This window comes from Panthera leo, chromosome D2 (genome assembly GCF_018350215.1).
Source record: "Panthera leo isolate Ple1 chromosome D2, P.leo_Ple1_pat1.1, whole genome shotgun sequence".
Taxonomy (NCBI): Eukaryota; Metazoa; Chordata; class Mammalia; order Carnivora; family Felidae; genus Panthera; species Panthera leo.
Window position 1 is genome coordinate 35,036,721 of NC_056689.1, and position 70,600 is coordinate 35,107,320.

Below are 70,600 nucleotides of genomic sequence, written 5' to 3' on the forward strand. Positions count from 1 at the left end.
AACCAGCATACAGCAAAGGCAGTGAGACTGAATGAAAACACCGTGATCTGGGAATAGTCCATGACCTGAATTAGCACAGGTGGTAGGTAGGAAACATGTCTGTGAAGGAAGGCAGAGTGCAATCATGATCCATCTTCCTTATACCAGGGACCTTATGCTCTGGGCAAACGGGAGCCACTGAAGTTTCTTGGTCAGGAGCCTCTCTTCATTTTCCCTGTTGCTTTGGGCTAAGCTTTCCCATAAGGAAGGTGTGAGTTTTTCAAGGAAAAAAAACAATGTTTCACCAGTGTTCTAATTGGAACTCTGAGCAAGACCCCAGGTTGCTGACTGCATGATAAGTAGCAAAGTCCTTTTATATCAGTCTCTGCATCAACCCAGAATCATTCCACCAGAATATCAACGGGGAGGAACTGCATGAAACTTACACTTATTTTGTGTTCTACCTATTAAGCTGTAACTCCACTATCTTCTTTAATCATCACATCTTATATTAAATAGTAAATTGAAATACAGTCCCCCCTGCCTGTGATCTGGAGAGCTGCAGAATGCTTCTCCTTTCCCCTGGTCACTGCTGGGCTTTGACAGGCAATCTAGATCAGTGATGAAAATGATATCTGAGTATCTGAGAATGATAGCCCAAAGTTATGTGCACAAAACCAGGCATACTGTTCTTTATGCACAATTTCAGGGATTTTTCATAGGTACTGGCTTGGCTTTTGAGCCCTGTTAATCCTAGGAATGACATCACCTCAAGCCATGGGTCCTAATTTCCCCAAATATTTTAAGTCCCCCTATTTCCTTGCACTCTCCTTAGTTTGCATCACAGTTCTGTCTGTGCTTCCTTCTTTCTGGTTTGTCCTCTTACTGCTGCCCCCTCCCTTGATCCCCTCCAGAGCCTTGTTCTATTATAAATAAACTACCATAAGTCTTCAGTTGCACCAGTGAATGCTCTTTCACTCTCCTCACCTTGGCAAAAAAAAGACCTTTTCCCACAGATGTTCCTTCTTCCCAGAAAGAAGCCTGATCATTCCCCCACACACTTCCACACTCAAGGGCTGGACCTGGGGATGGGAAGGGTAGCCATTTTTTATTTTTTTTTATTTTTTTTTTTTTACTCCTCCACCCTCCTATAAAATCACCTCTACCATCAGTTCTATCATCCTCTACTCGTTATCCTTTATGACTAACTTCCTGGCTACTCCCCTGTGTTCCCTGAGGACTTTGGCACTTGATTCCCTAGTTTTCCTCTCTACCTTTTATCCTAGCAACATCCTGGTGGCTTCAGTATCCCTGCCACAACCTGTGCCTATCTCACCATTGCATGTTGAGTGTATGTGGGGTGGTTAGTTTCAACAACCTAGCCTCACCTGTCATCTTTGACCTCAACTCCAGTGAACTTCACTTCCACTCCACCTTCTTCCCTGGTTCCTCACCACCCAGAATGCTCCACTGCTAAACCTTACATCTCAACGTCCCACATTCTAACCATAACCACAGCTTACCATCCTGGCTTTCCTTCTCTCTCATCACAATAAATGTCTGTTTCAGTCATATGAAGATTCCCAGTCCTTAGCCCCAGTGCTGTCCTTAGACCTGGGCAAAAGGGCCCTCCCACCCTGGGCCTCATACTTTAGAAAGCCCCCCTCAAACCCTCCTCAGATTGTACCTATTTCTATGGGGTGAGGAGTCTGCAGGGCCAAGGAAACATGCCTACCATGCTCACCTTCTCCATAGCTGGACCAAACTCTGGATACAGAAGATCTGTCTTTCCCATTGAAACAGTTCTCAGCCTGCTTCTGGGGACTGTAAGGATTTCTTCCCCAGAGTCCTTTCTTTTGAGCATGGATTGAACTGCCAGTGACATACCCCTGAGCCCACAGAAGTGGTCAAGGAGTGTGTGTATGTGAAGGGGGATGGAGTAGAAGTGTGAGCTGGGGTGTACCCTTCACATAATGGGACAGAGCTTGGGACAGGAAAAGAAGACATATGAATCTAGGGTGTCTCTCCCTATGTGACCTCATCTGGCACAGGCAACAATAGGACTGAGTCCTAATAGAGAAACAGTCAAAATTGGCCTGGCTGGATTTCAGAATTGCTATGGACTCCTGTATATGTCCTATTTCTCCCTTTTTGACCAGGGGTGTCTTTAGCAGTTAGATATCCTGTGCCTATCCTACCCCATGTGTACTGAAAGTGTGTATGTGTTGGGGGGTAGACAGCTTGTCTCTTTGGTTCATAAGTCTTCAGATCAAGAGGAGCTGTACTGGAGTTGCTGTACTTAAGGAAATATACTTCGGAAGATTTCTGCTAATGCTATAAAGGCTGGAGGTTTGGGGGAGATCTTCAGAGGGAGTTAATATATTTTCCATGTAGGAGAAATGTAAATAATGTGACAAGAGCATTGATTGTAGTAATTTAAAATATATCCACAAATTCTTTGACACTCATTTCAAAACATGGAATCTAATTTCTTTCCCCTTGAGCATGGACTGGTCTTAATAACTCACTTGTAATAAACAGAATAAGGCAGAAATGACAGCGTGATTTCGGAATCCATTTTTTTTTTTTTTTTTTTAAGTAGGCTCTGTGCCCAATGTGGGGCTTGAACTTACAACCCTGAGATCAAGAGTCACATACTGTATCTACTGAGCCCGCCAGGTGCCCCAATAGTGTGATTTTTGAGGCTGGATCATCTAAGACATTGTGGCTTTGGCCTCTCTCTCTTAGATCACCTGCTCTGGGAGAAGCCAGCTGCCATGTCATGAGGACACTCAAGCAACCCTATGGAGAGATGCACATAGTGAAGAACTGAGGCCTCTTGCCAAGAGCCATATGAGGCAGCCATCTTGGAAGCAGATCCTATAGCAGTCAACCCTACAGATGACTGTAGCCCTAGCAAGTATCTTGACTGCAGCCTCAGTGGGAGGCCTTGGGCCAGAACTACCCGGCTAAGCCAATTTTTGACCCACAGAAACTTTCAGGTAATAAAATGTTTGTTGTTTTAAAATATTAAGTTTTGAGGTAATTTGTAGCTAAGAGAAGCTAATACTCTTTGCCTCACTTGACCACTCCTCAGGATGTGACACTGTCTAGCACTCTCCCCGTCAGTCACTGCTCTTGCAGAGCACCGTCCAGTCACTGCTCTTGCCCTTTGGCTTCCAGGAAGTATTCCCTCCTAGGTTTTCTTTTAGCCTCCTGGCCAGTCTGTTCACCCCTGGAACACCAATACTGCTAAGGCTTCTACTATCTTTATTGCTATCCCATCACTTACTGACTTTAATCACACCCAAGGATAGTCCTAATTAAAACCAAAATTTTCATTCCAGTATCTCCTACCTATACCTTTCTCCTAGGCTTCATAATTGCCTATTGGATAACTCTATTCAGATGTGGCCCCTGGTTCCTCATACTTATCTGAAACAGAATCATCTTTCCTCTCTCTTCCTCATCCTCCATCCTCACACCTGACCCTCCTCCTGTAGCCCTCACAACACTGAGTGGAACCTTTGTTCTCCCAGTTGCTCAGGTCAGAAATGTTGCTCCCAGCCATCCTAGATTCCTCCTCACTTGCTGCTTTCAGGACCTTCAGCATTTGACTCCACCCAACATCTTCAACTTTTCCTGTAGGTTTTTCCAGGTTTACTTAATTACTTGTGGTTTCCAAGCGATTCTTGCCACTTGAAGTACCCGTATGGCTTTGCACATATCTCTTTCTAGAATTTAGCTTTCCACCTTGACCTACTGGCTTTTTAATTTTGATAAGTTCTCCTTTCAGACTTTAGGGCAAGTGTCTTTTCAGTGTGACTATGCCCACAAATCTCTGTACTTGCATTTAGCACTGTACTTGCAATTCCTGAATTCCCTATCCTTTTTGTGGGACAGTTCTCCATGGAGTTTCTCTGGGTTTTATGACTTCTTTTATCCCAAACTATCTTTTCAAGGATGTCTGCATAGCGAACAGCCTTGGAAGATAGAGATAGTGTCTCCTTCTGGGGCAGAGTGAAGAGGTTGGGCAGGTTTACAGCAGCGGCTTGTGAAACAGGAGGTTTTTTCTTTCTTTCTTTCTTTCTTTCTTTCTTTCTTTCTTTCTTTCTTTCTTTCTTTCTTTTTCTTTTTTTGTAAAATAGGTTTCTTAAATTCAGGTCCTCAGCTGTGACACAAACACTTACTGTGCACAGCTTCCACATGGGCTGTTCTGCATCACCCCTGGGGACAGAGAGGGCAAGGGGAACTAATTCAAACATGAACCTATGTTGCTTGCCATGCCACAAGTAATAAAGTCTTTTGTCTCTGAGTCTCATGTCTTCTGCCAGCATTTATGAACCTATAAAACTATGGTAGACTAACTTGCTAGCTTGCAAGTGGAGTAAAATCTTGGACTTTTCACAGTTCTGGATACCTCTACACACACTTGACCATAAGTGCCCTGAGAGCAGGAAGTGCAGCTGAGTGTACTTTGCTTCCCCTGTGGCGACACAAGGTAGTTGCTTATAGTGGTGGCTGCTACTATTGCTGCTTCTAAAGGGCTTTGAATGAAAGCACTGGAATATATTTACTGACTACAACTTTGAAATAAATTGCCATGACTCTTCTCCTGGTCATTAGGTATTCTGTACATTCCTTGGGTTCCTGGAGGTTAAACTAAAGCCTAAGGTCTGTGTTCTGTGGCACAGTGAAATTCTCTGGGGGTTAAAAATACTACAGATAGTTCACATTGTGAATAAGCCCTACTGCAGGTAATGGAGGTGGCTGGGCACAGACTAGGTTTTTCAGGAAGGCGGTGTGTCAGGCTGCATTTGGGATGAGGTATCAGTCTTTGCTGTTAGTTTCACCAAAGCATCAAGCACAGCCAAAGCAAACAAGTTCCCAGTAGAACCAGGCTGATTTCAGCGCAACCTGTCTGAGCTTGAATGAAGGCATTAATTAGTGTTTCTGGTGCCTGAGCAAAGACTCTTCCTTTCTTCTAACCTGTTACAGGAGTAGTTCCAACCATAACCAGGCAAGTTTTATGGCTGAGCTTACACATGGGAGGGAGTCCATCAGGATGCACCTCCAATCTGGGTTTGCCTTGTGGAAATCTCTCTGGTTACCGTCTGGTTTAGGAGGAGGGTGGAACTTCCAGCAGCATTTGAGTTGAGCAGAGGTGGCTTTCAGAGCCAGAGGGGATGGGGGTTGGGAGGCTTTCCTCATTGTGTGCGGCTGAATGGCTACTAAAGACCACTTCGTCTCCTTTAAACTTGCCATTTTAGTGATGAGGAAACTCAGATACAGTAAGGATAAAATGCTGAGATTGCTGATGGATTCCGGGGCTTCAATTGACCCTATTTCTATCTCATTAGACGGCTCATTTTTTCTTGTTCTTTTAGCTCCCTCACTCTTCCAGCACACTCAAGGAACTTTAGCGCAACATTCTACTGCCTCGTCAGCAAGATTCCTAAATTTTCTAGCAGGCTTGACTCATCAAGACAGCTCCGGTTCGGTGCGTGTGCAAAGCAGCCCTATCCCTAAGCCAGGAGGCGGCGACAAAAGAGGAACCCTAAGGGCTAGAAGCGAGGAAAAGGGGCGGGGCACCCTGAGGCCGGCTCCACTTAGTTCTGGGCTGGTCCTCCCACCGCGGCCTCTGCGATGGGAGACGGTCTCTGCAGAGTATGGGAAACACACCCCTGGAAGGAAGTTGGAGAATCGTACGTGACCCCCGTGCTGCGCAGCCGCGCCCAGTGGCGCCGGGTCCCGCGCGGGCGCGCGCCTGACGCCCCACCCCATCCATGAGGAGCGCGCGCGGGGCCTCGGCCCCATTCCCCGCACGCGCAGTCCCTACAGCGCTGCCTCCGCCGTTCCCCGCCCCCTCTCCGCTAGGGTTGCCCTCGTCGCTGCCTGACCCGAGGTCCAGCAGCCTCTGCCTTTCCGGCCCCCGCCGATGGACAGAAGCAGCCCACCCCGGGCCGGGTGTGTCTTCCGCCCTCGTGGCTGTTCTGAAGCAGGTTGGAGTGGACAGCGGGCGGCGTTGCGGGGGCCGGCGCGGCGGACAGCCTCGGGGGCATCGGCGGGGTCCTGGCGGGGGGAGGACAGGGTTGCGGCGGGCGGAACGGTGTCTCCTTCACTTCGCCCTCCAGCCGCGGTAGCTGCAGCCCAAGCCTGAGCGAGCGGAGCGGCCTCAGCTGCGAGCAGAGCGGCGGCAGCAGCCCCTCCCAGGAGACCACCAGGTACGCCGCTGTCGCGTCACTTGGCCGCCTAGGCCCCGACGACCAAGCAGGACGCCTTAGCCACACTCGGGGTCGGCCCTGGCTCCCTAAGATGGCCGCGCAGCCCCGCGGCTCTTCGCCTCCCTGTCTGAGATCCCTTCTGGCCTCTTGACTTGTCCCTAACCCCCGCTGACCGCACCTCTTGTCCCTCCAGCAGATCACCTCTTTCTGTGGCTTCGCCATGGCGACCTATGGACAGAGCTGCGCGCGGCGTAAGTAGAGCAGAGATGTCTGCGGGATGGGGCGGGGTTGGCTGGGAGTCGCAGCCTGTCCACCGGAAAACCGCACCTTCATTCCCCTAATCTTTCCAGGGGCTTGGAAACTCGCCCCTTTCGGTAGCCGTTCCACCGTCTGACTGCCTCAGCTCTGCGGAGGAGGGGCTGGGCTGTGGGATTTCAGATAGAGGGACTAGGTCAGGGGAGTTGGTCTGTGGACGCATCACCTCCACCCCTTGAACGTGCCTTTGACCAACTCGAAAGCAAAAAGTTACTAACTGTTGGATTCAGCCTTTGGAAGATTGGGTCAGTCACTTTTTTAGAGGAAGTAGTAACCCCCTTGGTGAGAGCACAAGGTCATTACACGTGCTCCTAAGGGCGTGGACGTGCTTTGTAGAATGAATGAGCTGGTATAACCATCACAGATTGCTTGTCCTTAAGCCGCATAGCATTGGCCAAGGACTTGAGTGCCATATTAATATGCCTAAAGTGCTTTTTGATAGTTAGTTGATGTAGATGCTTGAGTGAATCCTAGATTATTGTGTTTTTGTCTAAATTCTAGTATTTAAATTAACGTGTTAATTACCTATCTCTTCCCACTCCAGAATATTGGTTTCGAACTCAGGGAGGATACTAAGAGGTCTGTTATGGGACAGGGCCTTGTTTCAGGTTTTGGTTTTAGGTCACTTGGTTAAATCAGCCTATCCCAGTGAATTTTGGCAGAGATTTCTGTGTGTATAGATATGTTTATGTGTATGTGTTTGGCTCTTTGTACTAGTTGGGTCCTAAGAGGTGAGGCTGTAGATACTGTGTAAATTTAGGAATAGAAAGTCTGTTTTTTCTGTTTTGGAAGGAATTGCCCAAGTTTATATAGCCACTTACTGTGGTTATTCATTTTAGAAATAAAGCTTTATTGGTGATATCTCTTTCACGGATCATTAGAATACATATAGTTAGTGTAGCTCCTGGTGGTATCAAAAGAAAACATCTTCAACAAGTTGGACTGCTTCAATTTAAAGATAGCAGTGGGTGATAATCTAGTTCCTGGACAGAAAGTGGGAGAACAGGAACCTTAACCCTGGAATGTTTCTTCCCACCAGCAATGTGTATTCCTCCATCATATGCTGACCTTGGCAAAGCTGCCAGAGATATTTTCAACAAGGGATTTGGTAAGATTCTTTTTTTCTTTCCTTTTTTTTTTTTTTTTTTTTCCTTACCCGTCCCCGATCAGAAGTGAAAATGTGTTTGGATTGCTTGAGGAAGTTAATAATTTTTTCAACTTGTAAATATCTTGCTGTGTTGGTTTGTTTACTAGATACATTTTAGATAAAATTTCTGTTAAAATAGTAACAATCCACATCTTTCTCCACCCCAGTTTCCTCTATTTTTTTTTTTTCAAACTGTAGTTCATGGATTTTATCTATAAGAAAAAAACAGCTGTGCTTTCTTCATTTCCTTTAGATACAGCTTAGGTCTTGAGTGACTAGAATTATGATGTTTAAAGTGTTTTTGCTTTGGCAGTGGTTATTCCTAGTGGTTTATGGATTTTTTCAAATGAATTTGGGTTTTCTTCTTGAAGATTTTGTTCCACATACACCCCCTCTACTTTGGATTATTCTTCCAGTTACTTAGTTGATTAATCCTAAAGGAAGATCTCTTTGGGATAATTGTTCTAAATGTCTGTATTAAATAAACTATTGGTTATTCCAAGACTTAAAGTTAATTTTCTGATCTGATATTTAGGTTTTAAAATGGTTTGAAAACCATTTTTTGTGCCATATATACACCAGAACACTAGGCAAAGCTGCATGAGATGTTCTGTGCTGTACATGTTAGTTTACATAGAGTAATTAAAAATCTTTTCATTTAAATGTTGTATCAACCCACATTTTTATGCTCCTTTGAATATATGAAGTTTTTCTGTTTTTTATGTGATTTCAGCTATTGGTATGCATTTTTTATACAGAATAATCATTTTGTTATCTTTTACTCTCTACTTGAAGGTTTTGGGTTGGTGAAACTGGATGTGAAAACAAAGTCATGCAGTGGTGTGGTGAGTGTTAGATATCTAATAAATCCTGATGAACTGTTAAATAATTTTCCTTTTTCTTTTTAAAAAACATTTTTAATGTTAATCCATTTGAGAGCAAGAGCGTGCGTATGAGTGGGGGAGGGTCAGAGAGAGAGGGAGACACAGAATCTGAAGCAGGCTCCAGGCTCTGAGCTGGCAGCACAGCCCTACGCCGGGCTCCAACTCACAAACTGCGAGATCATGACTTTGGGATCATGACCTGAGCCAAAGTCGGCCACCCAACCCACTGAGCCACCCAGGTGCCCCCTGCCTTTTTTGTTTTTCAGTGTTCATTCATTTGTTTGTTAGAAGAGAGAGCGGGAGCATGCGCACGCCCTTGCATGAGCAACGGAGGGGTAGAGAGAGAGAATCCCAAGCAAGTTCCACACTGCTCTGATGCAGGGCTTGAGCTCTGTGAGACCCTAACCTGAACTGAAACCGAGAGTCAGATGCTTAATTGACTAAATCACCCAGGCGCTGCCCTGTTTTGAGATTGCTTTGGGGATGGTTATGTGTGTGAATACTGACTATTAACTGGTTATTTTGATAAATCCTTGCTGTAATTGTTAGCTCCCTTAGTGCATATAACTGATATTTATTAAAATTGATCATATTGTAGTTTCTTAATGCACGGACTTGGATTTCAGGGGTATTATATTGGTCACATCTGTCATTTGGCTTCTTTGGTCTGTAAGGAAGCCCAAGTGTTCACTGGTTGCGCAGCTTACCTGCTCAGAGTAATAGTACAGAGCAGTGACTTAGTGTTTGTTTTTGTGTTCCCACTCTTTAACCTCTTGAAGTCCTATATAAGCACTTGCTGTGCACTTGTGGCGTCACAAAAGCCTTCTGAGAAAAATGAAGACTCAATCCTTGTTTAAAGAGCTTGTTTATTGCTGGTTGGAGAGACAAAATAAACTTTAATCTGGAGAACAATCAGAGAAGTGTATCTAGTACTAGATTGATTAATCAAAATCTTTGTTGGAGAGAAAAGGCTTTTTGTGGACAGCGGTTAAGGAACGCTTTACAGAATTAGGTTTAAGATCAAGAAGGATGTATATGGGTTGGACTCCATACAGTATGTTTTGTTTCCATTTAATGTGTAACTCAGTGTGGTACTGCTCTTGTAGTATGTACCTGGCCCCAGATAAGTCCCTTTAACAGCTCGTTCTGTTTTCTCACCTAAACTTGCAGAGGTGTCCAGTTTGCTCCAGAATGTAGAAGCCTTAAGTGTTTGGTGATGGAGTGAAAGGTGTAAGCTGTTCCAGTGATGTCATCTGGTCCAATTCTGGTCCCACATGATGATCTTGATTTTGTGTCTTGAGGATTCCTTGGAGATATAGATGTATATATATATATACATACACACACACACACACATATATATATATAGGCTGGCTCATAACCTATAGGCTGATGGATGGCAGTGGGTGGAGCCTCAAGAGTCATTGGTCTTTGTCACTCAGGATTAAAAATAGCTACTTCCACATATTCAGCATTCCAAGTATTTGCTAGAAGAACATGCTCCATATGTATTGTTTTAGTAATGCTTTCCTTTTGTGTAGAGCACAGGAAGATGTGCAGAGCTTTCACAGTGCCAGTCCAATTTAATCCTCCAAAGGTAGATCTTGTTAATACAATTCAGGAAATTGAGACCCAGAAAAGTGTCTTCTTCAGTGTTACTCATTTACTAAATGACAGCCAGAACTGGATGCCAGGGCTCTTAAATTTTACATCCAGTGTTTTTTCCTAACAATCCAGTGCTTTTTAGTATGGGCACTGAGTGCCAAGCCTTGACTTGAAATTCCTGTTAAAGCATTTTACATCAGGAGATTGAGTCCATCTCACTGCAGAGCAATAGTTATACAAATGTTCTGTTTTCTAAGTGAGGGATGATTGGCCTTTTCTTCCACTGATATATTTTTGATATTTCCTCACTCTTGCAGGCATCACAATTTCAGGTTGAGTTCTATTAGTTAGATTAGCTGTCTTCTTTAGACTTGGCTTTCCATTGGCCAAAGTGTGTAGCCATCATTAGCAGACAAATTGTGAATCAGAACACTCAGTAGGTATTTTAATATTTTAACTTGGAAGTTTGCCTGTCTGTATAATAAACTTTGAAAGATTATTAGGTTTTTGGATTTTCTATAGCAGATTGTAAATTTCAGTAAGGCCTCCATATTATGCCTTCCTTTCCAGTTGGTGTGCAATTAGGGATTGGCAAGTTACTTATATTTGCTGCAAACATAAGATTATGTGGTGTACTTCAAATTAATACCTGTATTAGATTGTTTTCTCTACTGATATTATCTATCATACATAATATAGTTTACATCATGCATGATAAAACCAGTTGTAGAGCAAATCTTTTCCTACTTTGTTTCGTTTTTAATGAGAATGTGAAAGATGTTTGGGAAGGTATGAAATCTTAGGAAAACTTCATCTCAGAAAAATAGAATATTGGGGTTACCAAAGATTTTAAATTTTTTGTTATGGCATGAATTCTTCCTACACTGGAGTGCTTTCTGTTGTAGGAATTTTCAGGAAACATTTCCTAATAGTGTGTCAGTTATTATAAATGCTCATTTTAGTGATGGGAGGGCATCTATGATTAACCATACTAACCTTCGTGTTTTATTTAATATCAGGCAGAAAGGAAACAGTGCCAAAACATTCATTCCTCCCTGCCACCTTCCCTGATTTTTAAATTCCAAATAAAATTACCTTAGTGGAAGTTTCCTTAAAAGGTCTACAGTTTGTTGTTCATTTGAGAATTAGATACAGGTTAACTTGTGATTGACTGGTTGGAAATGTCCAGTGTATGTAAGGTGGCAGTTAGTAACTGACAGGCTAATTTGTTCTTGTGTGTACTCACAGTAGCAGAGGATAGGAATATTTGGAAAACTAGAAAAAAGGATTAGTGAAATTACTGTATTTTAGTGGGGTTTTATGTAAGTTAGGCAGTGATTCTTCTAGGCTTACAAGAAAGTTCATGAAGTCATTTATTGTCTTACTAGGAATTCTCAACATCTGGTTCATCTAACACAGACACTGGTAAAGTTACTGGAACCTTGGAGACCAAATATAAATGGTGTGAGTATGGTCTGACTTTCACAGAAAAATGGAACACTGATAACACTCTGGGAACAGAAATAGCAATTGAAGACCAGGTAACATTTTGAACATGTGTTTTAGTATTAATTTATTTTTGTAATTCAAAAAGGAAATAATGATGAAAACAAATTCTTTTTCTCTCAAAATAGATTTGTCAAGGTTTGAAACTGACATTTGATACTACCTTTTCACCAAACACGGGGTAAGCATGTACAGACATTTTTAGCTGCTTTAAATTTCGTTTTTATTTTTAAGTAATCTCTATATCCAGTGTGGAGCTTTAGCTCAACCCTGAGATCAAGAGTCGTATGCTCTAGCAACTGAGCCAGCCAGGCACCCCTTTATCTGCTTTAAGTTTAAAAGCATTTCTGTATATTTAGGAAAGGTGCACGTTTACTGTTTGATAGCTTCCTTAACTTCCTTGTGGTGGTGAATTTCTGTTTTTGCCTTTGGAAGATGATGAGTACTACAGTCGCTATTGTTGGCTTCCCTTCAAATATATGCCTCTTCCCATTGTGGCACTAACTTGGGTAATTAACATGTTTCTAATAGGCTTTTGTGACTGATTGCCAGTCGTGCAAAAAGCAATCTTCTGATGGTGGTAGAAGTCCAGTAACTCCATGTTCCCTTGTTTTTTAGCTCACTGAGCTGTATCTTCTTTACCTCTTAGGGTTATCCTGCTACTGCTTTTACTCCCCATTTATGCTGCAGTTCATAAATCCCTCTTGTGCTCTCTGTGCAGAGGTTGAGTGTGTAAGGCTTTCCCACTGGCACCAGTTTTAAGTCAGTTTGTTCTTTTTCCAGAAAGAAAAGTGGTAAAATCAAGTCTTCTTACAAGAGGGAGTGTATAAACCTCGGTTGTGATGTTGACTTTGATTTTGCTGGACCTGCAATCCATGGTTCAGCTGTCTTTGGTTATGAGGGCTGGCTTGCTGGGTACCAGATGACCTTTGACAGTGCCAAATCAAAGCTGACAAGAAACAACTTTGCAGTGGGCTACAGGACTGGGGACTTCCAGCTACACACTAATGTGTGAGTATTTCCTTTGTGGGTTATGGGGACATAGGACCTGGGAGTGGTATTGATGTCACCTGTCATTTCTTATGAACCCAGGTACAATCTAAAGGATTTCTCTTAAAAAAAAAAAAAAGAATTTCTGCCTTTTTAAAAGAAAGTTTCTTTATTTATTTTGAGAGTGTGTGTGCACGCATGTGTGGGAGGGGCAGAGAGAGAGAGAGAGAGACAGAGAGAGAGAGACAGAGAGACACAGAGAGAGAGAGAATTCCAGGCAGGCTCCACGCTGTCAGCGCAGAGCTCGACTAGGGGCTCAAACTCACAAACTGCCAGATCATGACCTGAGCTAAAATCAAGAGTCGGATGCTTAACCACCTTAGCCACCCAGTACCCCTAAAGGATCTCTCTTAACACAAAAAGATCATCATCCTTAGGCATTTCTGGGTGCCCTTAGAAGTGTATAGTAAAAAATGTTAGTCTGACTTTTGGTGCTGAGAGAGTAAATGTTTAATTTATATGAGGCTTGATGTGCTCTGGAGTTTTAGAAAAGGCTAAGATGTTGCCAAATTACCAGTATGTTTGACTTGTCTGTGATATCTGAGGTGCTGAGTTGGTAGGATTGCCTAAAATGAATGGTGTTTTTACCTAACCCAAATTAGGTATGTATGTTGAAAGGATTTAAGAATTTTTCTCCCTTATAAAAACAACGGATTATTAAATAGCAGAAGTACAAAGAAGAAGACCAAAATTTCTCATAATCCTAATCCTACCATCTAGATGTATAATCTTTGTTACCTGATAATGTTTGGGAGTTTTCTTATATGTAAATATAGAAAATATGTATTACAAAGCCTGGTTTATAATCCCTCCCGTACTACCTCAATACATTTTGATAATTTTATTGTAGCATTCTACAGCATGATTATTAGTGGCTGGGTGGTAATTAATTCTACTGAATGATTTATCATGATTTGTATGACCTTACTTTGGGGCATACATTGGAATAAAGACCTTTTAAAACACGTTTTCAGTGGAATACTAGAGACCCATGTGAGCAATATAACTATAGCATTGTTTAACTATAATTCTACAGTAACAGCTTAGTGCTGTAGACATTACAGTGTCTGTTTTAGATTTACTAATTTAAAGTATCTTACAGCAATGATGGGACAGAATTTGGAGGATCAATTTATCAGAAAGTATGTGAAGATCTTGACACTTCAGTAAACCTTGCTTGGACATCAGGTACCAACTGCACTCGCTTTGGCATTGCAGCCAAATATCAGTTGGACCCCACTGCTTCCATTTCTGTGAGTACTGCTGTGGGCTTAGAGTGGGCTCTTTGCTTGTGGGAATTCATCTTTGGGTAGATTGAATTGTATTGAAAGTTTGAACCGTGGTTCACAGGATCCCTAGTTTACTCCTAGATTGGAATTAGAATTTGTAATGCTGCATTTTCTGTGGAGACAGTGTTAGAAGTTTGTTACCAGGTCATAGTTTGTTTAACCTCAAAAGCTGCTCAGTTAGTGTGGATAATAACCCTGAGCTCCAAGCCTGTCTAAGCTCAGGGAAGCCAGTGTTTTGGCCCCAGGCCAGGAGTAATAGCATTTTAATTGTTACTTTGTCTTTCTGTAGGAAATAGTAGTACTATGTTAGTTGGACTCTGTCTTTATGGTTAACAAAATATCTTTAGATTTGGTCTTCAGGGTCTGTGGTACAAATGCTGTTTTGCAGGTGGAGATCCCAAAGCTTAGAGAGAGAAAGGACTTTCCTTACTGCTAGGCCCAGAGCAGAAGGGGTAGAACCAGGATTGGACTTGTACATCTTTTGATTTCCCTCCTGGCCAGGGTGACCACTAGCTCATCCTGCTTTGCCTGGGACTATTCCAGCTTTTAGCATTAAGAGTCCTGCATCCCAGGGGCACATGGGTGGCTCAGTCGGCAAAGTGTTCCACTTTGGCTCAGGTCATAATTTCACGGTTTGTGAGTTTGAGCCAAGTGTCAGGCTCTGTGCTGACAACTCAGAACCTAGAGCCTGCTTCGGATTCTGTGTCTCCCTCTCTCTCTGCCTCTCCCCGCCAGCGCTCTATCTTTCTCTCAAAATAATAAACATTAAAAAAAAAAAAAAGTCTTGCATCCCAAGGACTCCCTTCCACCTGTTCTTGGTTAGTTGGGGTGGATAGTCATCCTAGTCCTTTTCTTAGGCTTTTTTTTTTTTTTTTAATGTTTGTTTTTGAGAGAGAGAGACAGACAGCTTGAGCAGGAGGAGGGGCAGAGAGAGAGGGAGACACAGAATCGAAAGCGGACTCTAGGCTCTGCACTGTCCGCACGGAGCCCGACCGGGGGCTCGAACCCATGAACCATGAGATCATGACCTGAGCCAAAGTTGCACACTCAACTGACTGAGCTACCCAGTCGCTTTGCTTCTTTGCTATTTCATCTTTCAGTCATAGTGGGTTTAGGGTAGAAGGGCGTGCGGTGTCTGAGAGTGTAGAGGCAAGGCACTGGCTCTAGTTTGAGGCACATTAGCAGCTGTTCCTGTGTGTCAGTTGCTTACAGGTCAGGCATTGCCTATACTGTATGTACTGGGAATGAAAGGAAGTTAAACCTTCCTCGAGAGTTATTTCTGTTACGTAAAGTGATCTTCATTCCTGAGAACAATGTTTTGATAATTTAGGCAGTTAAGCTTTAGCCTCACTCTTAATTTATGATAGCAGTTGTAAGCAGAAAGAATGAGAAGCACCCAGAATGCTTTTCCCATTGGCAAGGCGCTGATTCATTTATTTTTCCCTTCTGTTTCCATTTACACTGTAGCAGTAAAAACCTTAGGATTCACACAACACTATCCTCTGGTAGCTACATTGCTGTTCTTTTCAAATGTATGTCCATGGCACCATCACAGATTTAATGCCAGCTGATGTAGCTCTCTCATAGTCTAAAATGGGAAGGCAACTTTGGCCTGTGTGCCATTGAGTGACTCCTGGGGATTAGTTTGGAAATACATCTAACATTTCTAGTGCCCCTGTGCCCCCAATCAAGCATCACCCTGAAGAAGTATTGCCCATCACAGTTTGATGGTTTACTTCTATTCTGAAATAGTAGAAACTTGTATCCAGTTTTGTCTGAGGCTCTTAGCTTGTTGGGCACAAGATGGTCACTAGTGGGGCATTTCTTTCTTAAGACCAATAGCTCACTTGGCCATTGGTGGCTAGTGAAGACTTGGCTGTGTGCCGAGTGAATGTAAGTGCCTTTTATGTGACTTCTGCTTGTAGGTACATCGTTTCTGTCTCTGGACTGGACTGTTTTGATGTTACACATTACAAGAGTGTAGACATCAAATAATTTCCAAATCTGTTTCGATCCTAGAGGTTGTTTGTCACCTTTTTACAACGAAGAAAATTGGGTCCTACTGATAATCTGACTTTGAGTTTAATGGATAAGAATTAAGTGGCACCAGGCTGTTGTTTGGCTTAATAACAATATTGAATTTTATTTCACATGTGAATAAAAAAGCAGAACACTTCATAATTGCATGATAGGGAAACCTGGAGGCCCTTTGTCTCTCCGGAGATTCAAAAACTTTACAGCTGTTTTTGTATTTTATTTTAGGCAAAAGTCAACAACTCTAGTTTAATTGGAGTGGGCTATACTCAGACTCTGAGGCCTGGTAAGTGTTCTTGATACGTAGGATTTTTTTGATGGTGTTTCAAAAATTATTTTTTATTTCTCAGCTTCTTTGTAAACCTTTCAAAAAAAGTACAATGAACATGTTTATCTTTTGCCACAATTTTTTTTATTCCTTTTTTTTTTCTTTTTCTTTTGCTGGACTGTTTGGAAGTTGGAGCTGTCATGACACTTCCGTAAATGCTTCAGCATGCATCTACTCAGAACAGGAATGTTCTGCTCTCCTACATAACTCATTGCTTTCATTGTTTGGTCTCTGTAGTCTCGTTTACTTTATGTACTATTTTGAGCCTTGCTATGTTTTCTAGAGCAGTACTTACCAAATTTTAGTGTGCGTGAATCACCCGGGGACTCATCAAAATGCAGATTCTGAGCCCATAGATCTGGATGAAGGGTTCTGTCTTTCTAACAAGCTCTTGTGTGATGCCAGTGTTACTGGTTCTTGGACCACATTTGAATAGCAGGTTCTAAAGCACTTGGAACTCTGCTCCCCCCCCCTTTCAGATAGGGATTTTCCCCCAGACTTTATTTTGGCCTTTTGGAAACCTAAAGGAAAGAATGGTATGAAGAACACCCATATGCCCTTAGCCGCATTCACCAGTTAACATTTACCACATGTGTTTTCTCTGTCCATGTCTGCATACATAATCCTTTTTTTCTCTATATGCCTTTAAGAATTATTTGTTTTGTAGACATGTGAATACACCAGCCCTAACATGCATATCCTGAGATTAAGACATTTTTCTTCCTAACTACAATACCACTGTCACAGCTAAGGAAATTAACATTAATTTAGCAATACATAATAGTCTATACATGTAGTCTATATTCTGTTTCCCCCACTTGTCTATTGTAGTTTTCCTTTCCTGAGTCCAATTATGATTTTCCTTTGTAGCATATTGAATATTATATTTTCTAGAGCATTTTGAACTTTATTAACATTTTTACGCTCTGTGACTTTATCTCTTAAGTTTCTGAATTCTCTTGTATCTCTGATACTCCTAAGTGCCCTCTGGTGGCTGGCACTAGTAGGTCGTCTGACAGGCTGAGGAGGGACAGGCAGGCTATTAAAGATTGCAGACTTTTGAGGTGTTCAGACAAATCATAGTTGCCTGCTTTTGTTTACAGGTGTCAAGCTTACACTGTCTGCTCTGGTAGATGGGAAGAGCATTAATGCTGGAGGCCACAAACTTGGGCTTGCCCTGGAGTTGGAGGCTTAATCTAGCTGAAAGAAACCTCTGGGAATGGATATCAGAAGATTTGGCCTTAATATATTTCCAGTGTGACCGACCATCAGGCTTTTTCCCCCCAAGAAGGTGATCAAAACAAAGGATGATCTAAACAAGAGCTGTATTTTAAATATTTAGACAGTTACTTGTTAGCTGGTTTCTAGTTGAATCGGTTATCTATCTAGTTACCAATGCTGCAGTCGTGCAGTCACCTATACATTATTTAAATGTATTTAACTGTTAAATGCGCTACCCACCAATAATGAAATAGACCTTTATGAAAACTGTGCAATTGTGTGCATGTTTGTTTTTATGTTCTTATTAACATTGAAAATTGCCATTGAATGAGATGGATCAATGGAAGTTTTAAGATGAGGTTAAAAAATTTTGTTAAATTCAACTATTAGAGTTACTTTTGGTATCCCAAAACATTACAGATTATGAATAAAACAAGTATACATAACTAATGACTCCAAGTATTTGCAGAGTTAAACATTTGCCAGCTAGGGTCAAATCTCCCTTGTATCTAGTTAGTACTTTATTTTTCTGGTGAGCATTTTGCTTTTTACCTAAATCTGTGCCATTAAGTCCTCTGTCCCTAAAGTAACTCCATGAGCTTTTTGGACACAATAAAATAAGAGGATATATGCCTTTATATCTTCAGTTTGTAAGTTTGTCCAAAATTCCATTGGATCACTGTTGACCCCAGAAGGGAGTGGAGTAAGTGATGAAGAAAGGAAGAAGGGATGGTGCTGAAGGTTAGCCACATACACCACACCCCTGCAAGCTATCGCTGTGGAAAATGAGCTAGGCCATAGGTGGGATGGGACAAGGTATAGGCAAGTGGAGTGGGGTGTCTGTAACCAGAGGAACTGAGAAGGGAATATGTGGGCCTCGGTCAGATGTCAGTCATTTCATTCTAGGCAGACACTGACTGAAAGGGTCGGGCTTAAGTGTGTGAGACCAGAAGCCGTGCCATCAGGTTTTGTGGCCACTGGCCCTTAATCTGCACTTGGACTGAATGATAGAAATTAATAGGTGATTCTGGTTGGAATAGTAGGAAAGAGCAAGTGTTTTTGATGGGAGGAGACAGTTTGAAGAATGTGATCAGAGTTTAAGAGAAGGGAGAGATTTGTTCACATTGAAACTACTAGACCCAGTGTACCATTTGAAGTCTGAGAGAGAACAGATAAGGAAATGTAAGTACTTTCAGACTCACTACCCAAAAAATGATACATGCTGAATATTTCTAGGTCAGAAAGAATCTGATGAGAGATTAGAAACCCAAGCAAACTTTCCACACTGGGGTGATAAAAAGGCTCCTTCTGGGGCGCCTGGGTAGCTCAGTCAGGCATCTGACTCGATTTCAGCTCAGATCATGATCTCATGGTTATAGATTGAGCCCTGCCTTGGGCTCTGTGCTCAGTGTGGAGCCTGGTTAGGATTCTCAATCTCTGCCCCTTCCCCCCATTTGTGCTCTCCTCTAAAAACAAGGGGTCTTTCTGATCTTACTGTGTTTGTCTTGAGGGACTGGCAGAAATGGCCTGTATGAATAAGACAGGACTTAATGGCAGAAAGTTGGAATTTGAGCCATTTGAGAGACACTGTTGCTAGGTTAAAAAAAAACAGAAAAGATGTCTGTAAGTTAGGTGTGAAAACACCTCATGCTTTTGGGATACACAGGAGAGGTGTGAAGTAGCTCAGCAGACCGCTGAGAAACTGCTGGCAGTGCTTGGTGGGAAGGAACTGGTCACAGGCCTGGCGACCCCTGAAGCCTCCTGCTGCCCCTTAGTTAACCAGTGGCCTTCCCTCATGTTGTGTTTACCTGGTCCAGTACTCAGGACTGGGTGTGGCACAAGTGAGCTACCAGTTTGTCAAAGATCTATTTAAGAGTAAATTGGGCCTGTTTACCCATGTGCATCTTTTTTTTTAAACATTTATTTTTGAGACAAAGCATGAACGGGGGAGGGGCAGAGAGGGAGACACAGAATCTGAAACAGGCTCCAGACTCTGAGCTGTCAGCACAGAGCCCGACGCGGGGCTCGAACCCACGGACCGTGAGATCATGACCTGGGCCGAAGTCAGACGCTTAACCGACTGAGCCACCCAGGCGCCCCTTCCCCATGTGCAACCTTAATAGGCTTTAATGTGTGGAGAGACAAGGGTTGGTTCACACCCAGAGCCCTGTGGGTTAAAATGTAAGGTACGTACCAAGTTTAGGATTATGAAAGTTGTCTGTTACGGTCTCCTGTGGCCTTGTTTCTAGTAGCCTCCAGCCTCATAGCAGCACCCAGGCCTAACCAAGTGGTGGCAAAACCTGATTGTCTTCTAGGCTGATGCCATTTCTGCCTGAGGCAGTGTTAGTGGGAAGAATACTTCATCTGTGGCCTGGAGATATCTTCCTAGGGGATTAGGATTAGGGAGGTTTAGATGAGAGAAGTGAAGCACCTGGCTTCCCTCCACCTCAGCTTGTAGATGTTGGTGCCGGACAGCCTAACCATATCTTCATCTTCCTCTGGGGAACTTACTTAAAACCGCAGTACTGATGGTCTCCTACCTGTTGGCCTGTCTGCTTCACACCTTTCTGGTCAGTGATCCCACTCAGTCCCTCACCTTTCTCCAGGACTTCAGGGGGAGGACAGGATATATACTCCAACCTTGTGGTCCTCAGGTCTAAGTCAAGTGGCCTGGTTTTCAGAAGTGATGTCCACTGACCAGAGCCTCCACTGTAGAGGTGAGATCGAGCTGACAGTGCTGTGAAAACATGGGCAGATAGCAGAACCAGCATAACCTGTGAAAGTACCCAGCCACAAACCTGGTCAGCTGTAGGGTCTGTTTCCTGTTGTCAGACTCCAGATATGGTCTCCCAACCAGTCCTAGCTGTGCCAAACAAGAGCGTCATTCACTTGACCCTCCTAGGAAGCTAAGTAGGAGGGAGACCAAGGCGGGGCTCTAGCCAGCATCCTGTGGAATGGAGGCAAATCCGAAGAGCTGGGATCTCTGAGCCACTGTATGTGGCCAGGTCAATCAAAACTTTATATCTTGCCTCCCTTCAGCTGGAGGCTCCTACTCAGGCTTTAGCCCTGGTCCCACGTGGTCCTCAGGACAATGCCACGGAGGGGATGACGCCTATGACCTCAAGGCTCCCTTTTGCTGAAGAACCTGCCAGTGCTGGGCCCTCCCTCCCTACCCCACTTTAGAGCCACGTACGGAGGCTGAGAAGATCTTGTCCCAGGCCCCACTTTATTGTCGAATTTAGAACTCAGGGTTGATGTCTGGGGTTCCCAGATCCCCTCACTTGAGGCCACTCTCGGGGGGCCAGCCCTAGATCTTGAAGGCTAAGGTGAGGCCGTCGCCCAGAGGCAGAAGGCTGATGTGGACCCTGGCGTCCCGCAGGATGCGCTCGTTCAGGTTCCGCACGCACTGGGCCTCGGTGTCCCGCGGTTGAGGCTGTAACACCTCTCCGCGCCACAGGACCTGCGGAGGGGCGGGGCATCATGGAGGAACAGGGCCGAGGAGGAGGTGCCTAAGCAGGAGGCGGGGTGAGAGCTGGAGACAGGACCCCAGGGGGAGAAAGCACTGGGCGGGGCTTTGTGGCATGGGGGCGGGGCACGGGGAGGAGCCAAGGGAAAAGATGGAGACCCAGCCCAGGAGGGCTCTCCCCCTAGTCTATCCCTTACACTGAGGACGGCGAGGACTCCTCCAGGGCGCAGCAGCTGCAGGCACCGCTCATAGTAGGCGGCACAGTTCTCCTTGTCCGCGTCCACCACGGCCACGTCGAAGGTGCCAGCTTCGCCCGCGGCCAGGAGCTCGTCTTGAGGGGGGAGCGGGGGCGGGGGCGGGGGGTAAGATAGGTCTTGAGTCCGCAGCCCAGGTGGTCAGAAGCCCCTGCCCAGGCCTGCCCAGGTGCTGTGACCATTCAGGGACTCTGGTCTGGAGGGGCGCCCTGCCACCCAGCATGTGGCCGCATAGGTGAGGCCAGGAAGCAGAGGACTGTCACTGCCTCAAGCCCGCCCAGCAGACCTGGTCACTAGCTCACGCCCAGTCGTCTCACTTAGAAAATGGTGCCAAGGCCCCTTCTACTCCGTTGCTCACCCAGGGTCTCCAGGGCGGGCTTCAACCGAAGGTCGATCTTGTGTTCCTCCTCAGCCTGCGGAAGGAGTGGGGTCACAGCCAGCAGGTCCCTTCTCCTAGGGCTGGGAGTGGTCAGGCTCCAAGGGCCTGATGAGGGCCTCAAATGTGCAGGACACTCACCTGCCTCCACAGGGGCCGCCCCAGCTCCGGAGGCTCTGGGTTCACCTCGCAGGTTATTACGCGCCCGGCCGGGGGCAGCGCCAAGGCCAACGCTAGGGCTGAGTAGCCTGTGAAAGTGCCTGTGGGCAGGGACATGGACAGGCTCAGGCCAGAATGGGGGACATCCTGGTGACTTAGGCTCCCAGTGGTCCCAGCCGTGCGCCCTACCCAGGTCCAGCGCCTTCTTCGCCTTGATGAGTCGTGCCAGGTTGGCCAGAAGCTGGGCCTGCTCACAGGTCATCATGGAATCTCCCTGCGGCTGCTCCAGGGTCAGCTGTGTCGCGGTGGTGGAGGGGAGAGGGTCGCACCACCACTGCCAGTCACCCAGCTCCGCCCCGTGTTCACACCCCCTCCAGGTGCGCGGCTGTGGGCGTGGCCTAGGGGGACTGGCCCTCAGGGAACGCCCACCGCGCCCCGCCTGTGGTGTCCCGGAAGCCCGGGGAGCTCCAAGGCCCAGCCCAAGGTCACACAAGCACGTGGGGCCCGCTGGGTCCGAAGTGGGCGCCTGTTCCCGCCCCTGGCCCTGCTGACCAGCCGTAGGCTCCGCAGCACCGGATGCTCCCGCATGGAGCGGCTCAGCAGATACTGCCAGAGGGGGCTGTCTTCAGGGGGCAGCAGGCGCTTCTCTCGCCGGGATCGCTCCGGATGGCACCGTCTCCCTGCCAGGGAGGGGTCCTGGGTCAGGGTCTGGGACTCCGGGGCGCCAGGGCTGAGCTTCAGCCTCAGCCAGCCTCGCGGAGTCACGGGCTCTGCTCCCGCACCTGCCCCGCCTGCGGGGGCTCTGCGGGAGGTGCCGCAGGCCCCGCCTTACTCACCCAGGAAGAGGCCGGTGGCGAAGGCGGCGCCCAGCGCGGCCGAGCCCAGGGCCAACGCGGCGGGCACAGAGAGCCGGGGTGCGGGCTGGATCATGGTGCGGCCAGGAGGGAGCGACGTCCAGGTCACTTGGCTTGGGCTTCTGCGCCCGCACTGGGACCCGCCTGCCTTCTAGTCTCCGCCTTGTCCCGGTACTGCCCGCAGAACTGCGGTCTCGAACGCCATCTGGCGGCCGCACAGCTTTACTGCAAGCCCCGCTAGCGCGAGCCGGGCGCCACCTGGTGGCTGCGCTTGGAACTGCGCCCGGGAAGGGGAGCAAGCCTGCATCTGGGGTCTGGGCTTTCGGTGCGGGTCCTCGAGGTCTACGGTCCTGGGTCAGGGAGGTAGAAATTTGATGCCCCTCCTGGGTGCTTCTTATTATCGCTGCTGCTTCTGCTGGGACCCTGGGGCATATGTGGGTGGGTGGCTGGGCCGCTGGCGTAACAGGATAGTAATTTGCACGAAGTGATAGAAATTACAGGAGTTCCGAGAGGGACTGAGAGAATTAGGGGAGGCTTCCTGTGGGAGGTGAGTGAGGGTATCCGGTTGAAGGACCCGGTGTGGGGACAAAAACCACAGGAGGGGAGGCTTGAGAGTCCAGAGGCAGGTCTTGTTGATGGGGCTCTGAGACAAGGTTCTTAGAAACCCGCCGTTGGGTGCCAGACAGACGTATGAGCTCTTGGGTCCCTCTTTCTCAGCCTGTTTATTTTGTGTGAAGTAGGAACCACGGTCTTACCGTAAATAGCACCAGATCCCACAACCTGGCACACAGTAGGTGTCCAGTAAATGGCAGCTGTTGGGAGTGGAGACATTTGGGGGAGGGGGAGTGATTGGAGGGCAGGTGAGGTCCCCTTGCAGGGCTGTTCTGCAGGGTCACTCTCCAGTGAGCATTGATGGAACACTTACTGTAACACAAAGTGGGGAAGGCGAAAGAAGCCAGTGGCTTGTATTCCTAGTGACGCTGCATTCAGAGACCACAGCACAAACTAGAATGGGGAGCAGCTCTGCTTTCACAATTTCCTCTTCTACAAAATGGGGCTATTCACAGTCGCCACCTCCCAGGGAATGAAACGAGAAAATCCACGTGAAGGATTTACACAGGGCCGGCACTTGGTGGGCTGTAACTTATATTTAAAAGGAGTCCAGGGTCAAAGGGCAGCGGGTCATCCGGCCGCTCAAGGTCACCTCCCCCCGGGCTGGGTGCTCCAAAAGCCCATTTAGTACCCACTCTGGCCAGTCAGGAACTCCACCGGGGGGCTTCCCAGAGGAGGCTTAGCGGGTGCGAGGCCCCCGGACCCCGAGGCCCGGAGGCAGGTTTGTTGAGGTTTAGGGGGTGGTCCGTGAGATCGGCTAAGCCGAGGAAGATCGGAGCGAGCTGGAGAGACTTAGAGCACAGCCCTGACCCCAGCTGGGAGGCGGTGCAGGAGGAGGGCTCAGTTCCGGGTCAAGTCTCCAGGAGCCGCTGACGTGACCTCCAGTCAGACGCAGAGGGCGGGACTGACCCCGGGCGCGGGGTGGAGCCTGCTGTCTGTGCCTGGGCTGGGCTGGGGTGCGGCTGGCTGGGAAGCACCTGCCCCCTTACCTTCGAATCCTCTGCATCCTGGTTGGCCCCCAGTAAATGTTTCTCTGACCAGACTCTGAGCCTCATCCCCAGGGTAAGGGCTGCTGGTCTCTCCTCTCCCAGGGCTGAGCACACAGCAAATGATACATAAGTGCGGCCTGAGCAGTGTGCTGGAGCGGCACCCCGCTCCTTGCTGCTGCAGCTGCGGGTCTAGACAGTCAACACAGTAACCGTAGGGGCCTTCCACTGAGTACCAGGCCTTCTAAATGCAGCCTACCTATGAGGCTGGCATACTATTCCCATTTTCCCGAGGAGGAAACCAAAGCTCAGAGAGGTGCCCTCCTCACTGACTCCATGCGCTGAGACCCAGCAAGATCCAGACACCCAAGACGTGCTTTCCTGGCAGCCGTGCTGGGCTCTCTCCACCAGGCCACCGGCCTGGGGGCCCTGGGCTCAGCTCTACCTTGTCTGGCAGTCCGGATTTGGGCAGGCCCCCAGCTCACACCCGAGCCTCCCTCCCCAAGCCTGGCTTCCGGCGGGAGCCCCGGAGAGGGGGGGGGGGGGGGCGGGGAGCCGGCAGGGAGGGGAGGCATGTCACCATATATCCCCGTCAGATTAAAAAACTAATTTGAAAAGATTAATGTATTCCATTCTTGTTACGCTGGCTCTGATACCTCTGGGCCCGCGGCCGCTCTGCCTCCTGATTATTGAATTTTTATGGCCTGGTAATTAATTGCAGATTCCCTGTTTTGTTCTATTTCTTTTTCTCTGACATTTTAATTTCAACAAAAAGCAGTGGTCTCCATGCAGGCTCTCTCTGGAGATCCTAATGGTCTATAAAACAGAATGACTTATAGACGTGGCACCCACTTCAGTTGGCGAGCGATTGTTTGAAACCTTGCTGATCACGCAAAATTTAATTTTTCCACCTCCCTCCCCCGTTTGCTACTCATTTCTTGTCTCTTGCATTGCAGCACCGGGGCGTCTCAGCTCACAATGAAGGGAGCAAAGTGTCGCCTTGGAATCCTACAGAGCCTTTTCCAGGAGGCTGAAAACAAAGTCAGTGTTGCTTCTTTTCCTCAGAGGTGCCCCTGCGGTGGGGAGGAGGGAGCTGGGCCTCCCCAAAGGGCCATCTGGATGTGGGCAGCTGCTCCCAGGGCCATGAGGGGCTGGGCAGGGGGAACACCATTTCTACCTCTCTGGGTTGCCCTTTTGGTCCCATGCAGGTCAAATGCCCCACTAGGCACCCAGGAACTCTCAGGCTGGTAAGGGCAGAGAAAGTGGGTGCCTCTTCATGCCTTTAGGTCCATACCAGGAAGTGAGAATTGGCCCCTGACAAATTCTTAGCCAAATCAGGGCCCTGGAAACAGCTTTCCACAACAATGGGTCTGGAAGAGGCCCCTGAATTTCTATCATGACACCCCCAGCTTCTACTTCTGAACTGCTGACATCACATGGGTTGGATCCTCTCTCCCAGGGGCTCCCCAGGACTGTGCAGGGCAGGGTAGGGGCAGAAAAGTAGGGTTGTGGAGTCAGGTCAGGCCTAAGCAATTGGAAGATGGAAGTGTTCAGGGGCTGCACAGGTAGGTGAGGGGAAGCAGTAGGGGGCAGTGCGGACTGGGGCACTGAAGAGCTCATGTCCCATCCAAAGGCCTGGCAGCCACTTGGCCGCCTATGCCGCCATGTGGGAAGATGGATGCAGTGTGGCCAGAGCTTGTGAGTTCTCAAAAAGGGTTGAAATCTGGCTTGTAATGTGAAACCTCACCATTTTAAGCATTTGGATTAGACTTTTGTTTTTTTTTAAGCATTGCTTCAGCCGAACTGAATACATCTTTGATGTCTGGGTTTGATCTGGCCCCTGGGACCACCGTTTCCTCTGATTGGGAGCATGTATCAGAGGAGCTGAGACGTGGAGGTGGAGTCTGGTGGGGCCAGCTGACGCCTCTGCCCTGCCCCCACCTCAGGAATCCTTTTCCTACCTTCGGGCTCTCCATCCCCTTCCCACGCTCAGTGGGCTCTTCCCCAGCAGCTGTGGGCTGCCAGGGGCACCTTGGAGCCTCTGTCCAGGTCTTGCCTTCTGTAGGCCTCTCCATATAGAAATTTGCAGCCTGAAGTCTGACCGCATCTGGGTGAGGTTTGCCAAGCTCCCCAGGGAGGATGGCACCTGTTCACCTAAGACTTTGGGGGTGTGGGCGGGGGCAATGCCTTAACTCCAAGGCTCTGGGGGTGTTTCAGGCCAAGCAGATGGAATCAGAGAGACCATGAATTAGGGGCTTCTGGGGCTTCTCAGATGAGGTGGGGACGATGGAGCCCCACTGCCTGCTCCTGCCTTCTCTGTGCTGAGATGCTACAGACCTGGCAATGCCCCGGCCTCCCGTGCCCTGGCTTCCTTATCTGGACAGGCCCAGTGGGAAAGCAACAGCACGGGCTCTAGAATCAGATGGACTTGGGGTCTGTCATTGGTCCCATAGCTCCGTGGCTGTGAGTTCAGAGTTTCTCAGCTAGAAAATGAGGGTGATACTTCTCTACCTCTCTTGCTGTGTACTGACCACCCACAAACGTGCGGGCTTTAAACAGCCCCCATTTATCATTTCACAGTCCTGTAGGGCAGAAGCTGTCAAGGTATGGCTGCATTCTCTGCTTGGGGTCTCGCCAGGCTGACGTCACAGTGTTGCTGGGGCTGGGGTTCTGCCGGGCCCCCCGGCTCTTTTCTCAGCCCACTGGTTGTTGGTGGACTTCAGTTCCTTCTCATGAAGCTCCTATGTCAAGGCCAGCAAAGACATCTTGGATCTTTTTGGTGCTTCAAATCACTTTGCCTTTCTCTTCTGCCTTTAAGTGCTCCTGTGCTTATGTTGGGCCCACCCAGATAATCTCAGGTAATGTCCTTATTTTAACGTGACCTGGTTAGTAACCTTAGTTACATCTGCAAAGTCCCCTTGCCATTTAAGATAAGAACCACAGGATTCGCACTGATGGTGGATGTCACAGAGATCATGGGGGCAAAATTCTGTCTGCCACAATCCCCGATGACCTTGGTGTGTGTCTCACGATGTCATCTGTTTCTTTCCTCCTGTTTTTTTAAATGTTAAAAAAAATTTTTTTTTTAATGTTTGTTTTTGAGAGAGAGAGACAGACACGAACGGGGGAGGGGCAGAGAGAATCTGAAACAGGCTCCAGGCTCCAAGCTGTCAGCACAGAGGCCGATGTGGGACCCGAACTCGGGAACGGGGAGATCATGACCTGAGCCACACTCAGACGCTTAACTGACTGAGCCACCCAGGTGCCCCACTTTCCTCCTTTTTTGACGGGATGGCCAGGGCTGCCATGGTGACTCCTGGGCGTCACTGCTTCTGTGGGGCATCTTGGCTGATCCTCAGGAGGCTTCAAATGGCCAAGACTTCATGGGGCCCTTCCGAGAACGGGTGGAGAGCGTCTCCTTGCAGCTCTTACCTCTCCACGTTGAGACACTGGCCTATGTTGTGGGTCCTTCCTTCCCAAAAAGAAGACAAGCATACAGACTTCTCAGATGCCGTTGCAAGCATGTGACCTTGCTTCCACCTATCAGAGGTGCTGCACGGGTCCCGAATGCCAGTGTGGGCGCCGTGCGTTGGCTGTGTGGAGATTGATGCCCTGGCAAGCAAGTGTGGCAGACGTGGATGTTCCCGCTCTGCTGGGTGGTTTGGCGGAGCCCCTTCCCACAGGTGGGCTGTGGCGGGAGCTGTGTTCTAACTAGAAGAGTCCCAGGAAGTGAGTGGGTGGAGCTTCCGGAGGTAGAGTTCCTGGCTGTGTAGCACCCAAGCCCGGTTCTCTGGTCTCGCCAGTCTGCTGTTTGCAACGCAATGGAGTTTATCTGCAGCCAAGTGGATTCTGTTGTTTGCAACAAAGTGAAATCTGCTGTTTGTCACAGAGCAGCTTGTGAGATTTGCAGTTAAGAGTCCTGCCTGGTACACTCTTTTCTGTGGGGAAGATTCTTCCACCTCCAACAGACACTGTTAATGTCAACCTAGTCTACTGTCTGCTTCTTTCTTTGTTGCTTGCAGGAGCTCATGTTGTTCAGGCAACATGCCCAACTCTGGGGGATGAACCGTGATGGGTCTCAGACTGGCATGACCATCCCAGTCCTTTTTTGAAGATACCTGCTGTCTCATCCTCACCTGTAGCTCTTTTCCAGCCAGAGATAAAGGGGTGCTTCTTAGGACTTTTTCCTCCTTTTTTTTTTTTGTTTAGCTTCTTCCTACCTTGAATGGGGTTGTGTAAAAATGAAATGCTTGGAAACATAGCAGCCCTCTTGTGGTTGTGAGGCAATAATGTTCGGGATTAAAAAACCCACACAAACAGTAAAGATGGCAAAAGGAATGATGGTTGGTCCTTGAAGACCTTATCTAGCCATTGAACCAACACCAGCAACTGTTTGCCTTCAGACTCCTTGTTACATAAGAAAGTGGAACCCTTTGTATTTAAGCAATGATTAGGGGGCGCCTGGGTGGCTCAGTCAGTTGAGAGTCCGACTTCGGCTCAGGTCATGATCTCGCAGTTCGTGAGTTTGAGCCCCACATCGGGCTCTGTGCTGACAGCTCAGAGCCTGGAGCCTGCTTCAGATTCTGTGTCTCCTTCTCTCTCTGCCCCTTCCCCACTCATGCTCTGTTTCTGTCTCTCAAAAATAAATAAATGTTAAAAAACTTTTTAAAAAAAGCAACGATTAGGTGCATATTCTTTTACTGGAAGCTCAAAAGCATTCCTGATACAAACAATGTGGCCTGTTCCCACAGGAGTGGTTTGGAGTGGATCCTGAGATAACCCTGTTTGCTTTTTCTTCAGGCTAGAGTGTCAGATTCCCCACTGTACTCAAAATCACACCCTGCAAAAGTGAGGCCCCATTTACCTCAGGGGTGAGCTTTCTCACAGCAGACGCCCCATCCCTTGAGGCAGGCCAAGTTCCCCCCCCTTCCTGACAAGTCCAAATAACAGCCCTGGGTACTTCCTCCCACCCCTGTGCCCCTCAGACCCGACACATCCCATGGACACCTCCCAATCCCTGGTGAGGTAGGCATGTCACCCACACCCTACAGGTGACTCTTAGGGGAAGTAGCTCATCCAAGGTCTCACAGCCCACAGCTTGGGGGACTCCCCCCTCCAGAGGGATTCTCTGTATTTGCCTTGGAGGCAGGGGCACAGGGACTTCTGTGACGATGACCAGACAGGCGAGAGATTTTGTGCAGTGAGCTGGGGATGGGTGGGGGAAGCCCCTGTCTTCCCAACATAATAGTCAGGCTTCTGCTGCAAAAGTGCTGTGTAACAGTCCCAAGTGTCATTGGCTTCCAAAATAACCATGCACTTTTCTCTCCTGGGTCGGCAGGTCAGCTGGGGTGCTTCATTCAGGTGATGGGTTCAGATCATTCTGAGACCAGCGCATAGGAGCAAGAGGCCAAGCACCCAAGTGGTTCTAAAGCCTCTGCCTCAGTCAGGGCTGCTGATGTTGCAGTGTCCACAGCAAGTCACTTGGCCAGGCTGAGTACAGGCGCATGCGTAGTCTACCCCCTCAGTGGAGAAGTCACGTGGAGAAGGGTGTGGGCGTGCAACCCCATTACAGATGGCAGGCTGAAGAGGCAGGATCAGCAGTCCAATCTAGCACAGGCCCCGAGGGGGTCCCCAAAGTTGTGGGTGCAGAGGCTGTGGATTGGGCAGGGCCTCAGCAGGGCAGGTGGGCCAGGGTTGTGCCAGGGGCCGAAACTGGACTCCCTAATCTCTTTCTTAGAGGAAGGACGTGAAGCTCTGGGGGCCAGAGTGTTACCTGAGGTAGTAGGCGTGAGCCTCTGCCCGTGCTCCCTGCCATCCTGAACCCCGGTCCAGCCCACGGCACCTGCTTCCCTGGGAGGGAAAACTCCCAGCATCTGTCTTTCCTCCATGCTGCCCGCCCGGGCTCAGCACAAGCTGATCCCTCACATACGCCGTGAAATATATCCTGGGACTCCAGAATTCAGACTGTGTCACATAGCACACCTCTCAGCATTTGTTTTACATCTGGTGGCCTGAAGCTGGCCCGGGGACATATTTTGTTTGCCTTTATCAGTGTTTGTTTGTTTGAATGAAGCTAACAGGAAAGGATCAGAAAATTTCACAAAGAATTCAGCTTTGATTTCCATTCCTTTTGAAAAGGAAGATTTTGGTGTCTGGGTGGCACAATCAGTTAAGTGTCCGTCTCTTGCTTTCAGCTCAGGTCATGATCTCAGAGTTCACGGGTTCAAGTGAGCCCTGCATTGGGCTCCATGCTGATGGTGCAGAGCCTGCTTGGGATTCTCTCTCTCCCTCTCTCTCTGCCCCTCCCCTGCTTGCTCTCTTTCTCTCTCTCTCTCTCAAAATAAACTTAAAAAAAAAAAAAAAAAAGAAAGGAAGATTTGACAGCAGCAGGCCCATTGTGCAGCCTGGCAGGTTAGCTGGCTCTGTGTGATGCCTGCCCCCCTTGGGTCATGTGCTCTTGTCCTGGTCTCCACTGCTCCCTGCTGCCTCAGACCTGACACATTTCACTCATATTTCATATTGGTCTTCTGTCCTGCTGGCACATGAGCTGTGACCTCTGATTTAATACACTCCCCCGAGGCCCAGAAGGAAGGGATATCTGTGCGGGATACATAGCCAGTAAGGGGTCTTTATTTCTCTTTCTCTCTTCCTAAGTACTTCATAGGCATCCTGGAGAGAAAACCCTCTTTTGGGGTCTACACCAGGAGCCCAGTCTCTGCCACCCACTTCTACTGGCTCAGACCGGGGTCCTCTCCCTTGAGGCAAAGCTATTCGTGTCATGGCTGAAACTCAGAATGCCATTGGCATCGTTGCCCTGAGAGCACAATCACCTTCAGGGGAAAAACCAAACTGAGATGAAGCTTTGGGAGATGTTATGGGAACATAGGTCCCTGAGCTATGTATGGAATCCCCCTAGATAGGTAAAAATGGGATACTAACTGCCGATTCTTATATAGCACTTGCTGTGTGTCAGCTACTTTTTGCAACTTCATATTAACTCACTTAGTCCACATTAACCCTGTGAGGGGGAAGGTGTAATTTTTATCTCTGTCTTACAGATGAGAAAACTGAAGCACAGAGAGGTTAAGCAACTTGCCCAAAGTTGCACAGCTTATAAGCGATAGAGTTGGGATTTGATCCTAAGGTTTCAGGGCTTACAGTTCTTAATCACTGAAGTGTCCTAGAGGAAATGCCTACTGAGGTGGCTGCTTTTCCTGTAACGTCTCATTTCACCCTCAGACTTGCCCAACAAGGTAGGGTTGGGTTTGGCTGGGAGTGTCAGAAAAATCCAAAAGAATAGCAACTTAAGCAAGAGAGAGTTTGATCTCTATTTTATAGAGATTGAGGTGATAAGGAGGCTCCAGGGCCAACATGGACTCAGGCTTGTACTATGCTGTGCTGCCATCCTCATCATGTGGCTTCTCCTCCCTGAGCAATATGGCTGCGTGAGCTCCAGCCATCACACCTTCATCCTAGTTTTCAGCAAAATGAAAGAGACAAAACAGGACTCTCCCCTTTCCTTTGAGGACACCTCCTGAAAGTTTCACTGGATCCTTCTACTTGCATTCCTTTGATCAGCACTTAGTCATATGGCCACACTTCAGTCTAGAAATAGCCTTTATTCTAGAGCATTATATGCTCAGAGAAAAATCAGTTCTATAGTTAAACTTAAGTGGGAGAATGGATACTGGGAACATTTAGCTGCATTTTACAGATAAAGAAACTGAGACTCAGAGAGGCAAACAGCCTCCTGGAGGTCACACAGCCAGGAAAAGGTGAAGTCTGGATCTTCTGTCCCTGGGCCCTGTGGAGCAGATGGGGCTCCAAAAACACACTCTGCCAATTTCCTGGGGGATGAGGGGAGTGGTGGATGTGTGCATTATCCACTTCCTAGGCCCCAGAAACACCCAGGGCCCAGGGCCTGCTAGTCAGACACTCCCTTGTGCCGGCAGCTTCTCTGGGCCCAGATCCGTCATCCTGGCACCAACCATGCCCCGGGCCTGACTCCATCCATCCCACTAATGCCGGCATCGACTGCGCTCGGGCACGTTCCTGAGGCGGCCTCAAGAGCGCTGAATAATTCAGGTCTGCGTAATGGGATAATGAATTTACTGACAACCCAGTGTGGTCTCGGTACTTACATTTCAAGAAATACTGACTCCCCAGGCCTGCTCAGCAGGCTGGAGACGTACACATGCCAAGAAACTGTTGCCTCTGCCAGCCTCGTGGGGTTCAAGACTGATTGAGTGGAGACCCTGCTTTGCTCTCACTGATCCTTCCACTGCCCGGGCAAGTGGCCAGTCTGGGAGCTGGGGTTGTCCGGTTGGAACTTTGGGGTGAGGAGGAAGTAGAATCAAAGAAGCTGGGAAGGAAGAGCTGGGAAGGAGTCTGGCAGTCCCTTGGTCCTGCATGCCCATTTTATGAACAGGGAAACTGACGTTGCAGAGGGGACAGGCCTGTTCTCTGGTACACCGTGCTCTGTGGCTGGGATTGCCAGGAATGGCTTAGGGCTCTGGGAGGACACTTGCTTGTTTAGCTTCTAACCTGCTGGTGTGTGCATTCCCCCAGCTGCCGGAGAGTTGCTGCTAGTGGCTCACAGCTGCCCCTTCACCGGAGGGAGGAGAGCTGCCCCACCCCGAAGGCCGCACCAGCTGGGCGGGCTGAGGCCAGTGGCTGGCGGATGTGGTGGTACAACAGGCGCCCCCAGACCTCAAGGTAGGACGAACTCTGTGATGCTGATCATGCTCCAGGACCCTCAGTGGGAACAGGCTGCGGCTAGACTTAGCTTTTACCTTCCCCTGTTATGCGCGCCCTCACTCCCTTTCTCAGAGCCTCTCCCAGTGAACCATCTGAATAGGCATCCCCGATTCAGGCTCTGCTTCTGGGGAGCCCACCTAAGACACCTGCGTTTCCTGGTCTAAGCCCTCCTTTCTGAGGACTTGCCCCAGAATGCTAAGAGGGGATCAGAGCCAGGAATCCTTATTCCTGATCCTGGCTCTGCTGTGTGACCATAAGGAAATCACTTCTCTGCCCTGGGCCTCAGTTTCCCCATTTGTATGGTTGGGGTTGGGGGAGACTATCTCTGGTCCCTTCCAGCTCTGAAGGTCTATGATATGACCTGAGACGCCAAGAAGCCTTCTCCTGCCCTACCTAGCCTCACATGTGTGTGGAGCCCTACCATTGGGGTGTTACCATTTTTCTCTGAACCTTTAAGATGCAAAAGTATCTTGAGAATGAGTTTCTCATTGGGAGATCATGCTGTAGGGCAGAATCTTTTAAGGTGGGATCCTTGATCATCTGCACTAGGATCCATTGTCTGAAGGGGTGTTGTATTATTAATATCCTCCCTCCCGCCCCACTTTTTAAATGTGGTGCATGATGTCTGGAGTGGCAGCAGCTAACTTTCAACCATGAGGAGCAGTATGAAATGCCAACAACAAGGTAAGGACAGTGAACAGAAATGTAGAAAGAAACTTGTTTTTGATGGAATTTCTGAATCATTGCACAAAACCTGAAAATACCTACCTCTCAGATCTCAGTGTTTGAGAGAATTAACTATCTTTATTGCTCAAGGAAGTCTTTTTTTTTTAGAAAAATGTTTAATGTTTATTTATTTTTGAGAGGGGGTTGAGGAGGGGCAGAGAGAGAGGGAGACACAGAATCTGAAGCAGGCTCCAGGCTCTGAGCTGTCAGCACAGAGCCCAACGAGGGGCTCGAACTTATGAGCCATGAGATCAGGACCTGAGTCGAAGTCAGATGCTCAACTGACTGAGCCACCCAGGCGCCCCACTCAAGGAAGTCTTGGTTGACTTTTCTGTTATTTGTAGCCCAAAGCATTCTAAAGAAATCAACACTAAATCGTTATAACATTCCTTTAAATTAGGGATTACTATTAGCTCAGAGAGGTTAAGTGACATAACAGAGGTCACATAGGTTTCAAGTGGTAGCACGCTTTTGGGCTGGAGCTTTCAGGTTGGGAGGGACTTTGATTATTGATAAACACTTAATTCCTGTCTCCTCGGCTGTATGTGTCCTACTGTAGCCTGACCACTGGGAATGATCTATCTCCCTTACCATTCTGGTCTTTAGTCGTTCCTTCCCCCACCCAACCCACCTTGGGTCTCAGCTTAAAGACCTGAGAAAGGTCCCTTGGCGGGTGGGGAGAAGGAGGCAGCAGATAGCCCACTGTTCATTCCTCCCTGCAGTTTTCCTAACAAGTGTGGCCAGATTCTGGTACAAAAGACTGAATAGAAGGTCAAATCCATCTTGGAAATAATTCTAGCTTCTAAACAGCCCTAGACCCTTGTGGGGGATTACAGCAAAGGAGAGAGAGAAGGAGCCTAGAGACAGATAGACAGATGGACAGAGGTAGGGAAGAAGAGGAAGAGAGAGGGAGAGGTAAAGAGGAGGAGCGTGGGAGGAAGCAAGAAGTGAAGGAGCTAGTTTTAGAGAACAATATTCAGACAAACATGACAATGAATCTCAGCTCAGGCACAGACCCAGCTTCGGCTTCTTCATCCTGTGATTGAGTAGACTAGTAAGGGGGTTGGCAGGGACAGAGGGTGCAGGGCTGAACTGTAGCAGATACTCAACAAATGGGCACTCCTGCCCTGCACACACTGGTCTGATGGTCTTGGTTGCTGCTCTGAGGGTGGAGGCAGGATCGGAGAGGCGGAGGATGTGACCTTGGACAAACCTTTGTTCAGCCTCCTCCGGAGATCTGAGGCCTGGTGGGGAAAAGGGAGTGCGCACACGTGTGTGTGTGTGTGTGTGTGTGTGTGTGTGTGTGTGTGTGTGTGTGTTTGTCTGTGTGCGTGTGTACACCCCCCGCCCCCTCACTGTCCCAGATTAGGCGCTTCCAGGTGATGAGACACCTGGATGTTGCCCTTCACAGAAAAGTGGCCTTGGCAGACTAACAACATAGCCAGAGATGCTTTCATCTCCTTATCAGCGGAATGGGCTGGGGGAGGGGTAGGGAGCAGATTTGTAAAGACTCAGTACAAAGGAGAGAATTGGGGAGCCACAGGAGGGGTTACATGGGGGGAGTAGCTGCACCAGACCCTAAGGCTGAGATGCCAAACCTTGGGGCTTATGGTGTGTGTGGGAGTCTCTCTGAGGGGCCTGCTGTCTGCCCCAGAGCAGTGGGGAAGGAGGGACAGAAATGAACAGAAGAGGAAGGGTCTCTGTCAGGCACGTAAGGACCTAAGTTTGCCCTCCACCTCTTTGGTTGGTGGGAGAGAGGAGCCCGGACTGACCTTTGGCTTGGGTGGTTATCTGGGCAGAGTCTGGATGTGTGGGGCCTGGCTCAATTGAGTGAGTGAGTTGAGTGAGTGAGCCTAGGGTTTCATTGGGCTTGGGGGCTGTAGTGAGAATGGAAGGGGGACAGGATTCCCGCATCAGCTGGGAGGCTCAGGGCAGGGGGAGGAGGGGAATGGCTCCTCTCCTTCCTCCCTGGCTAACTCCTCATGCCTAGGAATTCAGGCAGGTAGACGTTACTGTCTCTAGGGAGCCTTCCCCCATCCCTCAGGTCAGATGTCCCCTGACCGAGCTGGTGTGCAGATTTGAAAACGTGTCCATGAATACTTACACGCTCCTCTCATCAGGATGTAGAGTTCATGCCCCTTGCTTGGACATAGGGGGCCTCTATGAATAGAACATAGCAGAAGTGATGCTCTATGACTTCCAAGGCTGGTTAGAAAAGGCCTGCTAGCTTCTCCCAGATTCTCTCTTGGAAACTTGCTCTGGGAACTGTCAGCTGCCCTGTAAGAAGTCCATCTCCTCGAGGCTGCCAGGTGAGAGAAATGGAGAGAGAGAAATGCCCGGGGGCCCCAATGCATCCAGCCCCAGCTGTTCAAGTCTTCCCAGCCCAGGTGTCAGACATGTGCCTTAGGAGCCTTTGAGATGAGTGAGCACAGCCCCAGCCACCAGTGCAGGACAGACCCAGAGTGGGAGCGGCCTGGGGTCCAGGCAGCCTTTAGATTCATGCTCAGAATAGAGGATCATGTATGAATTTCCTAGGGCTGCCTAGGTTACAAATGACCACAAACTAGGTACAAAGCCAGAAATTTACTCTCTCACAGTTTTGGAGGCTGGAGTCACAAATCAAGGTGTTGGCAGCATTGGTTCCCAGTGCTCTGAGGGAGAATCTGTTCCATGCCTCTCTCCTAGCTCTGGTGATTGTAAGCAAAGCTTGGCATTCCTTGGCTTATAGATACATCACTCCAATCTCTGCCTCCATCTTTGTGTTGGGTTCTCCCTGTGTCTCTGTGTCCAGATTTCCTACTTTCTATAAGGACACCAGTTATATTGGATTAGTGACCCACCTTATCTCAGTACGATGTCATCTTAACTAGTTACATGTGCAGTGATGCTATTTCTCAAAGAAGATCACATGCTGAAATATTGAGGGTTAGGACTTCAACATATCTTTGTTGGGGACATAATTCAACCCATAGCATGTAGTTGTTTTAAGCGACTGTGTTGGAGTGATATGTTATACAGCAGTAGTTACTCGGAACACCAGAATTAAGGGATGACTAGGGAAGCAATTGAAACATCAGTAGAAATGCAAGGAGATGGAAAAATTTACCAGACCATCCCTCCAAGAGGTATATGGTTAGAGTAATTGATTTTCTAAGTAGATTGGGGTTGGGGTGGGGCTAGATCCTGTCCCCAAAAGATGCATGTCCCAGTAACAATATGGGCTTGAATAATAATAGCTTCCTTCATGCCTTCTAATGCAGGAAAAGACCTTTTTTTTTTAAAAAAAAATGTTTATTTATTTTTGACAGAAAGAGAGAGAGAGACAGAGAGAGACAGAGAGAGAGGGAGAGAGAGAGAGCACCCAAGTGGGGGAGGGACAGAGAGAGAGGGAGACAGAGGATCTGGAAGAGGGCTTTGTGCTGACAGTAGAGAGCCCATTGTGGGTGTCAAACTCATGAACCATGAGATCATGACCTGAGCCAAAGTAGAACACTTAACCAACTTAGCCATCCAGGAGCCCCAAAGAGCTTGAGTTTTTATTTAAGCTAGCCCGTTAAATAAGTATTGAATATTTACATAAAGAGATCAACTTGATTATTAGAGTATTTCTTCACTTTATGTATCTTATCATGGTCTTGTTTACGAATGCCTCCCCCATCAGAGCACACTGATTAATGGGGGGTGGGGTGGGTGCAGATGTCTGGTTAAGTGTTTGGCTTCTCAACAGACCATAAGAAACTCTGAGGGCAGGGACAATCTCTGTCTCATTCTCCCAGTCCCCAGCACAGTTCTAGGCACATAATAGGTGCTTAATAGCTATGTTCTGAAAACATGGGTGTTGGAAAAGGAACAAAGGTATTTAAAAATCTATAAGATGATGATGATTAAAGGCATACAAATATGTCAGCTACAAAATATCTAATGATGGGGCTCCTGGGTGGCTCAGTCGGTTAGGTGTCTGACTTCTGATTTTGGCTCAGGTCATGATCTCACGGTTCATGAGATGGAGCCCCAAGTTGGGCTCTGTGTGGATGGGGCAGAGCCTGCTTGATTCTTCCTCTTTCTCTGCCCCTCTCCCACTCACACTCCCTCTGTCTCTCTCAGAAATAAATAAATAAGCTTAAAAAATTTTTAATGATGCTAGAAATATGTTTTTGAAATTTTCTTCAGTTAACAAAAGAGCCTCTAAGAAAATAATGGAATTTTGGGGCTCCTGGGTGGCTCAGTTGGGTAAGTGTCAGACTTCAGCTCAGGTCATTTTCTCATGGCTGATGGGTTCAAACCCTACATCAGGCTCTGTGCTGACAGCTCAGATCCTGGAGCCTCCTTTGGATTCTGTATCTCCCTCTCTCTCTCTGCCCCTTCCCCACTCACACTCTGTCTCTCCATCTCTTAAAAAATAAATAAACATTAAAAAAATTAAAAAAAAAATAGAATAAGGGAATTTTGAGAGGCCAGGAACAAATTGGGAACATGAGCCCAGGGAAGAGAGTGAGTGCTGAAATTTCTATGTCCCCAGGGATACCTACCTTGCTGGGCAGCTGACAACTCCACACCCTGAGCTTCTGTGGCACAAAAAAGAAGCAAGGGATTATGAAAATGACCAGAAATGTTTGCAAAACAGAGGTTCTAGAAATGTAAGTGTATCACATTTGAAATGAGAAACTCAGTGGATCAGATAAATGGAATAGACACAGCTGGAGAGAGGATTAGTACACTGGAAGACAGGTCTGAAAGCACTACACATAATTCAGCACTGAAAGAAAAATGAAAAATTTGGAGAAGAGACATGGAAGACAAAATAAGAAGCTCTAATATATGTCTAATCAGACTTTTGGAAAGCAATTATAGGAATAATGGGAAAGAGGCACTGTTCAAAGAGATAGTAGCTGAGAATTTTCCATGATATTAAAAAAACAGGAACTTTCAAATTCAAGAATTCCAGTGAATCCAAAACATGATAAATAAAAATAAGTCCATACATAGATACATGATAGTCAAACTGAGGAATGCCAAGGAGAAGATCTTTAAAATAACAGAAAAGTTTTTATTGTTCACAACTTCTATAATTAGAAGAAATTAGACTGTAATGGCTGATCAGTTTATAATAGTATCAATAGTAACAGTGAAAGAAGACTAGTAGCTTTAAAGAGGTTTAAAGAAGTCATACTGGGGCACCTGGGTGGCTCAGTTAGTTAATCATCCAACTTCAGCTCAGGTCATGATCTCATGGTTCGTGAGTTTGAGCCCCACATGGGTGAGTTTGAGCCGTGCCTTGGGTGAGCATAAGCCCCACTTTGGGTGAGCTGGAGCCACACTTGGGGTGAGCCCCACTTCTCTCTCTCACCCTCTCTCTCTGCCCCTCATGGGATTCTCCCTCTCTTCTTTTCTTTGCCCTTCACTCACTTGCACCCTCTTTCTCTCACAAATAAAAAATATGTATATAAAAAATAAAAAAGTCATACCATCCCAAGACTCATCCTCAATAAGACTGAAATAATTTTTTTTATTTTTAATTTTATTTGAGAGAGAGAGAGAGAGAGAGAGAGAGAGAGAGAGAGAGAGAGAGAACATGAGTGGGGGAGTGGGAGAGGGAGAGAGAATCCTAAGCAGGCTCCATGCACAGCATGAGCCCAACACAGGGCTTGATCCCATGACCCTGGGATCATGACCTGAGCTGAAATCAAGAGTCAGATGCTCAACTGACTGAGCCACCCAGGCATCTCCTGAAATAATTTTTTGAGAGATAACTTATCTTGAATGCCTGAGTGGCTCAGTTGCTCCAACTCTTGATTTCAGCTCAGGTCATGATCTCAAGTTTCATCAGCCCAGTATTGGGCTCTGCACTGACAGCATGGAGACTGCTTGGCATTCTCTCTCTCTGCCCCTTCCCCCGCTTGCATTTTCTTTCTCTCTCTCAAAAATAAATTAACATTTGTATTTATTAAACATTTAAAAATGTTTATTTATTTATTTTGAGAGAGAGAGAGAGACCGAGAGACAGAGTGTGAGCGAGAGAGGGGCAGAGAGAGAGAGGGAGACACAGAATCTGAAGCAGGCTCCAGGCTCTGAGCTGTCAGCACAGAGCCTGATGCAGGGCTCAAACTCACAAACTGTGAGATCATGACCTGAGCCGAAGTCTGACACTTACCCAGCTGAGCCACCCAGGCACCCCATATAAATAAATAAACATTTTTTTTAAAAAGGTATCATATCTTTTAAGAATAAGTGTATATCCTAAGTATATACTCATACACTAAAGAGAATTGAAAAAATACTGTTTTGGGTGATGAAATGTTCAGGAATTAGATTGTATGATGTTTGTAAGACTGTATAAGTATAGTAAAACTGTTGAATTGTATACTTTCAAAGGGCCAATTTTATAGTATGTGAATCATCTCAATAAGAATACAAAAAATAGGAATAAGGGTGGAAATAAAGACATTTTCATTTATACTAAAACTGAGAGAATTTGTAAATAACAGATCCCTCCCCTCCATTAGAGGGATTTCTGAAGGAGGAACTTGAGAAGAAAAATGATCTCAGGAAGAAGGTCTGAGATACAAGAAGAAACAATGAATTAAGAAAATAATAAAAATATGGGTAAATTTAAACAAACACACTGATTGTCCAAAACAATGTCTATTCTATGGGGTTAAACAAGAGAAGGAGTTAAAGCCCAGGACTCAATAAATGGAATTAAAACTTTTAAAGTATTTTTTGTTGTTTGGGAGAAGGGTAAATATTGATTCATTTTAGACTATGTTAAGTTAGGTAATCATTTCAAAATGCCAAATCACCAGTAAAGAAATAAGCCAGCAGCTGGCTGGCTCAGTCAGTGGAGAATGTGACTCTTGATTTTGGGGTTGTAAGTTCAAGTCCCACATTGGGTGGAGAGATTACTTAAAACTAAAATCTTGAAAAAAAAAAGAAAGAAGAAGTAGAATGCCTATCTTCCACACTACTAGGTGGAGAAAAACTGGGATGAGTAAAAAAAACCTCAGTCAATTCAAAGCATTGCAACAAAGAAGAAAAGAAATCCTTAGGAAGCAGGACAAATTAAAACACACACACACACACACACACACACACACACACACACACACGCACACACACAAAAAGATCATAGAAATAAAGCCAAATATATTTGTAATCTTTATAAATATATATAAATCTTTATAAATAAATATAATTGTAATATTACATAAATCTTTATATATATATAAATAGACTGAACTCTTCAGTTAATATGCATGGACTATCAGATTGGATTTTATTTTTATTTTTCTTATTTTTATTTTTCTTATTTTTTATTTTTAAAGATAATTTTATTTTCTTAAAAAAATTTTTAATGTTTATTTATTTTTGAGAGAGAGACAGAGTGTGAGCAGAGGAGGGGCAGAGAGAGAGAGGGAGACACAAAATCCTAAGCAGGCTCCAGGCTCTGAACTGTCAGCACAGCACCCGATGTGGGGCTTGAACTCATGAACTGCGAGATCATGACCTGAGCTAAAGTCAGATGCTCAACTGACTGAGCCACCCAGGTGCCCCCTGTTATTTTATTTATTTATTTTTTTGAGAGAGAGACAGAGTGTGTGCACAAGTGGCAGAAGGAGGGGGAGAGAGAGAATCTTAAGCAAGTTCCATGTTCAGCATGGAGCCTGATGCAGGACTTGGTCTCACGACTGTGAGATCATGACCTGAGCCAAAATCAAGAGTCAGATGCTTGCCCAACTGAGCCACCCAGGTGTCCCTCAGACTGAATTTTAAAAAGAATAGCCAAGGGACGCCTGGGTGGCTCAGTCGGTTAAGCATCTGACTTCAGCTCAGGTCATGATCTCGCGGTTTGTGAGTTCGGCCCTACGTTGGGCTCTGTGCTGACAGCTCGGAGCCTGTAGCCTGCTTCGAATTCTGTGTCTCCCTCTCTCTCTGCCCCTCCCCTGCTCATACTCTGTCTCTATCTTTAAAAAATAAATAAATGTTAAAAAAAAATTAAAAAGAAAAGAATAGCCAAATTCTGCTTCTATGAGACACAGCTAAAACATGAGGACAGATTTTTTAAAAAATTGTAAGTAAAACAGTGAAAGAAAACCAGAAAAATACTAACCAAAAGAAAATTAGCATAATTGTATTACTATCAGACAAAGTAGATTTAAGGAAAAAAGGCTATGGAAGATATAGTGGTATTAAAGATCAATATGTAAGGTTTAAATTCATCAGGAGAAAATAGTAGTTCCAAATTCATAGATACCTAATAATATAAGTCCCTTTTCAGATACATAATTTGCAAACATTTTCTCCCATTCTGTGTTGTCTTTTCACTTTATTGGTGGTGTTCTTAGAAGCACAAATATTGCAGTTTTGATGAAGTCCAGTTTAACTACTTTTTCTTTTACTATCCATGCTTTTGGGGTAATATCTACAAATACTTTCCCAAATGCAAGATAATGAAGATTTACCCCTATATTTTATTCTAGGGGTTTTATAGTTTTAGCTCTTAAATTTAAATCTTTGATCCATCTTGAGTTAATATTTGTATATCGTGTGAGGTAAGGATTCAATTTAATTCTTTTTTTAAAGTGATTTATTTGTTTATTTATTTATTTATTTATTTTGAGAGAGAGACAGAGACAGAGAGTGAGAATGCGAGCAGGGAAGGGGCAGAGAAAGAGAGGGAAAGAGAGGGAGAGAGAGGGATAGAGGGAGAGAGGGAGAGAGAGAGAGAGAGAAAGAGAGAGAGAAAGAGAGAGAGAGAATACCAAGCAGGCTCTATACTGCCAGCATGGAGCCCGATATAGGGCTTGAACTCATGAACTGTTGAGATCATGACCTGAGCCAAAATCAAGAGTTGGATGCTTAACTGACTGAGCCACCAAGACGCCCCTCAGTTTCGCTCTTTTGCATGCGGATATCCAGTTGTCCTGGTATCACTTGTTGAAAAGACTATCCATTGAATGATCTTGACACTCTTATTGAAAGTCAGTTGGCCACAGATATATGGGTATTTATGTACTCTCAATTCTAGTTTATTGATCTATATATCTATCTTTGTCTCAGTACTGTACTATCTTGATTACTGTTGCTTTGTGGCAAGTTTTGAAATCAGGAAGTATGAGTCCTCCTACTCTGTTCTTTTTTTTCTTTTTCTTTTTTTTTTTAATTTTTTTTTTTAATGTTTATTTATTTTTGAGACAAAGAGAGAGACACAGCATGAATGGGGGAGGGTCACAGAGAGAGGGAGACACAGAATCTGAAACAGGCTCCAGGCTCTGAGCGGTCAGCACAGAGCCTGACGCGGGGCTCGAACCCACGGACTGTGAGATCATGACCTGAGCCGAAGTCGGACACTTAACCGACCGAGCCACCCAGGCGCCCCTGTTCTTTTTTTTCAATATTGTTTTGGCTATTCCTGGTCACTTGTAATTCCATATGAATTTTAGAATTGGCTCATCCATTTCTATAAAGAAATCAGCTGAGATTCTGGTAGGGATTGCATTGAATCAGCACTCAAGTCTTCTGTCACTTTTCAGGGTGAGCACAGTTCCAATCAGCTGGTCCACCAGAGTAGGACCAAAGAACCTCCTAGCCAGGCTGGCCAGTGTGCCCTCACATATGTGTGTCCTTAATCACCCACATCAGTTTGGGTGTCACTGGACTTCATGTGTATGGTAAGAGTGTAGATGACTGAAACAGGAACCCAAACCTTTGAGAATCTTCCAAGGTTGTTGTTATGACTGTAGTAATGGATAATCTTAGGTTGGGTCCCCTAAGAAGCAGACCTTGACATGAAGATTTCAGTAAAAGTAGTTATGTGAGAGGTGGTCCTAGGAGGTGCTGAAAGGAGAGTGGGGAAGTGAGCCAGGGAGGGGAAAGAAGTCAGGAGAATGTGCCTAAATGAGCAGTTTATTGATTTGGGCATCTGAGGCTCAATCTCTTTGGGAACCTCTGGGAGAGGATATAGAATAGGGTTTCCCAGCCTCCACACTAATGACATTTTAGACTGGATTACTATTGGTTGGGGAGTGGGGGGGGGTGTTGTCCTGTGCATTGTAGGATGTTTGGTGGCCTCCTGGCCTCTACCAACTAGATGCAGATAGCAACCATTCAACCAAGATATCTGCAGACATTGCCAAATGTCTCCTGGGGCAAGATCATGTCTGGTTGAGAACCATGGGTTTAGAACATGTCTCAGAATTGTTTTCCTCCCATCCAAGAGGGGAGGGAGCTGGGATATTTGCACACCAACTCCCATTCATCATTGTTTTAGGCTTGCTCTTGGGGGCATCAAGTCCCTGGCACCTCTGGCCTGTCCTGAGGTTCTACTGAACATAATCCCAGGCCAGAGAAAGCTCTTGGGCAGTATTTCAGGTGCCTGTAGTAAGAAGCCACTAGCATGCATGGATTTAATGAGAGTTGAGGGGATGTGGGCACCCAGAGAGCAACAACATAGTTCCTACAATGTGTGTCTTTGGAGACCTTGATTCCTCCCCAGATCTGCTGCTTGGCCTGGAAGTCCATGTTCCAGGGCTTTGCAGTTCCCAGTGGTATGTACACAGTGTTGAAACTAACCCACCATGGAGAAAAGGCTTTAGCCCCTCACCCCACTTCCTGCAGGCCTGGCCCAACTCCTCCAGGATGAGGAAAGATATAGAAGATTTTTAGATTGAAAAGCCCCTCATTGATCTTGTTTTCCCAGGTAGAAGGCACTTGGTGTGTGGGGGGTGGGGGGGTTGTAGGGGAAGGTGTGCTCACAGAATGCTCTCCCCTCTGTATCTCAGCTCCACAAAAGGAGTCTCACCTCACTTGTAAGGTCTTCCGAACATTGGGGTCTGCAGCCTAAAAGGATGTTGTCCTTTTTTAGGATGCTGTGTGGCTTTGGGCAAGGCTTATTTCTTCTCTGGGCCGCAGTGTCCCTTATGTAAAAAACAGGGGTGTGGAGGGGTAGACCAGGTGACCTTGAGATGTCCTTCTATCTTGAGTGGCTGCTAAGAGTCCAGGGAGGCAGTGAGGAGTCTCCCGACAGCCAGAGCCTGGGGGCAGCCAGAAAATGTGACTTCATGACAGCTCTGGCCCCCAGTGATATTTCTGGCCTCTGATCTCTGAGCATTTCCACTGTGTGCCCGACACTCTGGGCCTGGTCACAGCCCAGTGCGGCCCCTTGCTCACTCAGGAACATCTGCTACAGCATTTACCACGTTAATAGATTAGCTTTGAGAATCGGGCAGGTGTTTTCCACCCAAGCCAAAAAACATCAAAATCAGATTGCTCTCCAAACCTTTCCACACAGGCAATGGAGTTAGAATGACTCATACAGTCTAACAGATAATAAAACACACATAACATTTGCTTTAAGGTACAGGCGGGGGTATTTTGTCCCGCGCTTAGGAGAAACAAAAACTCACTCTATTTGGGAATAGGGTAATTGAATACAGATGGGAGGAGGTAAATGAAAGAATTTAGCAAATATCTCAGTGGAATAGCTAATGGGAATGAGACAGAATAGGAAATTAAAAATTATTCGAAGCAGATGGACCATTCTTTGAGTTTTTAAAAATTTATTAGGGCCGCGAAAAAATGTGTCTGTTTATTTTCTACGGCCATGAAATTAATGACTTGGTGAGTTTTGCTTGTGCAATTTTATGACTGCCATGTCATCTGTCATAATTTGGGGACTGTTTGATATGGATTTATGAATGTCCCCACCCCCCCTACCCCTCCCTGATTTATTGGTGTGGGTCATGCGTGAATTAGGCTGTCCCCTAATAGAAGGCGCAACACCCAACGGCAGCATAACCCTGCAGGCCCTGGGCGGGGGACCTTGGGAGATTCTCAGCCCAGAGGTGAGTAGAAAAGCTGTGGAGGGTCACTCTGGGGCTGTGGGAAAGGGGCAGGTCTGACCTAGCTGAACTTCCTCTGCGGGGGTGAGCCCAGCCTGATCCCAGCTGGGAGGTGTTGGGGAAGGAGCTTCCTGCAACCCTCTGGAAGCGTGAAGCCAGCCCAGGCTGCTAGTGCGTGGCCGGGGGTGGGGTGGGGGCTGTTGCTGCAGCCTCAACTCAGTGGATAAGGGCCACCTGGCTCCCTGTACCTTCAGCCCCTGTAGCGGGGCTCACGGGCCCCCCAGACCTGAAGCTCAGGAAAGAAAATTCACCTTGACTGGGAATCTATTAGTGCCTGGCCAGGTACTGGGGGCTTAAGTGCATCCTGTAGATGGTAGTTAATACAGGGCTTTACTATCAGCAGACTTGTGTCCAGTTTTGCTCTGATTCTTCCTAGCTGTGTGGTTTTGGGCTGGTCACTAAGCTCTCTGAACCTCAGTTTCTTCCTCTGTAAAGTAGGGATAGAAATTTCTAACATTAGGGATGTTTTAAGGATCAAAGGAGATAACGTAACACCCCCAGCATATAGAAAAGTGCTAGTAAATGCTGACTATTATTATTCTTAACAATCATCCTGTCAACATCTTGAAGTGGATATTATTATTTCCACCTGACATATGGGGAAACTGAGGCTCAGAGAGATTAAGTGATTTGCCTGAGATCACACAAAGTGATGGAGCTGGGCTTTCTGTGCAGATTTGCTCTTTCCTCTGTAACTCTGGGGTCCAGCTTCTTCTGAATTGGGAAGCCCCAGATTTCTGGAGGTACATCTCAGGGTGATAGACTCATGATCCTGTTCTCTGGTTCCTCTGGCTGGGCCTGGCCTAATGCCCTACCTGGCCTGGGGGGAGTCAATCACAAATTTGGTCCTAGTGACCAGTCCCTTCTGATGCTTGGCTTCCCTGTGGGGACAAAGAGCCTCTTATTAACCTTATTGCTGGGGCTAGCTGAGCACCCATCCAGGTGTGGGTGGGAGGTGTCCAGCCTCAGGTCATTGCAGTCCCCTACCTACCCAGGACCAAGCTCCCAGAGCACAGGGGGAAGGGCTTGCTGTGGGTGGAGCTTGAGGTCCCTCTCAGGCCAGGGAATTTTCTGAGTTCTTCTCTTTAGTCCCTACCCATTTTGAGAAATCCATCCCCTGCCTGGGACATTCTTAGCACCTCCAAATTAGTAGCAATAATAATTCTTATTTACTGAGCACCTGTGATGGTCACCGTACTGTGTAATATGTTCCTGCAATCCACCATTTATTCTTCCATTGGTTAAGTATTTGTTGAGTGCTTTCTGTGTGCCTGGCATTGTCCCAGCACTGGGGATAAAACAGAGAACAAAATATGCATGGTTTCTGTCTTCACTGAACTTCCATTCCAGTGAGGAAGACAGGCAGTCAATAAACACCTTATTCTCTAATGACTTAGGTAGTATTAAGGGCTTTGAAGAAAATTAAAGTGGGGTAAAGGACAGAGAGGGGTGGAGGTGGTGGGGTGGGAGCAGTGTCTATTTTAGATAGTCCAGTCAAGGAAGGCCTCCCTGGCAAGATAACATTTTGAGCAAAGACCTACAGGCAGTGGGCCATGCGTATGGCTATCCAGAGAAAGAGCTTTCAAGTATAGGGAACAAATGCAAAGGCCCTGAGTTGGGAAGATGGTTGGCACAATTCAAGGGATGGCAAGCAGGCTCGAGCAGAATAAATGAAGAGAAGAGTAATTCTCAAGTACATTATCTATTTGATCTTTACCATAATTTTACTGATGAGGAGGACACTGAGGCTCAGAGGTCACACAGCAGAGATAAGTTCCAGTCCTGGGTCTATGTGAATTCTTCTCACTCTATCACACTATTTCTCTGAATATTATAATTGGGTGACACAGCAGAGCAGGACCAAGGGTCTAGCAGGGCAAGGGCTGGAGAAGACTGCAAGCCAGTTTGCAGACCTGAGATGTCTGGAAGGTGAGGCTCCCTGAGTGCAGGAGGCCCATGGTGGCCCCAGCTGTAAGGATTCTTTAAGGCCAAAATACTGGGCTCTGACAGGGCAAGATGGATGAGAGCTCTAAGCTTAGTACCCAGCCGAGTTTCCTGAATGGTTTTCATCCAGATGGTCTCTGGGAGGATAAAATTTAAGAAGATTGATTCCTTGGGAAGGAAGGACGGGGAGTAGAAGGGGCTCTTGCCCACATTGGAAATGTCTCTTATCCTCTCATAAAGGTAACCCCTGCTTTGAAAGGTGTGGCTGCACAGGCTTAGTGGCCTGCGTGATTTGTGGGCCTCAGGAGTGGGGTAGGAGGGCAGGAAAGGGGCAGTGAGGACACAGAGCTTTCCTATCTTGGAGGAGGGCAGAGGAGAGCAGCTCCCACCCTTCTGGGAAGGGGCACCTGCAGCCCCTAATGGCTAGGGCCCCACCAGAGTCTCCTCCACCCAGCCAGGATTTCTCCATCTGCTTCTTTCACCTCTGAATGACCTAAGGGTTCCTGTCAACCCCTGTGCTCACAGCTTCATGACTCCTGGCCTCTGTTGGAGCTGAGCCTGGCCTTGGAAAACCATCATTCTGTGGTGTGGTGGCCAGGCAGGTGACACTGTGTGTGTGTGCATGTGTGTGTATGTAACATAAATGATACGTGGGACTTGTATCAGTGCAGGAAGACTGGCATAAATGCAGCAGACTTCTGGGAGAGAAAGGACCAAGACTCCAACTCTTTTTGTGTAAGATGTGCAGGTATTAAGAACTTTTGGAATGTATATATGATAAAGACTCAGTGGCAATGTTGTGAAATTGACTGTGGTGATGGTTGCACATTTCTGTGGCTATAGCAAAAACCACTGAATTGTATATTTTAAGTGGGTGAATTGTGCAATATGTGAACTATATTTCAGTAAAGCAGTTACTAGAACCATAATAAAAGAGACCTGGTAGGAGGGAAGGTTATTGAGGTCCCTGAGATAAAATCACCATGAGACAGTCTTGGGACCAGTAGGTTGGCTGATAGAGAGGGAGGTGGCTGTGGGTGGAGTGGGGAAGGCAGCAGAAACCAAATTCTACCTTGGTCCAGTCATCTTAATTTATGCCTTGAGATTTAGTGTGTGGAGAATTATTTAAGAATATATATATATATATATATTTAGAAAATTTCAAACAGATAAAGATACCAAAGGGTTCTTTAAGAAAATGTCAAACAGAAAATTTCATATCCAAGTAGAAAGAGAAGAATATAATGAACCCCTTGTACCCATCACCCAACTTCCACAATTATCAACTCATGGCCATTTTTCCCCCATCCACATCCCCATTTACTTCTGTTCTTTTCAGATTATATCGAAGGAAATCCTTCATATCACATCACTTCAACTGATAACACCATTATTACACCTAGAAGAATTAATTGTAATTCCTTAAGATCATCGAATATCTCTTCATATTCAATTTCCAAGTGTCTCACTAATGCCACATTTTTAAAAAAAAATTTAGTTTGTCAGAGTCAGGACCTAAATGAGGTCTGTGCATTGTGATTAGTTGATGTATCTCAAAAGTCTTTTTCAATCCATAAGTGCCTCCTCTATTTTTTTCCCCTAAAGTTGATTTGTTGAAGAAACTAGAATGTTGTTCAGGGGAGTTTCCCATAGCCTGAATTTTCTTTTTTTAAGAAATTTTCTTTCTTTTTTTAAGAAATGTTTTTTAAAATTAATTTATTTTGAGAGAGAGGGAGGGAGGGGAAGAGAGAGAGGGAGAGAGGGAATTCCAAGCAAGCTCCACATTGTCAGTGCAGAGCCCAACACAGGGCTCGAACTCATGAACAATGAGATCATAACCTGAGCTGAAATCAAGAGTTGGATGCTTAACTGACTGAGCCACCCAGATGCCCCATAGCCTGAATTTTCTAATTGTATGTTTAGTAAGCCTCCTCTGGACTCTGAATTTCCCAAAATTGGAAGTTGGATCTAAAGGTTTGATTAGATTTAGATTTTTTGTTGTTTTGTGGGTGTTTTTTCTCTTTTCGGTAAGGCTACTCTGTGGTAGTGTATTATTCCATCAGGAGACACATAATGTCTGGTTGTCTCTCTTTTTGTGATATTAGGGACCACTGATACTCAATACCTAGATCCATAAATTCATAAGAGACTGCAAAAACTATCATTCCTTCTTATTTGCTAGCAGAGAGAAATTTCTCTTCCATCTACTACTTGGTTACCGAGTACAATTGATATAGGAAAGGCAGGCTAAGGCTGGATTTGTTCTATTATTTACTAGTCTTCAAAAGAACAAGTTAATTCCCTATCATCTTCTTGGGTTTGTTTGCTTTTAGTATCATTATGAATGTATAGATTTAAACATATTGATGCGTTTCAATCCACTGCAGTTAGTTTTATTATCAATGCCCAACTTGTCCCATCTTTGTCCAATGGAAGGACTTCAGTTGTCTCCTGAGTCATTTTGACAGTACCCTAGAGGTCTTTGGAGAGTCCTTGTTAACTGACTGGTATAGCATGGCTCATCTTGTACATTTTCTGCCTCAGAACTGGGAACTTCTGTTTAAATCTAGGTCCCTCTGCGGGGAGGGACCTCCTCTCTCACATTGTGTGTCTCACTTTGGCCTGGGCACTATAGGACCCAAAGAGCTAAGCCCAGTTTCATTGCTGTGGACAGGGAAAATGGCAAAGGTCTTGGCATAAACAGCATTTCCCCGAGAAAGTCCTCACTGCTCCCTCAGGCCACATCAGCAACCCCCCTTTTTCCTTTTTTGTTTTACATGTAGTAGTTGCAGGCAACAGAAATTGCCTCTGGTAACTTAAATGATTTTTTAAAGTATTTATTAGGATATAAATCTGGCTGAATTGACAGATACATAAAGACAAGTTTTTTTCTCTCTTGTAAAAATATAATGTTATGGGCAGTCAGGGGAGGGGAGGCTGTAGGGTGACTGCTCCTTAAAGTGGTCCAAGGACCCAGGCTCCTTCTGTCTTGTTGCTCCACATCCTCCAGGACAGTGCTGTCCAGTAGAGCTTTTGGTGATGATGAAGGTATTCTCAATGTGTGCAAGTAGAGTAGCCACTAACCTCATGTGTCTGCTGAGCACTGGAAAGGTGGCTAGAGTGACTGAGGACCTGGGTTTTAAATTTTATTTAATTTTAATGAATTTAGGTAGGCATATGTGGCTAATGGATGCAGTGTTGAACAGCATACCTGTAGACTCTTGCCCTTCCTGCCTGGCTGAAGAGGACTCTACCAATCCCACTTGTGGATTTCAGGAAGTGTGGGAGGTGGGGGAGGAATGGGAAGGCAGGCAACTTCCTTCTCAGGACACACGTCACTTCCTCTCACACCCCATTGGTTGGAACTTAGGGCACCATGCCGGCTGCAAGGGAGTCTGGGAAATGAAGTCTGTACCTGGAAAGCACGTGTTCAGCTGACACTCAGCAGGTGCTGCTACTAAAAGGAAGAAAGGGGAGAATAGCTAATGGGAGACAATTAGTGATAAGGAAACTGCAGAGCTCTAGACTGTTTCTGGGAGTCAGGAGGTGAGGAGGGCAGAGAATCAGGCTGTGAGGCCTCCAAAGCAGACATAAAACTCAAAATTCTCATTGCAGTACAGATCCCTTATCTTGTTCACCATGTATCCCCAGCAGTAAGTGCTCTGGGACACACCTGAGGGGTTAATATTGCCAGCCCAAATCTTAAAGCAGGATCCCTGAGTTCTACAACTAATTGTATGTTCATTTCATTTTTTAATCCTCAAAAAAAGTCCACCCATCTTGGTCTCTGTCTTCACATCACTTTCTCCTCTGTGTGTCTGTGTCTTCTCTCTTTTCTGTCTCAAATCTCCCTCTGCCTCTCTAGATTTAGGATTTAGGGTCCATCTAGATAATACAGGATAAGCTCCTCCTCCCAAGATCCTTTGCTTATTCACATCTTTTACCATATAAGGTAATACTCACAGGTCCTGGGATAGGACATAGACATATCCTTTTGGGGTCACCCTTCATCTCACTTCAGCCCAATTCATGTACCTGGAAAATGGGCCCCCACGTGGCACAATTCCAGGGATGTGGTGTTTAATATTGCGGTCCTGCTGGTGACAGCAGAGCTGGAACTTGAATCCAGGCCAGCTTGATTCCGAAGCCCCCTATTTGCACCTAGAATTTAACCTCTGAAGGCTTGAGAGTTAGAGCACCTCAAGAACAGAAGCGGTGGTTAACCTGCATGAACACTGAAGGATGGACCCGAGGTTCACACCCGGATGAACCTCTCTGTTCCAAACCACAGATTTCTCCTTGGTCTTCTTTTCCTCTCTTCCTAGGCCCGCCCTAGTGGGCTGCACTGTGCCTCTCAAAGAGAAGACTTCCTCACATCTGTAAAGTGCTTTATCCTTTATAAAGCAATTTCACATAATATGAAATTGAGGACTTTTTTTTAGAATTGGCGCCACTTACTGTTCTTGATTTAAAAAGCAGAGGAGTTGAGTTCCTTTGTTATTTTTCAAGAAAAACAGTTCCCAGATTAAGTTGATTTTTGTACATGACCCTTGCTTGATTTCTTTTTGGGGTCAGTGGCCTTTGGTAGAAAAAAATACCCAGGATCCTCCAGCCTGAGGAAATGGAAAGACAACAAGGGGCATGAATAGCCCAAGGCAGGAAGAAGCCAGCGTTGTGGAAGGCCTGCTCCCCAGGGTTCAGGGCTGTGGAGAAGGAAGCTGCCCAAAGGCCTTCCTTGCCTCCACAGGGAGGCTGGGCCTGGGTTGTCAAGGGCTGGATGCCAGGGAAAGCACCGTGGGGGCTGGCACCTGGCTGGTTACGGCTCCCTTCCCCGAATCCCGGCACATGACCCTCCAGAGCATTCATGCTCTTTCACTGCAAAGCTGCTCACATTTCCACCCTCAGGACCCATGCAGACACACACTCGTGTGCACACACATGCACGTGGGCACACTTATGAATAATAACTGCTGGGCACTTACTATGTGCTGGCCCCTTTTCTTCAAGTGCTTTTTATTCATGGATTCATTTCAGTCCTTTCCACAACCCTGTGAATATAGGTACTGTTATTTTTCCCATTTAGCAGGTATAAAAATTGAGGCACAGAGAGGTTAAGTAACTTGCCTGAGTTTGGATTCAAACCCAGTCCATCTGGGGCTAGAGTCTACGTTGCCTCACCCAGGCCTCCACCTACTCCGTCTGGTATGACACACATGCATGCGTGCACACACGCACACACACTGACATGTATCAGCCTTCACATGTACACACAGACCCACTCATGCACGTGGGCAAACACACTCATACACACATCTTCTGTCACAATGCTGCCAGACCTGCTTGTGTGCAAATGCATTCTGACACAAACACTTACCCACCAACCCCGTGTGCCGCCCCGCCTGCCTGCCTTCTCTTCCCAGGGACCCGTTTTTTTTCCCGAAGCCAATGACTGAGGCCAGGCCGGGCCAGGTGTCAGGGTCAGAATAGGGGCAGGGTGGCTGCTGACAGGGTGATGGAAAGCAGGAAAGTCACAAATAAGCAAACAGCCCCGCCTGGACACAGCCTTGCTGAGCGTTTCCTGAATGTCCAGGGACGTGTTTATTTTTCCACAACTGTCCAGAGCTGATCCCAAGTCTTTCCCTTCCCGCATGGCTGTCTTGATGGAGCCATGGTGCTGTGAGTCTGGCTCTCTCAGGGCTGATGTTTACAAACGTCTCTTCTTTAACAGAGGCTGAGAGGCCCTTGTGGGTTTGGGTCCAGTCTACTTCTCAGCCTTGTTCCCCCCAGCCCTAGGTGCCCCGCTGCCAGCTCTCTGACCTCACGCCCTGCAACCCATTCCAGCCTTCCTGCCTTTGCTCAAGCTGTCCCCTGCCTGTGATGCCCAATTCCTGTTCTCTAGGTAAATCCTGCTCTCCTTCTTGGATCTCACTCAGTTGACACCTCCTCCAGGAAGGTGTCTAGGATACTTTCAAGGAATCTCTTTCCCTGGCATTAAAAAGAAAGTTAAAAAATTTTTAATTGTGATAAAATACACATGCCATAAACTCAACCATCTTAACTATTTTTAAGTGCACACGGTTCAGTCGTGTTAAGTACATTCACAATAATGTGTGCTGTCAGCACCATCCATCCACAGAACTCTTTGCATCTTGCAAACCTAAAATTTTGTACCTGCTAAACAATAACTCCTTATCCCCCACTCCCCAACTCCCAGCAGCCACCCTTCTACTATCTGTCTCTATGAATGTGACAACTTTAGATGCATCATAAGAAGAGGAATTATACTGTATTTGTCTTCTGATGTCTGGCTTATTTCACTGAGCACAATGTCCTCAAGATTCATCCATGTTGTAGCAAATGTCAGAATTTCCTTCCTTTTAAAGGCTGAATAATATTCCATCACACCTATAGACCACGTAAACATATCCATTCATCCATCAGTGGACACTTGGATTGCTTCCACCTTCTGGCTATTGTGAGAGATACTGCTGTGGAGATGGGTGTACAAGTATCTCCTTAGCACTTTGTCCTTTTCATACAGCACTTGTTTGTCCGTTCCTTTGTGGATGGATATTTGGGTTGTTTCCAGTTTTGGGCTATTACAAATAGAGCTGCTAAAAGATTTGTCTACATGTCTTCATGTGGGTCTATGCTTTCATTTCTTCTGGGCACATATCTGGGAACAGGCTGGCTCATCATATGCTAGGTGTATGTTTAACTTTCTTTTTCTTTTTTTATAATTTAAATTTTAGTTAGTTAACATGTTTAAGTTTCTGAAGAGACTGTCAAACTGTTTTCCAAAGTGATGGAACCATGTTCCGTTCCTAGCAACAGTGTATGCAAGTTCCCATTCTTCCACATCCTTACCAACACGTGGTATGGTCAGTCTTTTAAATTTGAACTATTTATTCTAGTAGGTGTGTAGAGGGATCCTAATGTGGCTTTAATTTGTATTTCCTTATTGACTGTTATTGCCATATGTATATCTTCCTTGGGAAAGTGTTCAAATATTTTGCTGATTATTTTTATATTGAATTCTTTTTTTTGTTATTGAATTTTGAGAGTTCTTCATGTATTCTAGTCCTCTCTCAGATGTGTGATTTGCACATATTTTCCAAATGTATGACTTGTCTTTTCATTCTCTTAACAGCTTTTTGAAGAGTAGAAAACTTTAATTTTGATCAAGTCCAATTTATCATTTTTCCCTTTATGCATCATGCTTTTGATGTCATATCTAAGAAATTTTTGCTTAACTCAGGTACAAAGATTTCTAGAAATTTTAGAGTTTTAGGTTTTACATGGTAAGTCTATGATCCATTTTGAGCTAATGTTTTGCATATGGTATGAGGTCTAGCTTGAACTACGTTTTTTTTTTTTTTTTTACATATACATGTCCTATTGTTTCAGCGCTCTTTCTTGAAAAGACTAGCCCTTCTTCACTGAATTGACTTTGCATCTCTGTTGAAAATGTATTGTCCACATATGTGTGGGTCTCTTTCTGTTCCCTTGATCTGTCTCTTTCGATGCCAGGACTACACCATCTTGCTAGCTGCAGCTTTCTAACAGGTTCTGAAATCAGGTAGTGCTAGACCTCCACCTTTGTTCTTTTTCAAAGTTGTTTTGGTTATTTTTAAGTTTTTTTTTAAATTTCCATGTGAATTTTAGAATCAGTTAAGAATTTTTCAGTTTCTGCCAAAAGCCTGCTATGATTCTGATTAGGATTGATTTGATGCTGTACATCAGTTTGGGAAGAAGTGACCTCATAACCATCTCCTGACCTGTGAACTGGGTATATGTCTCCATTTATTTAGATCTGCTTAATTTTCTCTCGGGAATGGTTTGTAGCTTTCAGTGTACAAGTCTTACACATCTTTTGTCAGATTTATCCCTAAATAGTTCATATTATGAACTAATTCATATTATATGAATATTATAGTATATTATATGGTATTATATGATTAAAAAAAACATTTTAAAGCTTTATTGAGGTATAATTGACAAATAGAATCGTAAGATATTTAAAGTGGACACCACAGTGATTTGATATATGTATATGCTGTGAAAGGAGTGCCTTCCCATCTAGTTAACTGACATCCATCCCTTCATGCTCCTCCCTTCCTCCCTCCCTCCCTCGCTTCCTCTCTCCCTTCCTCCCTTCCTCCCTCCTTTCTTTCTTTCTTTCTTTCTTTCTTTCTTTTGAAAATATTTAACCTCTTAGCAAATTTCAATTATGCAATACAGTGTTATCAATCATAGTCTCCATGTTTTATATTAGATCCTCAGACCTTATCATCTTATGGCTGAAAATTTGTACCCTTTTACCAACCTCTCCCTGTTTCCAACCCTTACCCTGACAATCACTTTACTATTTCTATGAGTTTGACTTTTTTAGTTTCCACATGTAAGTGATGCCATGCAGTATTTTTCTTTGTCTGCCTGGCTTATTTCACTTAGCAAAATGCCTTCAATTCCATCCATGTTGTTGCAAATGGCAAGATCTCCTCCTTTCTCGTGGCTGAGTAATATTCCATTATTTATATATATCCCACATCTTTATTCATTCATCCATTGATGGACACTTAAGTTGTTTCCAGATTTTGGCTATTGTGAACAATGCTGCAGTAAACATGGGAATACAGATATCTCCTGTTTTCATTTACTTTGGTGATATACCCAGAAGCTGGGTTCTATTTTTAATGGTTTGAGGGCCCTCCATACTGTTTTCCATAGTGGCTATACCAAATTACGTTCCTACCAACAGTGCATTTTCTCTACATTTTTGCCAACACTTGTTTTCTCTTATCTTTTTGATATTAGTCATTCTAATTTCTACTATAATGGAATTTGAATTCTTATTTAAATTTCCATTTGTTCAGTGCTAGTTTATAGAAATACATAGATTTTTGGACATTGATCTTGTATTCTGAAATCTTGCTATACTCATTTATTAGTTTTAATAGGTTTTTATAGATACCAATGGATTTTCTACGTAGATGATCATTTCATATGCAAATAAAGACAATTTGTTTCTTCTTTTCCAAACTGGATGCCTTCTTAAAAATCTTTTCTTGGGGTACCTGGGTGGCTCAGTTGGTTAAGTGTCCCACTTCAGCTCAGATCATGATCTCACAGTTCATGAGTTTGAGCCCTGCATCTGGTTCTGTGCTGACAGCTCACAGCCTGGCGGCTACTTTGGATTCTGTGTCTCCCTCTCTCTCTGCCCCTCCCTTGAAAATTAAAAAATTAAAAACAAATCTTTTCTTGCCTTATTGGATTGTCTAGAACTTCTACTACAGTGTTGAATGGGAGTGACAAGAGTGATATTATTATCTTGTTCCTGATCTTAAGGAAAATGCATTAGGTCTATCATCATTAAGAATTGTACTAGCTGTGAACTTTCCATGGTGCTTTTTATCAGGTCAAGGATGTTTCCTTCTATTTCTTTCTTTCTTTCTTTCTTTCTTTCTTTCTTTCTTTCTTTCTTTCCTTTTTTTTTTTTTTAACATTTATTCATGCTTGAGAGACAGAGAGAGAGAGACAGAACATGAGCAGAGAGGGGGCAGAGAGAGAGACACACACATAGAATCTGAAGCAGGCTCCAGGCTCTGAGCTGTCAGCACAGAGCCCACTGAGGGTCTCAAACCCAAAAACTGTGAGATCATGACCTAAGCTGAAGTCGGCCACTTAACTGACTGAACTTCCCAGGCACCCCCTTCTGTTTCTAATTTCTTAGCATTCTCATCATGAATGGGTGTTGGATTTTGTCAAATTCTTTTTTTTTTTTTGCATTTATTGAGATAATCAATTGGCTTTTATCCCCTTCACTCTATTAATAAGGTGTATCATATTAATTGATTTTTGGATGTTAAGTCAATCTTACAGTCTTGGGATAAACCCTACCTAGTCATAATGTATTACTCTTTTTATATATTGTTGGATTCAGTTTGCTAAAATTTTGTTAAGAATTTTTATATCAAGGGATATTGGTCAGTAGTTTTCTTTTTTAGTAGTATCTTTGTCTAGTTTTGGTAAAGTGATATTAGCCTCACAGAATGGTTCAGAACTATTCTGTCCTCTTCAACTTCCTGAAAGAGTGTGTAGAATTGGTGTTATTTCTTACTTAAATATTTGATAGAATTTACCAGTAAAGTCATCTGGGACTGGGAAGGTTTATGACTATAAATTTGATTTCCATAATAGATACAGGGGTATTCAGGATATCCATTTATTCTTTAAAAACTTTTTGTAAACATTTTTATTCATTTTTTGATAGAAAGAGATAGAACGTGAGTGGAGGAGCGGCAGAGAGAGAGGGAGACATAGAATCTGAAGCAAGCTCCAGGCTCTGAGCTGTCAGCACAGAGCCTGATGTGGGGCTTGAACTCACAGACTGTGAGATCATGACCTGAGCTGAAGTTGGGCGCTCGCTCAACCAACTGAGCCACCCAGGCACCCAGGATATCTATTTATTCTTGCGTGAGCTTTAGTAGAATTGGCTGAAAAATTGTGAGGGGTGCTTGGGTGGCTTAGTTGGTTAAGTGTCTGACTTCGGCTCAGATCATGATCTCATGGTTTGTGAGTTCAAGCCCCACATCAGGCTCTCTGCTATCCGTGCAGAGCCTGCTTTGGATCCTCTGTCCCACCCTCCCCCTCTGCCCCTCCCCTGCTTCTTCTCTCTCTCTTTCTCTCAAAATAAATAAATTAACTTAAAAAAATTGTGGCCATTATTTCTTCTTGACCTCCTCTCCTTTCTTTTGGGGATTCACGTTGTGTGTGTGTGTGTGTGTGTGTGTGTGTGTGTGTATTATATAAAATATATATTACATAATATTGTGTAATTATATAATTATATATTAGGCTGCTTGAGTTGTTCTACAGTTTGCTGATGATGTGTTCAATTTTATTTCTCTGGAAGTTGATATGGATCTTTTTTTATGTCTTCCATATCTCTACTTAACATGTTTGCTTTCTCCTCCAGCTTTTGGAAATATGGATACAGTTACATTAATGGTTTTACTGTTCTTTGCTAATTCTAATGTCTGTGCCAGTTCTAGGTTTTTATTGATTGATTTTTCTCCTCTTTATGAGTTGCATTTTCTACTTCTTTGAATGGGTGGTAATTTTTGATGAATGCCAGACATTTTGAATTTTACTTTGTTGAGTACTTTGTATTTTTATTTATTTTTAAAAATATTTATTTATTCTTGAGAGAGAGAGACAGAGCATGAGCAGGGGAGGGGCAGAGAGAGAGAGGGAGATACAGAAATGGAAGCAGGCACCAGGCTCTGAGCTGTTAGCACAGAGCCTGACACGGGCTTGAACCCACAAACTGTGAGGTCATGACCTGAGCTGAAGTCTGGCACTTAACCGACTGAGCCACCCAGCTGTTCTAGTACTTTGTATTTTTATAAATCTCTTAAAGCTTTCCTCTGGATGCTATTGGAACAGTTTGATCCTTTTGGGTCTTGCTTTTAAAATTTGCTAGGTGGAAACAGAGTAGTGTTTGTCTAGGGCTAATTTTGCCCCACCACTGATGCAAGACCCTTCCAAGTACTCTACCCAATACCCAGTAAAAAAATGAGCATTTCCAGTCTGACTGGTGGAAACAGCCAAATATTCTTGGCCCTTTAATCTTTTCTGATAGTTCTTTCAGTGGCCTCGGGTAGCATCCTCATACACCATGCACTGGCCAGTACTTGAGTATTTAAGGAAGAACTACACATCTCTGAGGTTGCCTGTCTGTGCAGCTCTCTCCTCTCCAGGAATCTATCCTGCAAATGCCACCAGATAACTTGATTTACTCAGAGATCATCTTAGCTCCATCTCCTTAACTCATCTCCTTAACTAAGCTCTGCCTGGGATTCTTCCTCTCTTTGCTGCATCCTGGAAACTCTCAAAGCAATAAGTTAGGAAAAGTATATGGCTCACCTTGTTGATTTCCTATCAATGTTGCTTCATTTTCAGTGTCTCAAAAATTGTCTCATGTATTTTGTGCTATGTTTTAATTGTTTCAGGTGGGAGAGAATAAATCCTGTCCCTGTTACTCCATCTTGGCTGGAAGTGGAAAGTGCTCAGTGCTCTTTTGCTTTCAAAACAGTGCCATTAAAGTGGGAGGCCAGCAGTTCTGGAGGAGACTGAGGGGGTTATGGGATTGGCTGGAAGGAGAGGAGTGAGTTTAAATGAGAGGGTGTGCATCTCTGTGCCCATAGCTGTATATCTGTCATCCCTGATTGCACATCTGTCTGAATGTCTGTCTGCATGCCTGAATGCATTCTACCAGAGTTCGGGAAGCTGTCTGTGGCTGCCCCCCAGGACAGGGTTCTTCCTTCTGTCTGCTCAGGTGAAATTCCAGGCTGCTCATACAGTCATCCTGCCAAATTTCTGGATGTCCTATGCCAGAGTTCATCAGGCCTGGGCCGGCCTGTGGACAGGCTGCAGATGAGCCAAGCAGACATTTGCCTTATGTAATTCTGATTGGGAAGACAGGGTGGGAGCAGAATGGCTTTTCTGTTTTGAGTCTGCTGGGGCTAGTCTGAGGGCCCTGCCTCTCCTCTCCCTTCCCACAGGCCCCAGGCTGACCCTTCTGTGGTTTGTAGCTTGCATGCTGGTCTCTCTGGGCATAGGAGGGCTCTGGGTGTTGCCATTAGCCCAGCCCAGGTCTTGGAGGAACACAACCTAGTGTGTGCCAGCCTTTAGCAGAGATTTCTCTTCTTCTCCACTTGCTCCCCTCACCCATGCTAGGGGCTGGGCAAGGGTTCATGTTGCCCAGGCCACCCCCATAGCAACCAGCTCATTCTGATGCCTTTTTTCCTAAGAGTGGGCAATAGGACATAAAGGTGTGTCTATAGCAAGCAGCAAATTTCCCATGATAATTGGAATAGATGAACAGTGTATATTTACTTATCAAATTTGATATTTAATTATCAAATTAAATTTGGTTCAAGGCCCCACTTGTCAAGATGGATAATCGGCCCAAGAATTCTAGAACTTATGCAGACTAAAAAAAAAAAAAAAAAAAAAAAAGTGAGGATTTAATCCAATTAAGTATTTAAAGTGTGTATATCTCTAGTAGTCTATTGATTTAGCTCCCTGGGAAATCTAGATTTGGGGGAGATGTTCTCACAGGTCCATAAGGGGACATGTATATGTTCACTATGGCATTGTATATGGTGATGTGGATTTGGAGGCAAATTGGCCGATGTCCTGCCTGGAGTAAGATGAGAACCAGGTGCAGGAAAGGCCTGATGGTGCAATGTCTCTCATTCCATAATGCCTTTGTTGAACTCCTGTGATGAGCTGCTCAGAGTGATGTGTTACGTTGCTGGGAAGCTCAGACTGTGCTAGAATCACATCTCCTTGCAGATGATTATAGTGACTTTGCTAATTTGGGAGTGGGTGTATGCATTTGGGAGTAACATCATGTATTCATGTATTCATTCGGTCAGTCATTCATTCATCCTTTCATTCACAAAACAGTTATAGGGCAACAGCCTCTGCTAGGTTTTGGAGATACAGGGGTCTCTGCTGACAAGCCAGTGGGGGAGGCAGATATTAAACAAATAAACATGTCATCATATTGATGATTCTGGCAATAAAGGAAAATAACATCATTTGTATGACAGAACTAAGGTTCATAAGGGATAGATAAAGGAAGACCTCTCTGAAAAAGGAACATTGAAATGAGACCTGAGAGCTGAATAGAGCTAAGTGTATTCTAGGTGGGATAATGCAGACACGAGGGTCCTGAGGCCTTCAAAAATGGCTCTTCCTGGCTCGAGTGAGGCATGTGAGCTGGAGTGAGCAGAGGAGAGGAGCCTGGGGGCAGAGGCAGGGCTAGGAACATGCAGAGCCTACTGCTTGATAAGATGGCCACATAATTTATCATCCAGACTAGGGCACATTTGAGACTGGGAGGCGTGATACTAATAATAATGTCGGGATAACAGGTCACCCTACTTGTAGGTCAAGGTAAAGAGTTTCATTCTCAAGGATGTGAGAAGCCACTGGGGTCTTGAGGAAAGAGAGATGTGACCTGGTTTGCACCTGGAGCCTGAAATGGGGCCGTAGCACTGAGAAACCTTCCATCATGTTTCCTTTATGCATGTAGGAGCCTCTTGAAAAAGGTTTGGGCAATATCAGAAATCTGGGCGTGAGAGAGGCAGACAAGAGCACCTGTTGAGTCTTGCAGGCTGGGTGGAGAGCTGGCGTGTAGCAGCACCTCCCCCCAAGCCCCCCACCCAGTGGCCCTGTTTGAGTGTGCCACCTGTCTCTAGCTTGCTTCTAGGCAGATGTTTCTCCCAGCAAGTGAATCTGTCCCCATTTGGAGACAGTGATGAGAACTTTCCCCATGGGCGCTACAGACTTGGTGGGGAGAGAATGCTCAGTCCTGCCCCAGCAGCAGGTAGAGGTAGGAAGAGAACAACCCTCTTATAACAACCGAATGCAACTTGACTCTCAATGACTTTACAAAGCAAGAGTGTGACATTTATCACTAAAGTGACAGGGTCTCTGGCATCCTGATCTTTACCTTCCTGTGGGAATTATCCACCCCCCCCCCCCACCACTTCACTCACTCATTCCATTGTCTGCCCAAGCAGAGTCCACAGCTGGCTCTGGGGCTCACACATGGGAGAGTGATCATGGTGTCACCCCTCCCCATGCACAAACAGATCCACAGACCCAGGTCCAGAGGACAAAACACAAACTCCTACCATCAGGGACCTTGGGGGTAGACAGAACGCAGAAGAGATGGTAGCTTTGGAGGGAGCCAAATTTCCCAAACTCCCCAAAGTTGTCTGTGCACATAGCCAGCAAATCAGTCTTTCTCCAGCTGGGCCCCAGGTCTCTTCCATGAGAGTAAGAGACAGCCAAGGGTAAGAACTACATGTGGCAGGCACTGTCCATTGCACACCCAGCAGCCATCCTCTCTCCTTCCCTGTTGATAGTGTGACTTGTACATCTAGCACCTGGAGGGTCTTGGTCTTTGGGAAGCTGGGACCCTGGGCCCGCTCCCAGCCCCAGGGGATGAGTTGTGATTGGTTTAAATGAACTGCGGCAACTCTTTCTCCTGGCTTCCGATTGGTCTCGATGGGGGAAGGTGGCGGATAGGGATCCAGTTCTGGCAAATGACATACAAGAGGAAGTCTCCTCTTCCCAAATAAAAAGACAAAGGGTTGGCTGGAGAATTCTTTCTCGCCCTTGTCTCTAACCTCTTTTCCCTCTCTGGACTGTGACATAATGCTTGGTGGTACAGCAGCCACTTGGTCACCGGAATGCAAGAAGCTGGAATGTAAGGGGGATAGAGCAGAAAGATAGAGATTGTTTGAAGTCCTCGTTGAGCTGCGCCAGTCCTGGATGACATGTCTCTGGCCTTCTTGTTACGTGAGACAAATAATGTCTACTTGTTTAAGGGGCTGTACCCAGGCGTCTGCAATCCACAGCCTAAGTGTGGCCCTTATTCTCACCCCTGTAAAGCAGCTGGGGCTTCCGGTTTGGGGACCCCTACCCCCATCGTTAAAGGAAGAATTGAATGACACAGAGAAGTAAGAGGCTCCTAAGATCATGAACACCAGCTTGTCTTCTTTCCTAGCAGGATGACCTTGGGTGAATCAACCTCACTGGGTCTTAGTCTCCTCATCTGCACAGTGGAAGCAATAACGAACACTTGCCTCAGGATTGTTGGGAAGGAAGTGAGAAAATAAAAGGGATAATGAGAAAGAAAGCAGGAAATCCCTGGATGTAAAGTAAAGTAGCTGTTCAATAAAAGTCAGCTTGCTTCCCTCTTTGGGAGTTACATGGAGCCACCCCTCCAACTCTGGCTGTCAAGTCACACACACACACACACACACACACACACACACACACACACACACACTGTGCATGTCACCCTTATTACCAGGAGAGGGTTTTGCATTATGGAACCTTGAGTTTTAAATTAAGTGTCAAATATAATTTGGCCACACTAAGAATTAATTATATGACTGCCCTTAGAAAAGCCAGGAAGCTCTGCTCTGAGTGTGAAATTGGTGTCTGCCCACAAGGGAGGGAACCTCCTTCCCAACCAGTAAGAGTGAATGGAAGGGGACAAGGATGGTGTTTGCATGGTCGGGGTGTTTCCCACCTTGGACCCTCTGGAGCAGGGCTCCTTGAGGAGTGGCCAAGGGGTAGGGCTGAGGGGGCAGAGATGAAAACATTGCTGGGAGGTGTCCTCCCTGTCACAGCCACAGCTAGCTCCGCCCCCCATGGCTTGTGCCCATCTGTCAGCTGCAGACACACATGTGGCTGGTGTCAGTCCTTCTCCTTTAAGGGAAGGGAAACATTTCCTGAAGGGGGGTGGGGGGAAGAGGGAGACATGTGGCCAGAAGGGAGGCCACATTTGTCTCGATGACAAACCAAGGACAAAAGCTCAGTCTGGAGCATTCCAGGAGGGGCCTGCCTCCTCCTGAGGGTGGAGAGAGCCTTCCTCCCCCGGCCTTAGGGCCCAGGGCATGTTTTGAGTGGGGGAGACATGTGCTGGGCATAAGCAACTGGGCATGGGCATCCAGAACCCAACCCCAGTCGACAGCTGCCACCCCCCAGCCAGCCTCCCTGCTCTGAGGAGTCTGGGTTTAATTTTCTGGTCAGTGCTAAAAGGAGGAGGAAGAGGACGACGAGGAGGAGAAGAAAGGAGAAGAAAGGAGCGAGCTGAGGCTCTAATGCAGTCGGCTGGGATCTGTCACTCAGCGCACAGCCCGCTGACGACTCAGGGCAGCCCCAGCTGTAAGCAGCCCATGATTTATGGACACCGAGTGAACTCCTGCGGCAGAAACCAGCCTTGAGATCAGAGCGGCAATAGGGCCCTTTTTTTTGGCAGGAGACAGGGCCTGCATTTTTCTCATTCATGCCAAACTGCTTTGCACGGCAATTAGCTCTGTCCTCATTTAGTCTCTGGTCCCAAAGGGTAATGAAAGTCATATATCATCTTCAAGACTGCTAATTATTGAGCTCGCTTACAGGTAGGCTTTGTAACTGTGAGAAGGGCCTGTCGGCCCAATATTTATTACTCTTCCAATAAGTAAGCAAAGTGGGGTGGGGGCACTGGAGGGAGAGGGAAAAGGAGGAGGGGGAAAATAGGGGGGACAAACAACTTTCTTGAGAGACCGCCCAACCCCAGCCCTGGGATCTCTGACATACCTTCTGCAAATGTGCTCATCAGAGGGGAAACATCTTTATTCCGCGGAGCCATTTTTCATGCCCTAACAGACCAGTCTAGGAGAGCAGAGTGGTGAGGAGAAGCCAGTGGAGGGATGGACTGAGGTCTGCAGGGAAGGGGATGGAGGGGCAATGGGGAGGAGAGCACAGAAAGAGAGCAGGGTGGAAACAGAAGACAGAATCCCCCCAGCCCCAGGTTCAGAACATTCCCCTGTTGTTCTTGGGGCTGCTGCGTGGATGGTGGGGTAAGCGTCAGGATTAACTCTGTCATATCAGGGCATGGAGTATGTAAGGCTAATGCTGGAAAGGTTTTTTGTCTGAGCCCTTTGCCTTTATTTGGTTGTCTTGCCACCACACAGATGTACTATCTGGATTATAATTTACAGATTTCCATGGGTGTGGTTAACTCAGGGGAAGGTAGACTCTTATTTCCATGCAAACGGACTTTAAAAATATAATGAATTTGGGGCGCCTGGGTGGCTCAGTCAATTGGGCCTCCGACTTCGGCTCAGGTCATGATCTCGTGGTTTATGGGTTCGAGCCCCGCGTCAGGCTCTGTGCTGACAGCTCAGAGCCTGGAGCCTGCTTCGGATACTGTGTCTCCCTCTCTCTCTGCCCCTCCCCGCTCCCTCTCTGTCTCTCTCTCTCCTTCAAAAATAAATAAACATTAAAAAAATACATAATGACTTTTTAGAAAAACTACGTGTAAATATTAGCCAGGTTACTGATTTTTAAACAGAGGATGCAATTAAAGCCAGAGCTAAAGAAAGGTGTCACTCGGTTTCCTGAAGAGCTGGCTATTAAATATTCACCAGCACACAGCTGGGAAGGACCCATGCTGTAGCTCATGGTAATTTCTCTCCATCAGAGGGAAGTGCAGAGAGCACTGGTGAGTGAATCTAGAGACCTGAGTTCTAGACCTGGCTTTGCCAGTAAGGGATCCTGACCTGAGCTCTTTGTCCTCATTTGTATCAGGTGGTCTCTTAGGTGCCACCATAGCCACAGGATTACGTATAAAAGTATTTTCATAAAGAGCTTGAAGCCACAAAATGAAGCTTAATTGAATTTACATTTTTGCTCACAAATATAAAATGTCTCCCCCATACCCATGTAGAATAGGGCTAAGGCTGTGGGTATTTGTGCAAAGCACATGTTGCTGTATGAACTGTATAGGTGTAGAAGACATTCTGCTTGCTCATTCTTCACCATTTTTGGAGCAAGACAGACTAGGGTAGAAAGCCATCACTTCCTTCCTCTGTGACCTTAGATTGGTTAGCTTCTTTGTGTTTCTATTTGCTCCACTGGGAAATGAGCATACTCAATAGTGTCTATTCACAAGGTGCTGTGAAGAGTGAATGAGATCATGCCCATTGAATGTTGGGCGCTGACTTGGTGCATGGCAAGTGCTGAGTACCTCCTTGGTGTTGCTGCATTTCTTCCCTGCAGCGTTTCTTTCCCTGGGTAGGGGGGAAGGTGCCCCACACCCACCTCCCAGCTGCCAGAGCCCCTGTATGGGCAGCCAGGGATGAGAAAGAGGGGCTGCTGTCACCTGCCTCCTCCGCTGGAACCTCCCGGCCCCCCAGCAGTTATGCAAACTTTTTTGTGTTTGTTAAGCTCCTACTGCTGGGAGGAAGGTGTGATCCCAGAGTCTCATGTTCTCAGGTGTGGAGGCACTGGCCCTAGGGGCACGACCCTGGATTCTACAGGCAGGTCAGCTAGAAGGACACCAAATAGGCTGTGGAACTCTGAGTCCACTCACCCTGAGCCAGTGTGCCCTCTGCCTACGTGGTTCAGAAATGCCCTTCCACACGAGTCGCTTCTGGTCCTTGCAGGGGGTTGGGGTGTGGAGGGCGTGGTCCTCTCCTTGTCCTCTGGTGATGAGCATCTGTGGCATGGCCTCCACCTGCCTGCTGTTCGCTGGCCTTGGCTCTGGGAGACTCTGGTTCTCTAATGTCACGCTTCTGCATGCTCCAGGTGGCTCCCCCACAGTGTCTGAACATGGGCACAGGGTGTTCTCTGTTTTCATCTTTCTGCAGTCCCTGTCTCCCAATCCTGGGGGACAGATGGATCTACCGGCTTGGATGCATGCCCCACCTCCCTCATCCTCTCTCCCAATGCTCTGTCTACAGCTCATCTTGCAATGCACCTTCCACTCCTCCCTGTCCTGGGTTTGTTTCCGTTTACTTTCTTGGCCCCCATCCCAGTTACCTACCGTCCTATGTACCTTGTAATACTACCTACTTACCTTGCAATACTTTCTGGACCTTTGATTTAAGATTTTCTGAGGCTTGAGCAGGGTAGTGATGAGTGGACCCAGGACCTCCAACAAAGTCAGGACCCAAGGCTCCATCCCTAGGTTCTGCTCCTCCTGGTAATGTCATCTTCTTCCCACTGCTTCTCCTCACAGCAGAGTCATGGCTGCTGAAGCTGTGGCCTCACATCAGTGCCCATAGAGGACGAAGATACCTATCCCTGGTCTAGTTATAAAACCCTGGGAAGGACTCAATTATCCCAGCTTGGGACATGTGCTCAACTCTGGATGCATCACTGTGCAGGCAGTCAGCAGATGGGATACTAGGATGGGCCAGGCATGGGCCACCTGCTGGCTCTTGTGCATGGTCAGATGAAGTGTTGTCCAGAAGAAGGGAGATGCTATGCTGAGCAGGGAAGCATGACTCCACTGCAGGTGGAGATGGTCAGCCCCAATATTCCAGCATTAGCAACAACATGCCTAAGCCAAGTTGTGTGGGGGCACTAGGTTCAGACACAGACGATGCTGCTCCATCAAGGATTTGTCTCAGGAGAGCCACATTCATGTTTGGAGGTAGAGGACAATATTTTACTTTTATTTTTATTTTTTATGAACTAGAAGTGGTTATTGCAGAAATTTGGCCAAGGTTGCAGTTGGGTGACTCCAGCTGAGGTTGGGCCAGGGCTCCCTTCCAGGACTAGGCAGGTGGGATGAAGAGAAAGCAGACAGAGTGTGTCTGGGCCTGGGGTCTCAGAGCTGTAGGTGATGTTGGGAGATGGGCTGCAGGAGAGGCCTGTGCTATTGGGCTCCACGTTCAGGGCCTTTACACACCATCCTCCATCACCATGAAGAACCTTTTGAATTGTTAATTCCCAAGCAGTGACACTGACAATTCATCTAGTAACAAATGTGTTCCCTTCCCAAAGGCCCCAGTGGGGTCAGTCAGGAGCTGAACCTTGCCTTCTGCATTGTGGGCTCTCCCCGCCTCACCAGTCACAGACATCATGGACATTCAGACATGCCACCACCTGGCTCCCTTGGCCTGCAGAGCCCTGGCCTGCTTTATAACCCTGGCAGGTGAGCCTTAGGACAGCCCAGGAAAAAGGAGGGATTCAAGACCTGTGATAAGGTAGAACGCTGCCCAGAGAAAGTGGGGTCAGGATAAAGAGGGGGTATTCACTCAAAGTTTGAATTCATTGGTGGAGGTCTAACTGGGAGTCAGAAGAGAAAGCACTTTGCCCTAAACTTTGCTGCCCCAGGGCTGTGAAAGGACAGCACAGGTACAGGGCCTGTGGGGGTGGGTCTTCTCTGTGGGCAAAACTCCCACACTCTTTTTTTAAGTTTATTTATTTATTTTGAGAGAGAGAGAGAGCGCGAGCATGAGTGGGGGAAGGGGCAGAGAGAGAGAGAGAGAGACAGAAAATCCCAAGGGGGGATCTGACATGGGGCTCAATCCCACGAACCATTTAAACATGACCTGAGCCGAAACCAAGGGTGAGACTCTTAACTGACTGAGCCACCCAGACACCCCCAAATCCCACACTTTTAATACTTCTTGCTACCTGGTGGGCCAGGGTGGCCGGGATGGGTGGAAACAAGGACTGTTTCTGTTAGGGGCAAGGCCTAGGTTTTGAACTGGGATAAAACCTGGCTGGAGAGAGGGCTTGTTTGGGGAGGCAGTCAAGGTACAATAGACGATAATAGCCGAGTCAGCACTGGGTCCCCGCCCGAGATTTGTCTCCTGCCCACAGGCCTCCTGGCCATCTTACCCCTACTGTTTGGGTACAATTGCTACATAATAAAGCACCCAAACTGTTTTATTATATCACTGTGGGCCAGGAATTTGGATAGGGCACAGTGAGAATGGTTTGCCTCTGAGGACCTCGGCTGGGCTGACTCAAAGGCTGAGGGAATCATCTGGAAAAGTCTGGAGTTTCCCTATGAACGTTCTGCAGAGGCTACTCTGGGCTTCCTCACAGCATGGCAGCTGGATTCCAGGAACAGTCACCCTCAGAGAGCCGACAGAAGTTGCGTGGCCTTTTCTAGTATAGCCATAGAAGTCATGCAGTGCCACTTCTGCCACATTCTATTCATGGCAGCAGTAACAAGCCAGCACAGATTGAACAGGAAAGGAATTACTTCTTCTTCCTGGGGAGAGGCAAGGTGATACTGTAAGAAGGGTTTATGGGACAGGAGATGTCAATTGAGGCCATTATACAACCAGCCCCACTTTTGCAAAATCCAACTGCCACACCCATAAATTTGGAAAGATGAGGAAGTCCAGTGGTGAACAGAGGCTCATCCTTACTTCACAGAGGGAACAGATGAGGCTATAGAAGTCATCAAATTGAGAAAGGGCCCTAAAAGCCCAACTCATACTCAATTTAGGGATTCTTTCTGTGGCATCCCATGGAGGTAACCATCTAGGTGCTTCTTGAATACTTGTAGGGATGGGGAGATCATTACCTTACAAAGGGGCCCATTCCAATTGTTGCACAACTGGAATTGTCAGAATGTTCTCAGACTGTGACAAAGTCTGCTTCCCTGTAAGGTCCACTCATTGGCTCTGGTTCTGACCCTGGTGGATGAGGACTGGACAAGAAAGGAGGAAGCTAACAGTCCTGAGTGCCACCTGTGCACCTGGCCTGTGCCTGGGGCTTTCACAGCCATTTGCTGAAGAAGCAGCATGTGCCAACTCACACTCACTGCTGATGGAGATGTCACTTTTCCATCCTGAGGTCCTTCCCCTGTTCCTCAATGACCGGGTTTCCTGATTGCTCATTACCTTTGCCTGTGTTACAGTTTTTCCTGGCTCATCTTTTTTTTTTTTTTTTTTTTTTTTAAGTAGTCACATCACACAAGATTGTCCTATCTTAAGCTTGCCGTCAAGTAAATGCCTCCCGTCATTTTTCACTTTAACTGCTGCTGCACCCGGTCTCTCCCATGCCACTTTTCATCCAGGAATCTTCCCATCAGACCAGGATTAGAATGAGGATGAATATCCAGAGGCCCATTGTTGGCCCCAAAGGACCTCGGAGATCAAAGTGTGTCTGGAGAGTGGGATCTGGGACCTGTCTCAGGTGGACCAGGGGTCAGCTTGAGCTCTGGCTTCCTGCTGGGCTGGCAGGGAGGGCAGGCCAAACAGGTTTATTCAGAGGCTGGGAGGACCACCACTCACTGAATGCCTGTCCCCTTCTTGCTTGGAGGTGGGGACAAACCATAGGCTCAGCATGCAAGTCTCCTGGGCCTGGTCTGGGAACACTACGTACTACGTGGCATGAGGGTCAGGTCACAGGGAAGACTGTCAGGAAAGGACCAAAGAAGGCTCACTGCAGCCCTCCTTCATATGGGCCTTAGCAGATTCTTAGTCATGTACATATATGTAAACAAAGAATAGGAGCATTTATTGATTTTAGGTGAATCCTCCTAAATTGAGATGTCCCCTGAACACCAGTATGACATGTCCCCTGAACACCCCTGAGGACTCTCTGGATTGCAAGTGGCAAAAACAAAACGAAAACAAGTTGCAGCAAGACAGGGAATGTA

General features: G+C 46.3%; 2 protein-coding genes and 1 long non-coding RNA gene across 3 annotated transcripts; 2 read left to right on the top strand and 1 right to left on the bottom strand.

The window, feature by feature from the left end:
• The first annotated feature begins 5,842 nt into the window (after window positions 1-5,842).
• VDAC2 (voltage dependent anion channel 2) lies at window positions 5,843-18,028 on the top strand. The gene is made up of 11 exons (XM_042908993.1): window positions 5,843-5,981; window positions 6,114-6,203; window positions 6,397-6,454; window positions 7,558-7,626; window positions 8,461-8,510; window positions 11,543-11,695; window positions 11,789-11,841; window positions 12,444-12,671; window positions 13,813-13,963; window positions 16,262-16,319; window positions 17,465-18,028. Exons 3-11 carry the CDS (start codon window positions 6,424-6,426, stop codon window positions 17,554-17,556), a joined length of 885 nt encoding a protein of 294 aa, XP_042764927.1. The 5' UTR covers window positions 5,843-5,981; window positions 6,114-6,203; window positions 6,397-6,423; the 3' UTR covers window positions 17,557-18,028.
• Window positions 18,029-19,647: 1,619 nt separating this feature from the next.
• Window positions 19,648-22,872, bottom strand: COMTD1 (catechol-O-methyltransferase domain containing 1). Its single transcript, XM_042908200.1, has 7 exons — window positions 22,674-22,872; window positions 22,390-22,517; window positions 22,027-22,132; window positions 21,820-21,938; window positions 21,661-21,715; window positions 21,246-21,379; window positions 19,648-21,042 (listed from the first exon to the last, which is right to left on the bottom strand). The coding sequence occupies exons 1-7, from the start codon at window positions 22,765-22,767 to the stop codon at window positions 20,890-20,892; spliced, it is 789 nt and encodes a 262-aa protein (XP_042764134.1). The 5' UTR covers window positions 22,768-22,872; the 3' UTR covers window positions 19,648-20,889.
• A 1,378-nt stretch (window positions 22,873-24,250) lies between these two features.
• Window positions 24,251-32,982, top strand: LOC122202353. The gene is made up of 3 exons (XR_006194610.1): window positions 24,251-24,365; window positions 25,246-25,330; window positions 32,858-32,982. It is a non-coding gene; the product is annotated as an uncharacterized LOC122202353 (long non-coding RNA).
• The last annotated feature ends 37,618 nt before the right edge of the window (window positions 32,983-70,600 follow it).

Coding starts and splice junctions, on each gene's coding strand:
- COMTD1 (XM_042908200.1), bottom strand. CDS start 22,767: ATGATCCAGCCCGCACCCCGGCTCTCTGTGCCCGCCGCGTTGGCCCTG. Junction 21,939..22,026: donor GAAGAAGGCGCTGGACCTGG/GTAGGGCGCACG, acceptor CCCTGCCCACAG/GCACTTTCACAGGCTACTCA. Junction 21,043..21,245: donor GAGTCCTCGCCGTCCTCAGT/GTAAGGGATAGA, acceptor GCCCCTCCGCAG/GTCCTGTGGCGCGGAGAGGT.
- VDAC2 (XM_042908993.1), top strand. CDS start 6,424: ATGGCGACCTATGGACAGAGCTGCGCGCGGC. Junction 8,511..11,542: donor CAAAGTCATGCAGTGGTGTG/GTGAGTGTTAGA, acceptor TTGTCTTACTAG/GAATTCTCAACATCTGGTTC. Junction 16,320..17,464: donor TACTCAGACTCTGAGGCCTG/GTAAGTGTTCTT, acceptor TTTTGTTTACAG/GTGTCAAGCTTACACTGTCT.